The 72,089-nt window shown below is 41.4% G+C and overlaps 1 protein-coding gene across 1 annotated transcript; it reads left to right on the top strand.

Moving 5' to 3' along the window:
* The first annotated feature begins 30,410 nt into the window (after positions 1–30,410).
* Positions 30,411–59,771, top strand: acsf3 (acyl-CoA synthetase family member 3). Its single transcript, XM_018683146.2, has 10 exons — positions 30,411–30,516; positions 31,242–32,032; positions 34,747–34,902; positions 38,970–39,124; positions 39,797–39,942; positions 44,903–45,000; positions 45,329–45,455; positions 55,928–56,062; positions 56,530–56,641; positions 59,254–59,771. Exons 2-10 carry the CDS (start codon positions 31,310–31,312, stop codon positions 59,366–59,368), a joined length of 1,767 nt encoding a protein of 588 aa, XP_018538662.1. The 5' UTR covers positions 30,411–30,516; positions 31,242–31,309; the 3' UTR covers positions 59,369–59,771.
* Positions 59,772–72,089: the final 12,318 nt, after the last annotated feature.

Raw genomic sequence — 72,089 nt, 5'->3', positions numbered from 1 at the left:
TTCCCTAATTTTTTTTTCTGTGAATCTCTGACGGAGATGCATGGTGTTTCTAATTTGGCATGCAGACATTAATTCCAGCACAGCTGCTGCCTCCTCCTCCTCCTCCTCGCTCCATCCTCTCCCCACCTCCGCCACCCCCAGCCACCCCCTCAACCCCACGTCTCCTCCTCCCTCCCTCTCTCCCTGAAGGCTTCTCTCTAATGTGCAGCTTCAGAGAGGCGCGGCAAATTAACACCATTTGTTCTGCAGAGCATGCCTTCTTCTCAACACTACAAGCATATCTTATGAGGTTTGTCTAAATGTGAGAGGGAGCAGAAAAGAGAAATCCACAGAAATGTTATTTTGTTTTTTCTCCCCCCTCTATTCAAATCCACAGCAGATACAAGCCCAAAATACATCTCAGGGTGATTCTTTTTCTCCAGTTTTTACACAAGAGATTGGAAACCTTGTTACTTTCTTATCTCTGCAAAGTTGTGCCTTCAGCAACAGACAGTATTTTGCCTCTTTTCACCAGCAGTGATGGAGATCAAAATGTGTAAATTGTCTCTGTTACAACAGCCAACATGTGTGCAACTGCTGAGCTCTATGTTGCTTTATAGACAAAATGCAGTAGTGGTGTGATTTATATATTAGCACACGTCAATGATCTCTTGAAACAAATGTTTTATTCAAACTTAAACCCCCATTAAAAACAAATATCAGTTTTGTCAGAGGAATAGCACTTGAAACGGCGGACCATATGTGTGAGAGGAGTGAGGGGAGAAAACAGAGTAGAGGGGGTGGAGGTGGAGGAGGAGAGGCAGGAAGGTGTGGAGAGACAGGAGCATCTGTATACTCCCAGACAGGTTGTTTTGGTATTCTAAGTCCGGGGCTGACAGGAATATTGAATATGGCAGGCCTGCCTTTGCATACTGCACACAAAGAAACACAGCCACGTGCATGGATACACACAAACAAACACATATACACAGCCCTCCAGACTGCCACCTGCCCCCACTGCGCAGACCCAGCAGGGCTCCCTCTCTGTGGGCACAGCTCCTTTTGAACTGCGGACTAATTCCCTCTTGCGCTTCTTGTCCTCCCCCTACTGTACCTCCCTCCCTCTCAACCTTTCTTTTTCTTCTTTTATTTACTCTAATTTTCTCCCTACACCCTTCCCTCTCTGTCTCTCTTATCCCACATCTCCTCCTTGCCTCCCTCCCTCCTTTCTCCCCCTCTCCTCCTTGCCTCCAAGATAACAGCGTTATTAACTGGCCTAGTTGACCTACACTCCTGATAAACTCATCCCACTGAGGATCCCTGCTTTTCTTTCCCAGCTGGTATGTGGGGATTACTATCTTCTGGACCAGAGGAGACCATGAACCTCGAGTGATCGGAATAAAGTCTACCTGGAAAGCGATGTTAGATACAGATACACACACGTACAGAGACAGAGAGAAAATGAAAGTAAGAAATGATGGAAAGAGAAGGATGTGCAGGGTAGTATTCAGCCAAATGTCAAAAACAAAATGTTTATAGTAGCTAATAATTGAAGAATTATATTGGCTGCTAATTAGCAGATGATGTAAAAGCAATTTGATTATCTGGAGTGGAAATAGTGCCGGATGTGGGCCAGAGAGCAGTCAGCTGTGTCTCAGCTGGGAGAGAGCTGAATAACCTCTTTACCACAGGTGCATGCTGGGAAACTGCAGGGAGATCAGCTACTGAAACTAAACAACTGCTTGGCATCACAAGAGTTTCATTTTAAACACACAGAACCTCTTATTGCCTCTTTCACAATTTTCACTGGATAGGAAAGTAAAAAAAAGGGAAGTCTAAGGGATAAAGATGTGCAATTAAGTCAGCAAGAAAACTGTTAAGGGAGAGACTGACAAGTGAGAGTGAGACAGACACTAGCAGAGAGAGATGGTAGAGGGACAAATGGACAGACGGGCGGGCAGAGCATCTACTTGAAGAAGAAGAAGGAGGAGGAGGAGAGGGGAATAGAGAGTAAGAGTGGAGGGATGAAGTGTTGCTGCACTTGGAAAGCTGCCGCCACATCTGCTCATCCATGATGTCTGCACGGCAGCAGTCAGCTGTCATTTTGGACCGCAGTCAAGTGGAGCAGAGGTACCGCCTGGCTCCCTGCCTCTCTGTCTCCTTTTGTACCAAGAAAGCTGGTTTGTCTTTCTGCTGCTCCAAAAAATGGCCTTTTTCTTCTTCCTCCTTCCTTCTTTCACTTTCTGCCCTTGACCCCAACTTTCTTGAGGGGTTCGACCACTCTACTGCAAGCAAATGAAAGTTAGAAGAACAATATGTCCATGTATCTTCAGGTTCCTCCTGCCATTATTTGGCCAAGGAGGCAAATCATAAATGCTACTTGAGCATCTGCTTATAAGTAATGGCCTCCAAACCTCTGTCCAAACAACAAGCCAATCCATCATGGAAAACATGCCACTAACAGCCCAACAGGATGCATTACTGTAGAGCATTTAGCCCAATTATCACCACCAAACAAAGAATTTAAGTGTCCCAATGCATTAGGCAGGGTTGTAAATAATGGCATTGTATTTAAGCACCACCATTAGGCTTCACAGACAAACATCAGTTATTCACTCCCCACCCATCTGCCTAATAAAAGTGAGGCAGAGAGAGAGAGAAAGAAAGAGTGCAGGGTAAAAGAAAGGTAGAAAGGAGGGGCACGATGGGGAAGGGTCCATCACAGTCCCCACAGATATGGAGTAAGGCATGCTTATGTATCAATGAAAGGAATCACTATAAAGGAAAACGGATGTGGTGAGTGACTCTGAGAGAAACAGGAAGGTGAGAAGATGCTCTTGTATGTTGAACTGTTGTTGTGCATTAGACAGCCAGGCAGCAGGGTGATGAAATAAATAAATAAATAAGTGGTCTCTGGTCTGTGCGGCGCGGTGCTGTGCTGTGCTGCGGTGCCTGGTTGCCCATGAATATTCCATGAGGCAGAGAGTGGGGAAGTGTGCTGCCTGGAACATCTGGTCCGGTCCACAGGGACCCTCGTGGTGAGAAAGCTGCAACTTCAGGAGGAAAGGAGGAAAGGAGGGAAAAAATGCCAATAAAAAGAAGGAAAAAACAGCAGCAATCAGCAAGCCTGCGCATCATATGGTTGATTTGTTTTGCTAATTTGATTTTAAGACCAGCGGCCCCAGCTAGTGCAAAACAAACTGCATGAATTCAGCAGGCAAAATAAATCCCACACCACATCATCAGGGTCATCTTTTTCAGATACAGCTTGGTCTGTGATCAAATATGTACTTCACACTGCATTTGTATATGAGGCACTTGTTTGCATACTGATCAATTAGCATTCAAATTGGCATGACTCAATATAGTTGTAGTTACACGTGAAAGAGTTTTGTGCTGCTTTTATTCAGAAATCACTCTGAATGAGTGCATCGCATAAGTGATTATGTTGGTGCTCTCTGAGATACCTACACTTTATGTTATATTAGCATGTATGTGAAGGTTGACCGGGGGGTTGAATATGCAAAGTCGTCATTTAGTAGTGCTTAATACGTTAAGATGGAAATGTGAATATGATGAAGAGACAGGCGAGGCAAAGAGGGACTGTCATGAGTGTAATGCCTGTGGGAGAATGAAGAACAAAGTGGCACAATGACTGTGGCCTTGTTCCTGTAACTATAATGTTGGAAAGGACCAAACACTTTGGTTTGATCATTAATGTGAGAGATTCCTCAGCAGCCAGAAAAGCAGCATGTGTGTGCTGTAATTTGTCTCTGTGCTGCACTGCCCTTGTAATGTAGTTCCACACAAACAACCATTTTGTTATATAGGTACTCTGTGAGGACTTGGAATGTGAATAATCAAAACTGGTCACACACATACACACACCATGACACTGACAAGAAAGTGTGGACTTAATCCGCACACACAGTTGTTATTCACATACTGTATGCACGTACTCTGGGTTCGGACCTGTTGACAGGCCATAGAATGGAGTTTGGCTCTGCCTAATGAGTTTGTGTGGAGTTTGCATGTTCTCCCTGTGCCTGCAGGGGTTCCTCTGGGTGCTCTGGCTTCCTCCTACAGTCCAGAGACATGCAGGTTAGGTTAACTGGCAACTCTAAATTGCACGAATATGAGTGTGAACGGTTGTTTGTCTGTATATGTCAGCCTAGCGATAGACTAGTAACTTGTCATGGGTGTGCCCAGTGTCAGCTGGGATTGACTTTAGACACCCCTCACCCTGGATGATGGAGGGGTGGATGGATGAACAGTGAATGATTAATAAATCTTAACTTTCTGAGTACAAGAGAATACTTAGAATGGTATAATGAAGTTCCCTACACTGAAACATCTCAAGGTTTTCTGCTTTAGAAAGCATCTGACATTCCTATTTAAGAACAAAAATACCAACGCTTTTTGAAATACAAGGTTAGTTAGAAAACCTTGCACAGAATTCCTCTGTGCTGAAAGCAACTGTCGAAAAAGCAAAAGATAGCACGCTGAAATTAATTAATTTGTCTGTCTTGTTGTGATTCCTTCTGTGACTTTCAATGAAAGCAGAAAACATGTTTGTTTGTTTTCAGGTCTTGTAAATCTCAGTTTATTCATGTGAATGTTTTTTTGTTTTTTAATCATTCTTTTGTCGCTGTAGTTTACCACACAGAAAACTGGAGACCAGATAAGAGAGGGAGCAGCAGAACAACACATTCTCATGCACATTTAACCTGCTGTTCTGAGTGCTTTTATTTAGAGTTATGGCATATTTGTTGTTGTTTGCATCAAGATCCTAATTTATTTTGTACTGCATGCTGGATGCAGGCTAGTTATTAAGTTTGTCGTCTTCATTCTTAATTATTTTAAAAAGAGTCTGTTTTTCTCCTTTAGACGTCAGGCAACAGTAAATTGTGTTGTATTTTTTTGTGCATTATGATGAAGTTGTTTTTTGCTACTTTAAAGTAAAAAAAACAAAAAACACTTGTCCTTAAACACTTTCATAATATAATTTCTAGCCTTTAATATCTCTCTCTCTCTCTCTATATATATATATATATATATATATATATATATATATATATATATATAAGTCAACATGATGTAACTTGAGCATGTGTCCTTCATAGATTTCATTATGCACCAGTGAGGCACAGTTGTGCCTAGAGTGGGGAGGACTGGTGAATGAGGGTCAGGGTACCCTGTCCTGGATACTGGATCATGGAGATCTATTCATTAGGCAGAGCCAACCCTGTGATGATTGGCCTTCACCACCAAGCACCTGAGCACTGCTCAGCAGCCAGGGTCACTTCTTGTAACACTACTTGGCTGCTGCCTGCCATGTTGTCTCTCAGAAAGCTTCATTATGGCAGCTAGTTAGTAGAACTCACATGCTTTTTCTTGCAGATAAGCTACTACTCTGAAACCAAATGTTTAAAAAATATAGTATAAAATAATGCTTCCAAATAACTTGCGCCATCTGAAAATTTGACTGTATAAAAGAAGGGATAATGACTGCAGAGATTGAATCCTAGCACTCAAAATATCATCTGTAATTTTAAATGAATATTTTCAAAATATGGAGTCATTTGCAAATCTGCTTTAACTGAGAAACCAAAGCAAGAGAAATGAATGTTTTTACTGTGGGTTTTATTTTATTCATTTATTATAGATTATGTGTCTTGTAGAAATGCAGAGAAGCATTTGACGCACCATACAGTTTTTATCATCATCATTTCAGAGAGTGAGTAAAAATGTCTTCTTTGCAGTGCACAGGACTAGCGGGAGTGGAGGAATCCTCTTGTCCAATATGCACTGATGGATTGTCTGTTTGACCATAATATCTGTGGTGAGAGACCACATGAGCACACCTCATCCATCACACACAGGCACACACACACACACACACACACACACAGAAATTCACCTTACCGTCACTCCAACCCGCATATTCCCTTTTCCACCTGAGACCTTCACATCCAGAAAAAAACACACATACATCTGTCCTTAACCCCTCCTCCACAACAGAGACGACCTTTCCATCTTCACCTCTACCCCTTTTACACCCACACACAGCAGGGCAGAGAGAATAGCTCTGCTCCCCCACCCCGTGGCTTCAGAAAACATCTAAGCAGTGTATCACACTCCAGTGCAGTTGGAAGTGTGTAACCTTGAGCTATTCACATCTAGCTGTAACTAATTATTACAAGCTGTAATAGTGAGGAAAACTGTGAACTTGTACATAAAAGCCACAAAGCCAAAATTAATTGGGTATGAACATTTTTTCTCCACTGCTTTTATATGTTTGTGTTTTCTTTTATATGTTTTATATGTTTATGTGTATAGGGGATACAACCATTCAAACATACCCACTAATGGCTGATTGAATCATTTCCTGCTCACAGTCAAGTAGATACATATTAATTAGCAGTATTTATTCAGACATGCATTCAGAGAGCTTCAGACCAAGCTCTCAGGAACAGCATTTGGCCTTGTTGTGTTTATGGCTTTACTGCATTTAGCTACCAATCCCAATGCATTATAGGCTTGGCCTTGCACAGTTTGCTAGAATAATGTTATGTTAAGTTAAGGAAATTTTAAAGTGTCAGTTGTTCTCATGTTCCAGTACTGATAAGCATCATTAAGGCTGATTTAAGACACAAAATAAATGCACGTGTGTTTAGTAAAATCCAAGAAACAATGAAACATGTCAGTTAGTAACTTAACTAATGCTCACTCTCAGCGTCTGCCCTTCTTGTCTTTGTTAAGGTATTTTTGTGTAAGCAGTAGCATAGCCACCAAAAGAGCAGCTTTTGACAAGTGGCCCAGATTCTGACTACACATCAGGAGTTCAGTTCAAGTCCACACAGGTCAATCAAAATGTTAGTTAAAACATACCATTGCAAAATTAATTCCTGAACATTTTATACATTTTTGTTTTGTGAGATGTCTTATCACTGTTGAAAGTTTGCGAACATATTTTCCACCAGATGTTTCTCCATTTCTTTTTGTGTGATGCATTGTGGGGACATAGAGTTGATAAAAAAGTGTTTTGTTCATCATTTATTTCTTTTTAAAAAGGGTACATGAAAAGCTGGATTGTTGTACATGCTCTGTTTCAGCAACACCTTCAAAAACAGGTGCAGGAGATGTGCTCCTGCATCTGTCCAAAAAGTATGTGCAAAGTCCTATAGACTTACTGCATGCACAACATGTATTATACGTACAGTGTATTGTGTGTACAGTGCAGTGCTCAGCTTCCCGTCTCCCTATACTCCCTCTATCAAATCAGCAATTTAGATAGGATGTTTTCACAGCAGACGCAAGGAGTAAATTAAAAGCAGTGGCTGACAGAGAACCATATGGTACCACTCTCTGCAAGAGAAAAAACACAGCAAAGATTAATTGATAATAGCTGGCACTTCCACCACCTCCAACAGGGATATTAGTGTGTGTGCGTGTGTGTGTGAAGGCGCCTGTGTGTATGTATGCAGTTCATGTGTGTACGCAGGCAGATTTCAAACAGCATGCTTATATTGAAAGGCCCAGGAGGGGGACCTGTCAGACAAGATGGTTTGTATTGTCTGTAGCATCAACATGCCTACATTTTTAAACTTTCCATCTTGTAAGAGATGTTGAAGACTTAAACAAGCAACACATTACTCATGTATGAGAGCTTTCAGGGCACAGTTGGATTCTGTTGTTAAATGTGGGTTTCTTTGACTGTGTCTGTCCATGTTTGTGTCTGCGCGTAGCCTGCAATCCATTCATTGCACAACCTGGTGCTTTCTCTCACAGTTGCTGCTGCAGGAGGGAAAAGATGACATTAACACAACTACAGAGCATGATTAAAGGGATTCGGCTGGCAGGGTTGTGCAAACAATTTGCCACACTCTAAATATTGTTGTGAGTAAATCAGGATCACAATCGTATCTGCAAATCTCTTTGTATAGTCCTATGGTTAGTGACCCCTCCAGCTCAGGATTGGCTGGAATTAAATCCTAATGTCAGACTGGTGAAGCACCCTGCAGGGGTGGAGAGGGCTGCAGGGGGGAAGTGAGGAGAGAGAGGTTCTCTTTGATTGGATGGACTGATGCAGAGAAAAGGAGAGAGAGAAAAAGAGTAAGAGAGAGACAGAGAGAGACAGAGAGAGAGAGAGAGAGAGAGAGAGAGAGACCACTCAGGGGAAATCAGCTCTCTCCACTCATAAACAAATTCATCATCAGCTCAGATAAACCACACGCTGCATAACGATGAGCTTAAGTGCACAGAGCAAGAGGAAGGGAGAGTGGAAGAGAGAAAGAGACAAGGGATGGATGGCAGGAAAACAGGAAGTAAATATATATAGATTTATATGTGTGGAGAAGTGGTAACCATTATGCAACAACCCTTAATGTGTTGTTGTCATTGCAGCCTGGATGTAGTTCAAGTATGTTGTAATGCAAAACTTTGTATCTGAATAAAGAGGTTTTCACATCATATATTCGGCTTTGAATGGTGGAAGCAGAAACTATGGTGAGTAATCTTCTGTTCCATGTATTATGATGTAAGGTGTAAGGTGTGTACCAGGGTCAGACAAGGAGCACTATTTAAATAAAGAAACTGTATCGGATATCTGCATTTATTTTTAATCTTGCCCTGACATAAATTTCAAGATTTTAGATTGGCCTAATAATGGGAGAGGGGTCGTGTAGGGGTACAGTAGGTGATTCAAATATATATGTGATAAGTGATGGTGGTTAGTGATGGCAGTCTGGGTGTGGTGCAGCAGAGGGGAGGACATGGACCCATGAGATGGAGGAGCAGAGGGGGTGCCAGGGGCTGGACTGACAGCCCATAATTACGGCTCATTTTCAGTCATTAAGCCATGGAGTGTGAGCAGCTCTCACACTAAGGGAAGGGCCCTGATTAATAATGAAGCCCCCTCCACCTCCTCTCCCCCTTCTTATACACACGCACACACATATACTGATACATGTGCATGCACAGACACACACTGCAACATGAGCATGCACATGTACTGGTGACACACACATGCACGTACACATGCGCTCATCTAATTCTAATGACTGGCATGAGGACTCTGTCTGTTGCTCTCACTCCCTCATTTAGATAATCATTCGTATGTATGGATAAAAATACATGCAAAAAAAACTTCTTGTTTTCCACTTTACTGACGAGCAAGGGAGCTGTCCAGGAAATTGGTGGTGCTGAATTTAAACTGAGCACACAGCCATGCCTCCCTCTCTTACTCCCCCACTCCCCACTTGCCTTCTCTCCTCGTCCCCTACCTCCTGTCTTACCCCCACTCTCCTCTCCTCCTCATCCTCCTCCACTCTGTTCTGGCTGGCTGTCAGAGAGGCCCACAGTCTCCTTTGAACTCCTACACCGGCACCCTGCAACGATCAAACTTCGAGCTGCTCCCCGCCATGAAATATTTACCACACAGAAGGGACATATTCAGTCAGTGTCGGTCGAGAGGCTGGTACAAAGGTGCAGCATGAAAGATAGAGAGAATTTGAAAGGAGGAGAGGAGCATTTTGAAGCTGAAGCTTGGTCCTTTCTGCCACCGAACTGCAAAGGAACATGACTACTCAGTTAGCATTTTACTGAATGATGTAATATTTTGGCAGAGGATAAATAATGCAACGTTTTCCCAAAGAGGAGGAGGAAGAAGTCACATAGATGAAACATGAAAGCATTCTCACTGTCATCCAAACAAGACTCATAGTCTCTCCCTTGCAACCTTGCAAAGCTACAATATTTACTCAGTCCAACAATACTCAGACTGCCGATAGTGCTGTGAGCTTCTTTTGTTCATCAAATACTGATGTAAATCTTGGATATGAATCTGGAGACTTCAAACCTGGATCTGTCAAAGCTGTGACTCAAAAACGGAAATATGAGCACAGCTAACAAATCTGTTCTCTGCTATTCTCACTTGAGTCTTTTGAAAAACAGAAGATGTTGCAGAATAACGTTGAGTGCAGCAGTGCGAAAACCCATCTCTGCCATCTCATCACTGTTATTTGCAGGTGTCACCATCTCCCTGGTGCTGCCACCATCACTGACACACATACAGTATGGCAGACACACACACACACACACATACACACACCAACACCAGCAGCACCAGCAGAGAAAGGGCCGGGACAGAGCTGGCTGGTCCCAGCTGGTCCCTGCTAACACATTCCGCTGCACCCTAATGACAGCGGGGCCCCCCAGCCTCTGTGACCCTGGCCCTAACACCCCTTCATGGGCCCCTAGGGATACCGCAGGGCCAGGAGGGGTGAGGAGGAAGCATGAGGGAGGAGGAGGGGGGAGGAGTGACACAGATGAGGGAGGACACTCCAGGTGGTGGGACAGCTCTGAGGGAATTGGAAGTCATGAATATATTAACTGACAGGAGGGGGAGTAATGAATTCAAATTAAATTATATGTGCTGAGCACCACACGAACACGAGCGAACACGCCGGGGATATTTCAAGGGGGCCGACATAATTACACCTTTCAGGAAATTTGATAAAAAGGAAATATGTGTAAGACAATCAGAGATGCAAAACACAGCTGCCAGGCTTGTACCACACTCTCAGAAAGTTAGATACTCTCAGAAAGAGAAGTTTTATTGGGTATTGATTCTGTGTTGTGCGTATTGTGTTTCCTCACTCCTCCTTGAAAGTCTTTTGTCTTCTTTTGGTAATATCTCTGGACACTCAACATTTCATCTAGATAATGACATAGAAATAAACAGCCTTAAGTTTTCTAGATCTATTTTTTTTTTTTTTTTTTTTTTGTTAATTAAGTGTTGAAGCAGTTAGACATCAGTTATTTCCATTGTAAACAACAGTAGATCTCTGTAGATAAACTGCAGTGTAGTCTCAGGCTGTTTTCTGATCTACATTAATTGGGCTGTGGTTGCAGGCCTCCCTCTTGGCCAAATCCCATAGACATTGGTCATGTTCCAGGCCAAGGATTTGGACCTTATGGCTGTGGTAAGAGGGCTGACCTCCACAAGCCAGGAGGTGAGAGGGAGTCCAGCTGTCTCCCAAGGCTGGAACTGACTAAGGCGGCCATGCAGCTCCTCACCCCCATCCCCATCCCCACCTCCCCCTCCCCTCCTATCCCATCACCCGCTTTGTCCCTCAGTCTGTTTTTCGCTTTGCCAGGGGCGACTGTCAGCTCCGAAAATCCCCTCTGCTGTGGTGTTGGGGGCCAGGTGACCAGAGGGCAAACAGCACTGGCGGATGGTTTGTCTACAACAACAATCAGGACAAGCAGCCCCTGAAATTGTCCCTGACTGCAGAAGAGAAGGGGACAGATTGGACGGGTTTGGGGGTGGGAGGCGGGGTGCAAGAGGACAGGAACACAGGGTGTAAGGCAGGAAGAGAGAGGTCAAGATGAGGAGAAGTCTTGGACTGAAGGAGCAGAGGGAGAGATGAGGGTAGGGCAGTCCTCTATAATGCCTGAGGCAAAACAGAGATAGAGAGTGGAGAGGAGAGCTCCCTCGCCTATTGTTCAGTTGATCCTTTAAACAATATCCCAATCCATGTGATCTGCTCAGCATTAGCCTGTCCATATGGGCCTCCCTGCTTACCAACAGCCAAAGTAAAGATTTATAAAAACCCCTCTTAATTTTCTCATAACAGGGTCATCATTGATATTCAACTTACGCACCTTTAACCCTTCCACCATCTATTGAAGTTCCCTTCATGTCCTGACATGTCTGCATGCACCTCCCTCACTTTGATTTATTTCTTTTCTTTGTAGAAAACAGATTCTAAGCCAGTCATCTAATCAGACAAGGCACCAAATGAGTCATGCTTAAATCTAGCGGGCAGTGGAATAAATGCAATTTATAATTTTCCTCAGTGCAAAGTGTAACATGCGAAAATGCAAGCACAATCTGAGTAATGGCAGGGAGTGTGTTGTGTGCACGTTAAGGCGCTGTGTTAATTATGGATTCTGAAGACCAATTAAAAACCACAGTCACACTGGGGCTTTGTTTCAAGGTTTCTATTATTTGGTGAGACTCAGAGATGGGGAAAGATACGGCAAGAGGCAGACAAAGATAAAACGTAGAGTGAGATGACGCAGGGATAACTGGTTATCTCAGCTTTCACATGCCTTCAGCTTTGTCCTTCCCTTACCCTCCTCCCCACTCTCTCTATCTCTTTCTATCTTATAAGTAATCTGCTTTTCCTCAAGCCCATGTCCTCATGTCCTCTTTCAATATAACATGCTAATTTGTGGTATGCTGTATATCCAATACCCATATCTCACCATCTCCTCACACCTCCTTTCTATGTAGTGTATGTATAATGTAGCTTTCTTTTCTTTCTCTCCTCTTGTCTAGCTCTGTGCCTTCCTCGTCCTCTTGTCATTATCTTATAAAACACAACTAGCACCCTGCCTCTCACCTGGAAGAATTACATGGATTTGGGTCCTTCATAAAAAATGAAGATAAATGTCATGCAATTTACATTAATCTTTACTTTCTACAATCCTTGATACAAATGCAAATTTTAGGCAAAAAGCATATTGCTGGAGTAAATATATATATAGGACAGTATGGTGGCACCAGTAATGGCTTTGTGTGTGTGTGTGTGTGTGTGTGTGTGTGCGCACTATGTTGCAGATTAGGAGGTGCGAGACAGCAGATGGGTATGTCTAAAAAAGCCCCAAGCTCCCAACACCAATCAGCGATCGTGGGTTGGGATTGATGTTGAAGTGGCAAATTATTTCATTAGTACAGATGAAAACTGATTACAACATATCAAAATCATGCAACGGTGCATGTTTTAGACAAGTTTTAAAAGAAGTAAAGCAAAACTTATTTGACCTCTCATAATTTTTGAGGAATTATAGTGTCCCTTGAAGCAAGATGTGGCTCATAATCAGGCAAAAGACTTAGACTCACAAGTACGGAAATTCTTGGCAATGTTTCTTTAAATTCATTGTTTGAGGAGAACCATTTCTGAATGCTCCAACAAGACAGCTGCTCATCCAACCTCATCTTTCCCTCATAAATAAGTATACGACCATATCTTGCTGTGTCAGTCCTGTGTCTCTGTGTGTATGTGTGTGTGTGTGCGTGTGTGTGACAGATGAACATGGACTAGTGTATGAGCAGAGTGGCTGATGACAATGACAGGACTTGATGAGCAGATATAGCCCACTGCTGATGCCCTGACCATATGGACGGGTATTGTTGTGCCTCCCCCTCACCACCACAGATGGTGCCCGCAGCAACACAACACAACAAAACCTAAGCCATTGTTTTACCAGTAGCAATCATAATAAGGGGAAAGAGGGAGAAAGACAGGAAAAATAATTACTTCTGCAGCCAGCAAAAATCTGTCCTTCTTCAGAGCTGGTGTCCAGAAGGGCAGATTCCTGAGAGAAAGCAGCCAGAATGGTTGTTGGTAATTGACTGATATGGTAATGAGTGCCTAATTATACCCGGTACACGGGCGCAGAGGGCCGCCTACACAGTGACTGCCCCATGACCCGCTTTCTGACAAACTGTCATTTCATCTTGCCACATCACTCAAGGGCTTATCAAATATGACCCCGAAATAGACAAGCGATAATATACACACACACTCACACACACACACAGAGTTGGACATATGCACACACACAAATATGTACAGTGCACTTGAAGGCATGGTACACACACAGACATATGCTTGCACACTCTAACACTTAAGTGCATGTGTGTGCGCGAATATCATGACACACAGACAGCTTCATAAGCAGTCAGCGGGTACTGTAATAAACCTCGGAGTCATGACAAAACGCAGTAGCCCTATTATAGCGATCTTCATTATTGTTCCTGCTCAGATTTAGTGGGAGATCAAGTGCATTATAGTACTGTGTGACCTAAAATGTAAAAAACAATTTTCAGTTCTCACTGTTCAATCATTTTATAACTCTGACACATTATAGTCCTGTTATTGTGTATCATGACATGAGCATGATTTGCTGTGCAGATGAATAGGGCAAACTACAAACATGCAAAAATGATAACATTGTGATTGTCAGCTCTCCTGCAATAAATCAAAATATGTATCACATAACAAAGCCCTCTTTACACATGGGTAATAGTTGACTCTTTAGCACCACATCACTTGAGACATACTTTCACTACTTAAAAAAAAAATAAAAATAAAAAAAATAGAGCCATGGGCATTTTCTGGCACATTCATTCAAATTGCACGCCATTGTTCACAAGGTATTCATGAAGCCTAACGTCTGGTTTTATTTTTGACATTTATGTGAATGGTATTCAAACTTACCCGGCAGGGATGCCAAATTAAAAGCCCTGTTGACCAAAAAGAATTTTAACTCAATGGACTGGCAATATTGCAGTAGCTGACTTGAGTTAAAATGTCAGTGATTTCTGTGTAGCTTCATATTTAGTGTACAAACATGAGAGTGGCATCAATCTTTTTGTGTAACTCCCGCAAGGCAAAATGTTATACTATTCTTTTAGCGTTCCAGCTGTAACTCAGCTATTCTACTGACAAAAGTTGTTGTTCTTTCTTTGTACTAACAATACTCGAATTAAAGGAGGTTCTTTAGTAGTTTTTATTTAAATACAAATATGAGAGAATTATGCTCAGTATATTTAATTAAATCTGATACTTCATCAAACAGTTTAATTTTTTTCTTTCTAAATGTGCAAAAGAGAAGCACCAAGAGACAGATTTAGTATTTTTTTGTATTTTGTAATTTACAGCTGTTCAAAGTCTTTCTCAAAGATACTAACATGGACAAAAGGAGCTCAAGGAAACACCAATCTTGCAATTAAATCTAACAACTCCACACTCCAAGATCTCTGGATAAGGAAAGCAAAGTGAGGCAATCAGGTAAAACTAAAACCAGCTCAGAGCTGCTGCTTTCTATATTAAATACCAGCAAGAAGTGTGGTGATTTTGTCTTGCTTTCTACTGTGATTTGCTCAGTTACAGCAACAGAGGTTTGATTTTAACAGGTTGAGTTGATGTAAACATCCACACACCTGAGCACCTAGAGTGCTAGCACAGTTGTTTGGTATACGCACCTCCTTTTTTTTTTTTACACATCTCCACACACGTCTCCGTCATCCATTAAAGCAGAATCACAGTAGATCCTTCTGTCTGTGTGACATCTCTGTCATCTCTACAACCTGTCAATATTCCCCTGCTCCAGTCTGGAGTGTGATGGTTTGGTGTTGGGGAAACATCCCACAAAAGCAGATGAAAACACACCATAAAGGAAAATATTCTTCTTCTCTCCTTTAGATTTCAAGGTGAAAGAAATGGCAACAGTTCAATACTTACACCTCTGGAGAGAAATCGTGTGAAGACTTTCATTAAGAACAGGTTAATAATAAGAGGGTCAAGCCTGATGATTCTTCTGACTGATTGTCCTTCTGGGAAAAAATACACATAAAAATAATACATACGAACCACTGACTATATAGGGCTTATGCAGAGTAACATTTTGGCTTATGATAGCTAAAAAACCAAAGGTGTCACTAATAACATTAATGAGGCCTAGGTTCTATTCAGGTGTTCCAGTAAATCATTAGAGTGTGACAGTGAGCCAACATGCACAATACCAGGACCTTGAAACCAAAATAGAATTGACGATTGCTAAACCCCATTCTTTTTCTGCCCTTTTAGTCACTGTTGCTATGTATGACCAACTCTCCATTCACTTGGTGCAGTCTACAATTACACACAGGCAGATTTGCCATTCAAAATTACTGATAAGTTTTGAAATTTTGAAACAATGGGACAGACAGAATTTTCATTTCTGTCGACTTTGCTACTGTAATGATGACTGTCAATTGCAGATCTTAGCAGCTGTAGTTAGGCGGTTAACTGAGGGGTGACTGCACCTTCAAAGTGTGTTGGAAGTCTCCCTCCCAGCATATTTGTAAAAAGTAACAGAGAAGTCAGGGAGCAGTGACAGTAGGAGGCGTGGCCTTACAGCTATTTAGTATGTGACGTGAAGGGTCAGGGCACATAGTGGAGATTGACTGACCACCCTTGGGGTAACATGGACAGTGATGTAGGGCTGTAGAGCTGGTAGTCAGAGCTAACCAGCCATGACAAGCTGCTGTCAGACTCCCTGTTTCTTCACTGAAAAGTCACTAAAAGCACATTTTTCGCCCATTGAGAGAGTCACAGTGTGTTGGTGCAGAGCTGTAGCTCTATCGTGATTAATATAACTGTTTGTCGTTACTGTTTTAAACATTGTATCATATTTATCAAGCTACATAGCAATATATCGCACAGTTATCGCAGGTCCATGCGTTGTATTTACTGCCACTGTAGAGAATGGATTCAAAGCATTTATGAAATAGACCTTGAAGCGTTGTGCATTTTGTCACAGTTAGAAGTGTTTGGGAATTCAGCTAGAGTGAGCTTTCAAATCCAAACAGATACACACAAGATAATTTTGAGCAGAACAATCTACTGTATTAACATCATGCATTAACAGGAATCTTTGTGATTGTGTGCACAGTGCAAAATAAAATTATTTAGACTGTAGTTTCTCTTACCAAGGCGTAAAGCAGTGTTTCACCTCTCACCACACCAGCATTAGCCAAACATTCTGTCTCCAGCAAGAGATTTTTAAATACTTCCAGCTGTTTGACTATAAGCATCTTAAAATGGGGTCTGAAATATGCACTTGATGGCTACATACATGGCATTATAGTATAATGGTAAAAGACCATGTAACTAAGGTTAGATTATGGCTAGGTTAAGGTTTTGCTATGAGACACACTTGTGCACCACTTAAATTACAATGCCATTGCCACTGCAGTGTGTGTTTAACAGGAAATTTGCTTGTAGTAAGGGCAATGTTTCTGTGTTTTGTCGTGTAAATCCAGGTTGTCTTGTCTCTAATACTGGACGTCCAGTTGACAGAAAATGGAGAGAATGAAACAGACAGACAGACAGACAGACAGGAGGAAGAGCACTAGATACATGGGACGCTTCCTGTCATGTGGTGTGATCATGTATCACCGGTCACCATGCTAGGTCAGACCCTCACAGTTTCAGTCCACAGAGATGGCCCACCCTCCAGATGGCCTTGGTCCAACAGGTGGTCCCACAGTGGGGGTGGGGCCGAGAGGTCTGACATCTGCCATCCACAGCTAACCCCTTACACACACACCACACACTACATACAAGAGCACACAGTAGTTTGCAGCAACACCTTTTCCTCCCTGCTCTACATATCTGCTGTGGTGAGATCTTGGGGCCCTGGGGCTCAGTCTCCTACTGTCTGTCTGTTTCCTCTATCAGATTTCACACTCATCTCACACATCGCAGCTCAGTGTGTGCTCATTTTCATTGCTCAGGCTTCAAACAATGACAGCTCATTAGCATGTATTGTATGGCCTTGAATTATCGTGAACTGGCAAAGACTGAATATGGATTCTATGCACAAGCCTTTTGTTTTATTCTATTTACATTTACTCATAATCTGAGTTTGTTGTAGCTGTTTGTGTGCTACCGCAGAGCTATATAGTGCGCAGTCTTCCACTTGTTAGTTTACTGATGTTTGTTTAATCGCTTATATAAGAGCGATGCTACACAAAAGACGTGACTGACTGACAAAAAAATAATCACTATGGAAAGTAGGTTTTTAAGGCTTGTGCAAAAAATGAATGCTAAAGATATAGATATGTAAATTCACACAAAATAGAAATACATATGTGGGCTTGTGGTGAGCAAATAAGAAAGAAATAGGAAAACATTCATAGACAGTTTGGTTAACATTGCGATCAATTTCCTTGCCCAACTTTCAGAAATGTAGTTTACCAGGTTGACTCTTGAAATCTCTTGTCAGAAACTAATAAAGTTGTTTGTACAGGGAAGTGTATCATTCTGTCCCCAAACATTTTAACATCCATCATTACATAAATATTAGGCTTTGTTGTCTGTACTTTCACTGTGGCTGAATAAAAACAGTAATAAAAGGGAAATATGATCAAATGACTAAACCTAAAAATATTAATTTTCTTATAGTTTTTGCAAAGCTGAATTAATGAATGTAACTGAACACTTTTTTTTGGCTGTTTTGTATAACACTGTTTGAATAATTACTGTTTAGTTGCATCAAAATGTTTGTGAAGACAAAGTGCTACATGAATAAACATGTTAATTCTTTATTACACAATTAATTAATGCTGAATCCCTAATTAATTATTTGTCCTCATTAATGTTTTTGTGAGATGCATAATATTTCTCAGTCAACTTTGACAATGACTTTCATGTGTACTTGGAGTTGTAAATCTATTGATAAAAAATAAAAAATCAAAAAAACTGATGTTTGCCAGAAAGGAAACTAGTGATTGTTAATGGCTGACAAGACATGCAGAGAAGTTATTATATATGAAATCAGAAAGATTTGTTGTGCTGTGTGTCCAAAAATGGAGTGACAGAAGATGTGAGATGCAACCACCTCACTGTGAAGGTTCAGGAGAACTTGCTGTTTAAGTTGAATTATTCATCAGACGTCATTGTCATTCCTTTCTACCTACAATTGACAGGTGTCTGTGAGTCCATATGGCATGTGTGCCTGGATACACACACATACACACACACACACACACACACAAACAAGAAGGTAGGAGGTGCTAAGGGTTGAGAATAGATGACTGGTACTATGTAGTGTGTGTGTGTGTGTGTGTGTGTGTGTGTATGTGTGTGCGTGTGCGCACGCACTATAGAGGTCTCGTTAGCACCACAAGTGTACAGCTAAATTAGTCTCCTCTATCCCTCCATCACACCTGCTCTCAGACCCTGCAGCTGTCGCTAAGCCAATGTCTGTCTATCTATCTACAAATCTATGTGTCTGTTTGTCACAGTTTTGTTTCATTCCTCACACGGATGCATCCGCTACAATTTACGTCAATTCAATTTCTCAACAAGAAATAGGATGAAAAACTTTAAACTCAATAATCAAACTGAATCAAAACACCTTGAAAAGCAGGGACTGATACTGTCAACTATTACTGCTGCAAGTACCTCTACATTTCATGTTATAGATAGATAGATAGATTACTTCTATTATGACAACCTTTTTCTCTGACTTTCCCTGCTGGAAAACAAATTATTTTAAATCATTTATCAAATATAGTTCCAATGAGCCTAAAATTCAATTCAAACAAAGTTTTGTTGCAACAACTCTCCCCTGCTTCATATTCCTGCTGCTTCTGCCCTCAACTGCCATTTCTCCCTTTTGCCTTGAATTGTTAAATCACTTTATCTCTTTGCTCAGGTCTCTAATTTCTCTTCTCTCTGTCATCTCATTAACTAAAAAGTTATGCCTGGCCATGTTTTACTCCCCTTCCCATATTGTGCAAAGCTCTGAACAAAAGACAAGCAAGGAAGAGCAAATGCACTAGAATGAAAGTGGACAATGGACCGCAGAAGTAAAAGGTTAAAAGGTCACTTCGGTCATGACCCCATGTGGTCAGTTTGTATCAATGTGGTCTGTGCTGCCACCACCTCAGCAGCTTGTTATTGCTGGTCAGGTCACTTCTATCTGCCCTCTCATTAGGCTCACACAGCAGGCTTACAAATTATGAAGAATATGTAGACAGTATACAAATAAATACTGTTTAAATGTGTTTAAATGTTGTGTTTTCTTGTTAATTCTACATTACTTTCTTTCTTTATGTCATTGCTATCTTTTCTCTTACACTAACTGACATGGTGTGACCTTCCTCCAGTTTACAAGCTGGCTCCCAGAGCCTGTGGAGACCTTCACAATATTGCTTTTGAACAGGGTCCAATAAACAAACAATTACAAGAGAAGAAGACGTATCAGGCTGAATTGCTTCACGATGGTGCAGCGTTTAATTTCTGATTTCACAGTCTTTTGGAAGAGGGGACAGGGGGCCAAGCCAAACAGCAGTCACTTTCCCAGGAACACACACACACATAAACTCACACACCCCCTCCTTCTCTCTCAAATACACACACACACAATCACATACTCTTATTTTGCACGCCCTACTGTTTTTCAGCGGCCTGTAATTACGTCTCATAGCCTAATGTCATGGCTCCCATTTTCAATTTAATGTATAGATGTAATGCATTGTGGCCTGAGGAAAACATCCATCTCTATCTGGGTTTTTACATGCTGCTCATAACTGAATTGCATATTGAATAATTCAATTTGCAGCCATATATAATCACTACACATTGTGGAGACTGACCACAGTTTCAATATTCACCTAATGGATTGATTCAGTTATAATAGTGGTCTGGAGTAAGTAGTTTTCCTACTGGCTTGTCTAACCACAGCGTAGCCATAAAGACTAACATTAAGCTACACACAGATCAATACGTACCACTGGACACAAGGAGGTGGGGGGTGGGTGGGGGTCACCATGATGAAGCCTTTCCTTACAGAAAGTTAAACCTTCTTTCCACATTAAAAAAAAAAAATCTTTTAACTCCTTTTATTCTTGTTTGAGTGTTTCATGTTCTCTTACAGTAATGTGCAGAATCTGTCTAATGAATTAAAATGTCTCTATATATACTCTACTATAAACACTCTTTTAAAGCTGTTAAATATTATTTTAACGTGAGCATCATTATAATGGTGTTGCTGGTCCAGGTGCTGGTAGGTCTAACTAGGGCATGTCATATGCTGTTGGGTAGCTGCCATGTTGTATGGTGTAGCAAATTAGCAGCTGCTATAAACATTATGATACTTGCATCAGATAGCTGGTTTTAGTTTGTTTGTCTATGTCCCTGTTACAGTTAGGAGTATTAAGTGTGAGTAACTTATGCTGTATCATGCTATATCTTTCTATCTTTTCATCTCTTTTGGGACATACACACAGACACATGCACAAACCCACACGTGCACTTGCCTGCATCCATTGTTAATGTAGTATTGTTCTCTGGCTCTGTGTGTATCATTCAACCCCACCCCCCCACCCCCGATACATCTGCCAGCCCTGATCCATTGTCCAGCCGCGTGCCACACAAACAGGCATCAATTAGGCAGGCTGTCCCTTTCTGTAGCAACGTGATTGTTTTGGCCCGGTCTCCATCGCAGCACCTGTTTCAAACATGCTGGAGTCTTTTGATGGGTCGTAACTTAACCCCTGTTCAAATTACCCAGGGGTAAAAATAGCATGTGCAACACAGGTCACGTTCAGCTAATGACTAGTTGAGTTAAGAACTCTTTACTGTACAAATTATTTCAACCAACCGTGAGACAGTGAGTGTGACACAAGCCATTTACACATAGAAGAGGGACAATATTACATTTTCTTCATATTCAGTTTCACCAAAGTGTTCATACTGGTCTGATTGCTGCTGCTGTCAAGGGCTTTTAGAGTAGCAAGGTCAGTCCTTGTGCAGCTCACTTGACGTGATAGTGTAGAGATAAGTTGGCAGCAAATGCAAGCTTTCAGGTTAAGGTCACTGTGGTATTTACTAATATACCAGGCTGATATCAGATATAAAGTATGCAAGTCGGTGACAATGACTTCAAAATAGAAACTGTGAGTATTTTCCCTTGTTACACATCATCTACTCAGTAAATTGCTGAGTATATTTTAAGCAATATTAACTTATAATTTTGATCTAATTCACCTCAAAACAAGGCGAGTAGCATGGGCATCAGAAATGATTGGAAGATGAATCTAATTTATTGGGGAATGCAGGGGCACTTTGACCCCAGTTGTCCTTTCCACTTTACAAGCAAGCAAGCATAAAGAGATCCTCAAGTTTCAATAAGCAATGAGTTGTTATTATTAAAAATGTCTCTTAAAGAGTCATCTGATCAATTTCTTTACTTTTAGCTTTTTTTAATATCTTGCTGTGACTTAGAGTTTTCTGACTGTGCGTGTCTGTAGTTGAAAGTCTTCACGTAAATTTTAAAGTCAGTAATCTTCACAACTAGACAACATTGATAGCATGTAGTCAGAGAGAAAAGAATAAATGCACTTCAAGTCTCTCATCTAGTTACAACTCTGTCACCTCAACCTTTTAAGAATGTGTGGATGACATGTAACAATGTTCTCCTTTCTAGAAATTATACTTTTCAGTAGTCCTTGTATTTGAGCGTCAATGGCAGAGAGATGACAGGAAATGAGGGGAAAGAAAGATGGGGAGAGACATACAACATAAATCCCCAACAAGACTCCAATCTGCGCAACTGCAATTCCTGGTGAGTGCCTTAAACTGCTGGGGCATAACAGGGCAACCACTTGTATTTAGAGTTTACAGAACTTAGTTTACAGGTTACTTTTGCTCATCACATTTATCTGTGGCAGTGAGTAACAGCACTTTTTTTTGGTTAGGATATCGTACAGTTGTGTTTTTGCATCCATCGCATAAAAGAGTCACTGCTGAAATATTGTTTTAATGGTATTCAGTGGATAATTTTAATTGTCCACTGTCTGAATGCTGAATGCTGTTTCAAAGACTTTGCTACTCTGCCAAGGATAGATACACTATTGCTGACGGTTGGCATCTGGTTTTTGTTGACAAGGCAAAGATCTAATATGAAGAAGCTGTACATTGGCACAAATGTCAGCAATGACCTCCAAAAACACAAATAAGTCAAAATGTTCTCATTGCACTGTTTGTTTTTGTAATGAAATTAAAGACGGTGTCCTGCAAATTGATCTCTCTGCATTATAAATGTGTTGCCTCTGAAAATGTCTTGATCCAGCGATAAGATGAAAAGCTTTCATTTCTATTTGTGGTCTGTAGAAATGCTCTAATAATGGCCAGAATAAGTACCATAATGTGACTCATGTTTGAGGTCACCTCTGCTGGGATTGGCTTGGGCTTTTGACAAATTAGACTCTCCCATGTAGAGAGCAGTGACTGGACAAAAAAGCCAGAGCAGTATGCAGTAAGGAGCCAGTGTTCCAAGACTTGTATGACAGTACTCATGTATGTACATTAGCCTACTGACCCTTATTTTGGCTACATGGAGTTGACTGAAATCACCCCAGTTACCCTGTGAACTCCCAACAACCAAAGGTCACCACTGAAAGAATCAATACACCCTGTCATGACAACATTTAAGATTTAAGCTGTAATTATGCCCATGTAACTTTATTTACATCCTATTCATAGGAGTGTGCAATCCACACTGAATTCTAAAGACATACAAATATATACAAACTATAACTGTGCAGAAGAAGTCACAGTGTGTCTAAACAGAAGCCATTTCTCTTGTCATAATATGACACTAAAATGCTTTGTAAAATATAAAAGAAACAACAGAAAATAAAATCACTGTTTTCTTTGGTTTCCATATGTCAACATCCTCTGATATGTATTTCATCTATGTCTGCAGGGATGGAGCAGAGGTAAATATTATCTTGTGTACAAAAAGATATCGTTAATCTGTTCTCAAACTTCATGGTTTAAAAGAACCGCAGCTAATTAACCGCACACCAAAACAGGAATACATTTTAATATTGATCCCCTTATGTCCCCAGTGCATTGTCTGTATGCATACTTGTGTGTGTGTGTGTGAGTGTGTGTGTGTGTGTGTGTGTGTGTGTGTGTGTGTGTGTGTCTGTGTTTCTGTGAGTGCATGTGTGTATGTGCGTGTGTGCAGGCAAGAGTATGATTATGAATATTTTAAGAGCACATTTAACATGGCGAAGCTGGAGCAGGCTCGGTGAGGGATTTGCGCCTACTCTTCAGCTAATGACCCCAGGCGCTTCCAGCAAAGCTTCTTCATATTTTAAAGAAAGTCGATAGAGCTGCAGCCCAGTCAGCAGCATTAAGATTCATACAGACGCCACGGGGACCCTGAAAAAATTAATAACACGCGTGTCTAACAATCCTTCCTGCGATTTAGTGGAGCACCCAAGCTCTCTGCCTGAAATGCAAAGTAGTAATGAACACACAGATAAGATAAATTCTGAACACGCATCCCGTACCCCTCAAGTCAATGCACAAACACACTCTTACACCCACTCTTTTCTTCATCTGCTTCTCAACAAACACACCCATCACCTCCTCACACTCCTGGTCAAAGGTAGCCAAACACACTCCTTTCATCGCTCTGCACTCCACGATTTTCTCGTCTCCTTTTTCTCTATTCTTCTCTGTCTCTGCTTCTCTTAAAAATGAGAAGAAAGCACAAATCCAGGGGCTCTAAAAGACCCAAGATGGCACTACTGAACAAAAGCTTTTTTTTTCTTCTTCTTCACTTTCCTTGACTGTAATGAATTTTTCAAGACTTCTCATCTGCAGATGTGCAGAGGCATTGACAGGTCCTCTCACTGCAAGGTTAGCCATTGTCTAGAATCCATCTCAACAGCTCTTTACTTGTTTGCAGTTTGCCAGAAGTGTTTTACACTGCTGGTAGCACTTTCTGTCATCCAACAACACGGGGATGCTGGGAGTGCCCAAATACATGTACAGTATTTTTGCATGTACTGTATGTACATTCCATCTTTTTTTTTAAAGAAAACTAATTTACAAAAGGAAACAGGGACTTGTAATAAATTGTATTATTTTATTTTAAAGTGCAAACTTGAGGGCTCTTGTTCTCCAGTGTATCTTTCCAAGTGTGAATAACAGTAAAATGAATCAGTGAATGAAAATCCACATCCATTCTGAATTAACACCTTTATAAAACTGAATTTTTATTTTAGTTATCAAGATAAACATTCATTAAATATCTCACTGGGTGCAAATGCTGCAAAGGCAGTCACAAATCTAGACGTTAGCAAGATGTGGAGTAAATTACTTAAAATATACAGAAATAAGTTGAGTTTCAGGACCACTGGTACATGAGGTGTTGTAATGCAGTGGGGTTCCCTTTGAGTCAGGACAACAGTACAGCGGTAGGCTCTGCCCTCCCTGGGAGGCTAGACAGCATATGGCACTGTCTCCCAGAGAACAACACACCACCCAAGCAGCCTGGCAGCCTCAGAGTGAGCGTGTGTGTGTGTGTGTAAGGATGACTGAGTGTGTGTGTGTGTGTGTGTGTGTGTGTGTGGCTGCTTGTAACATGTTTGCAGGACATGAAGCAAGAAAGATTGCTGCCAAGTTTCTTTGCTTATGTAGAGAAATAAACTGTAGGACAATGTACAGAGAATATATGGGAATGTAGCTTTTTTGTTTCCATAGCCACATAAGTTAACAGACATCAGACATGACAAACATTTGCAAGGCTCTTGAAGACATTTTAAACAACCATCTCCTGATGTGAACTCAGAGAAGCTGCATCGTGAACTCCTTTGGGGATGGAAGATGGAAAAACTAAATACTTCACTTTACATCTGGATGTAATATCATACATCCATTTATGTGCTTGTTTGAATGTGATACCATAACCTTTCAGAACTTTCAGTTCTCAATGAGGCAGCATATTGATGAGGATGCAGCAGGACAGAGTTAGTGAGCTGAATTAGACTGGGAGGCGGAAGTCCTCATCGTCTGTCTAACAGAATAGTTTCCACTGCCATATGTGGGAGTTAAAAGGGAAAGAAAAGAATCAATAAGGCATTAGTAGAAAGCCATCAAAAAATTCCGCAGCAATCTAAAGCTTATTACAACCGGTAGGTCAGGAAGTTGGCTATCATTTATTTAGGGTGAGTTACCTTAAGACTACAGTTAAATCAACTTTATTCCGTCCATTTGACCATGCTGTCTGCCTCAGTTATTCAGAGAACGTGTAAATTACAATAACAAGTTGCAGGCATTTTCATATAACCTTTATTGTTATACAGTGTTTGTCCCCGAGGAATTTGGATGACATTTTATCAGAATCTAAAGGGAGAACATCTCTGCAGACAAACATATCTGCTGTCTAAGCAGCTTGAATTCAAGATCCTGTGCCAACCCAAATAATGCATACCAAGAGCACAGAGCCACTTCAAATCCTCTGGTGGAGACATGTCTCTCTAAGGCCATGATGAGAGGCTCATATAAGCAGCTCATCGGCAGCCTGTTTGCCCATATGTGCCTCACACCCCAAGGTCCCTAGTGGGTCCTGGCTCTGTGCAGTGATACCATCTCATCTGCCAACATGGACCACATGGAAAAAACCCCAGTCCCTCCTCTGGTTGGCCTATTCTGCCCTCTCTGGCTAGTGTTATGATTTATGGTCTGCACAGATAGTGTAGCCAGTCGGTCAAGTGCCCAGTCACGTGCTGGCCAGTAAAAACAAAAGTAAAGGTGCATACTGAATAAGAGAGGTTAAGAAGTGGATGAGATGCAGAGTCATGATGGCAGCTGAACATTAGCGGAGGCCAAATGAGGGCAAAATCATGTTGTCCAACAGTAAATACCCACTCAGTGTATAAACAGGAATAAATAAAGGAACACACATAAAACAAAATCTTTACAAATTCATGTTGTCTGATAATCAAATCTACAACACAGTCAGACATTGTTGGCTCAGAGCAGGAGGAGGAGAAGCAGTACTAGAAGTGGTGTTTTGTCAAATCGCTAAGGTGTGAATCCTCGGGGCCAGTATTGATGATGACATATGCTGTGGGAAACAGACAGACAGGAAAGCAGGGTCCAGTGTCATATCTGCAGTGTGTGTGTGTTTGCAGGTCCCGCGTGACGACGGTTCGCTTATCCCCCTGCCACCGCACATATGTTTGGGACATGGAACAGTTGGACGTGGCCGAGGGCTAAAATGGGTCAGACCGACACAGATGGAGAAAAAACTCCCACTGGGTCACTGTCAGATGACTAACACCCACAGAAAAAAGTGATAGGATATGAGCATGTGTGTGAGGGAGAGATGTAGTTGAATTTTGACAGATTTTAACAGTTTGCCAACTACATTTCTGCTGAAACAATGCCAAAAAACAAAACAAAACAAAAAAAACTAAAACTATCACAACAAGTTTTGAGTTCAAACTGGGTCAAGCAGTTCTCGAGTAGCCGAGAGCAAACCATGAACTCTTAAGGAAGCCAGAGGACGTTAAGAAATCCTAACATTACATTTGCCTTCATGCTTTTTTTCTAAACTTCTCTTCCTTCTGCTGCTTCCCTATCTCATGTATAAACAGAGCCAAAAATATATGATCAATAATGTGAGTCACTGCTGATATTGTCATTTAATACTTATAATACTGATCACAGTAAACACACTGTATTTTCTTTCCTTAGTAATGTCCATATTGGGGCTTCTTTACAAGAAAAATCAATTGAGAGTGCAGTAGGAAACAAAAATATATCTGGACTTATGGAGAGGAGTTAGCTTAAAATGTGATGAAACCTAGACCAGTAGATGATATAATGCATGACAGGTCACAGGTGAAAAACAGATGAAAAATGAAATAATCAAGCATTAAACAAAGCAACATTGCATCATGCTGTCGGACATCTAAGAGTTTTCAACTCAAGATGTGACAGATTAAATCTTTGTGAGCACATTTCACAAAGATGCCATTGAAAATTCTCCTTTGAGAGTGGAGGTAATCTTCAGACAAAGCTGTCCTACTCTTATTCAGCGATCCATGGTGTCACAACTAAAATGTATTCAGGGTGCTTCAGGCAAATGTCCTTGGCTGTCAAAACCTCTATTAGAAATGGAATGTGAGGCAATAATTGCAGAGTTGAAAGGTCACCCATTCATTTGTTCATTATATATAAATGGGGGAGAAATTCCTTTCAGTGTAATCCTTGGCTGCCTCTTGATTTGATCTTTCAACACCATCTCCCAACACAAAGAGATGAACCAATTCTGACTGATGAAGAGCACTAAACTCAAAACGCATTGCCTTTCTGAATGCTGAGTTACTGCCATTTTATGTCTTTGGCCCACTTTGCTTTTGTTGATTTGAGGTTTTGAAAAAAATCACCTTTTGCAAGCCAGTTGTCCATAGGTTGATTTTCCCTGAGCCTCTTTGAAAGCATTTATGTTTAACATCCTGTAGATACAACATACAGAATCCTCACAGATCATCCCTCATCTTTCGCCTCAAATGAACCATGCCATCACATGAGGACGCACGAGTCCCTCTGCACAGAATGCAAGCCATGATGTCAGCCATGCATTAGCATGTGGGTGGCATGTGCTCTGTGAGGCAGTCATATGTTTACAGTGAATCTCTTGGATGAAAGTCAAGTTTGCAGCTGCAGCCTCGGAATAATTCATCGCTCGCCTTTTTACCCGGGAGGAGCCACAGGTAGTTGATGAAGTGGCAGTGCCAAGACTCCCAACTGGCGAAGACGAAGCGCAGCTGCCAGGAGTCAGCGCGGCCAGATGCCGCTGCTGATGTACCATGTGTTCCAAGCAGGGCAACAGTGTGTTTGTGTGTGAGCTGGGGTGGGAGGGGAGAGAACGGAGCGCTTGCCAAGACATTCTCACATTGATGCCAACCTGACACATGCTTGGGCACTCCCCATGGTTTGTGTTACCATCTCAGCCTCTCTCACAGATCTGTGGGGGGTCCCCTCTTTCCCTCTTTTTCTTTTCCTCAGATGGAGTCCTTTGCCAAGATGGGAGTTGGCGCCTGCTTGCGGCCGTCTTGCCCATCAGTGGCAAGATCCTTTCAGGTGGTCTTTGCTGAATGGTGAGTTGGCAGCAGGCCATTGCAGCAGAATGCCAGCTTCTGCTCACCAGATATTCGGTCTAATCATGTTTTCGCCATAACCATAATTATAACTCCTTATGTTAGCCATGTCCTGTCCTCTCACCCCTGACAAACAGACATATACAGTACGTGATGCCCTTCTACTCTTCAGCCATCCCTGCATGTCTCCAGTAGCTGTAAATAAGTCTCTCAATGGCTCAATTTCCAGTCCCCATATGACGCATATCAAAAATATGGCCAACTTCCAGGAAGCAAATCCAAAAACATCGGTCGTCTGTGCCTTATTTCGTTTCTTCGGAGATGACATTCGGTCATTTTCAGGTTGAATCCTTAGAAAATGCGGCAGTACCATCTACATCAGAAAAGACTAAAGACTGTGCAAATGCCCTACTAATAAAGGATTCTCTGAAAATGACATAGCTGCTGGGGTAGCATAGCATTGAAAAGCATTTTCCCCAACGAATGGGAACGAGTGGTCTTTGACGATACTATTCCTGAGAGTGGAGGGGAGTTCTCAGAAACAAAGGCTCCAGTTTCGTTAGGAACATGCCATCCTCGTTTGCAGTGTAGGGGGTTTGGGAAGGGAAGTGAAAACTTTTTGAACGTGTGCCATGTCAGTACCATTCTCTTATCTGAGGCCCGCGACTGCCAGCTGGCGGCTGAATGTGCCCACTTGCACTGTGATGATGAAGCCAGCCAAGCTAGTTGGCACACTGAGTTGTAGGACTGGCATGTGATCTGAAGCCAAACACAGCTCTGTGTGGGGTAGCTGCATATATGCTGCACTCTCCCTTCCCCTGTCCTCGTCTCTGGAGAGCAGCCTCTCCACTGGATCTGCAGGTCTTCAAAAATGGGGGTGGGTTTAGCCAACAACCACCAAGCTGAGTTAAGAACCACACAAGTCACGGTAGTAGCTCTGTAATCAATTCTATAATTATCTATAATAGTTGTCTGTGGGCATGTAGTGAAACTTACTCTATTGCCTCTTGCAGCTTTAGTACAAAGTACTACATCAGCTCAAGCATGTCATTTAAACTTACAAAATATCAAAATGTATCTAAAGACAAAATTAACTCCAGCCTAAAAAACAATAGTTTAATAATTCTCCATACATTAACCAATGATGGGTTGATGATCTCTCGTCTTTTTCAGACCCAGGTCAAAATTGGCTTTTTGTATAAAAACAGGTAATGCTTCTCTCTTGCTGGTCGGACGACCACTGTACAATCTACAGTGTACAATGTATGCTTATATCTGCCCTTGATTATGGTGATATTGTGCCTATGCTTACCTCCACCTCCACCTTAAAGCCTCTTGATTCTGTCTATCACAGTGCAAAGCAATTTATCACAGATGATTAATCCCTTATTCATCTTTGCATTTTATATGAAAAGATGGGAAGTTGCATTGAATATTGTCTGTAAAGCCCTAGTACAAACACTGCCTAATTACCTCTGCTCTCTGATCTCATATAAACACAGTACTTACAATCAGGTCACAGAATATTGCATCACTGGCTGTACCACATGTTCAACCTGAGCTTGGGAGAACAGGTTGCAGATACTGTGCTCACTCTTACGGAAATCCGGCAAAAAGACTATATTATTTGCATTTCCACTTGTTATTGCTTTTTTAAATGAAATTAAGATAACTTGTTTGTGAGCACATTTTCTGAGTTTCTGTTCATGTTTAAACCGTTTGTTATTGATCACTGGTCTCTCTATAAAAAGAGACAGTGATCTCAATGAGAGTACCCGTTTGAATAAAGGATTTTAAAATAACATTTCATGTTGTGAAATGTGCTAAAGAATTAATTGTCTTAAATTATCGATATTTAAACATTTCAGTCGCCGCACAGGAGCAGGATTATTCGTGTGTGCTTACGACAGGAACCGTACAAGTGACGTGTGTTTCATGCCGGGAGAGTAAAGTCGTTGCACCGTCCTTCACTACAAGAGCAACCGGCTTTTATTTTAGTTAAGGTGAGTATGAATTAATGGAAATGTGTGTATAATAGAACACAGGTATTGTTTAAGTATTATTCACTGTAGAAAGAGGGTTTTTATTGTCCGCGTTTTGACTGAGGTCCGGTCAGTGAGGTCCGGGGTCGCCTTGTCCAGTCACTGTCAGTTTTATAAGTAATGTCAAATAACCGTCAAAATTACCTGAACTGACAACCGTCAGCCCTCGTGGCAACAACAAAAAGAGCAGATACCCATTTATTTCTTCCCTATCTTTTTCTAAATGGATATTATTTCGTTTTACTGAACTGAATATGAAAACATCATAGACAGTGATGACAGTCACACAACTACAACTATTATCAAGTTGACATCTTCAGGTGGCTTGTTTAGTTCGACTAACAGTCCAAAAACTCAGACACTTTATTAATTTTATACATCAACTGCAGATTTATTGTCACAAAGAGCCCTACTCTGCCTGTGTAAACAGTTACATAATGTTTGAATAATGCTTCTGTGGCTCTGGAGGAAGCTTCTCCAGGTCACAAAAAAGAGATGATATTATATCATTTCAGTTTGGGCTTCAGCCTTTAGATTTTTAGCAGAAAGTCTGCAGTGCAAAATGGAGGTGTGGGGTCAAGAGGATACCCAGATTCATACAGTATTTTCCCCTGGAAGACGATGTCGATCTTTGCGTGTTGTGTGATAAAACTAAACTTGTGACTTTTTTTCTTGTCAACTCACAGATTTTATCTGATATGAACAGATGCAAGACACTGGGGATGAAGCTGGTATGAACAGCTGAGTCTCAAACATGCTGTCAAGACTTGTTGCTGCTGCCTGCCACCACTCCCTGAAGTGGACTTTACCTCACTGGAAAGCCACTCTTCACAGATCTTGTTGTCCGTCAAAGCCAAAGCAATGGCTGCTGGGAACTGTGGTTCAAAGATGGGCTTACAGATGGACAGCAGCCCCATCATGGAGGATAAACCAGAAGCCAGTGTTTGTCAGAGCTCCGGCATTTGGAGATAAGCTTGCTATCATAGACAGCAGTGGCAGCTACAGCTACAAGCAGCTGTACTGCAGCAGCTTAGGTCTTGCAGGTAGAATCACTTCCGCTCTCAACTCTGACTTTGGGGGTCTGGAAGGAAAACGAATCTCCTTCCTGTGTGGCAATGACGCTTCCTATACAGTGGCACAGTGGGCGGCTTGGATGAGTGGTGGGACAGCAGTACCACTCTACCGAAAACACCCCGAGTCAGAACTGGAGTACATAATCTGTGACTCCCAGAGCTCACTGCTGGTGGCGGGGCATTCCTATGCTGAGACCCTCAAGCCACTGGCACTGAAGCTAGGACTGCCGTTCCTAACTCTACCTCCTACTTCTAACCTTGGAACTTTAGACAGGGCAGACACCCAAGAGAAGGAGACAACCATCACAGACTGGGCTGATCGACCTGCTATGATCATCTACACCAGTGGTACTACAGGGAGACCCAAGGGAGTCCTACATACGCACAGCAGCATACAAGCCATGGTAAATATTGTCTTTTAAACCATAATTATATTGGAAACAAAGCAAATTACATTTCAACTCCTGGTCGTTATAGACCCATAGTCTTCTAGCTTGACGGGAGTAGATGTTTATCTATGCTGTAAAAGGTTTGTTCACAACTTTGACAAAGCAGAGGATGGTGCAGCGGGTGGTAATGGACTCAAAAGCTAATGGCTAATTAAAATAATGAGCAGTGTGGGCTGTCTGATTTTATTTTTTGTTTACCATCGTCTTTATAAAACCCTGTTTTAAATCATTTATAACAGCCCTGTATTCAATATTTCTGTGTTAGTTCATATAAAATTTATGCAGGTTTAGTAACATACTTTATGTTGTACCGTACTGATGTACTGATATATACTGATATTGGTGTTGTATTGGTCTATATGTTGACCATTCATGAACTGCCAAACTAGATTTGAGGTCATTTGGAAATGTCCTCCATTACCTTGCCAGTCCACCAGAGAGCACTGACAATTAGAATTTGCAGCAATAAAATGTCCTGGTCACTATGTATTTTGTTCACATTCAAGAAAAAGAGAAAAAAAAAAAAAACTAAGGGATCCACATCAAGTTTATTTGTTTATGTTATATGTTTCTGTACAAAGATGAATATCGGCTTATATATTGTTATTGGATATTTTAAATTCAGTATTGGTCTTAGTTAGGCTATAGCTGATAAGATATTTGTGCTGGTGTGGTTTGATATGTTTAAGATCTACCTCCTGCCTTAAATATCATTTTCTTATCCCTCCTCAGTCTGTGTCCTGATGTTCCAGATATTCTTTAACTATGTGAATGTGACTGTGAGCAGCTGTAACACATTAATCAAACACTGTCATCAGAATATTTAGGGGGCAATTGCCGTAAATGCCTCCTTGTTGGTGTGATGCAAGAAATTGCAAAGTTTACATGATCTTTATCATGCCATGTCTTCTGGGTTTGATTAACTTAAAACATTGCTTAAATAATTAGATAATGATTAAATATCAAATCTCAAAGTTTCCCTAAACCACCCACAATATTCAAAACTATCCCTGGTTATTAGTATGTGCTTTATTGAAATAGATGGAGACCAGTGAACCCAGGTACAGAGATTAGACTTATTTGGCAAGTGGCTACTGTCGTGTAAAGAATACACACACACAGGCTTCAGTGTTTATCACTCTGTGTCTGTGGTTTTGCACAATTTATCCCCTTAAATATGCAGGATCCAGTCTTGCTATACTCCATAATGCAGTCTGAGAATATGAGGTGAATATCCAGAGCTCCACATAACTATATAGACACATGGAATGGTATGCATGTTCAGCAGTGAGTGTTCAGACACCCACTCCACATCCATATCAGACTCCTTGATTAGCATCGTTCCTCTTTTGTTTCAGTTGAGCTTTCTAAATAATCACTCACTTAAGCCGTTTCAGATCTCCTGAAGATTTTCTCTATATTTTTAAGGGAAATTGACCTACATGTCCAGTAGTGTGGAAAATTAAATCACTCTGAAAGACAGCAGAGCTTCATTTGTCTCTGGTTGACCCAGGGAAGTGAGTGAGTGATTAAGTGAGTCTGTCTGTTTTCCTGGAAGGCAACAACATCAGGTTGTCAGAGTTCCTAGAAAGCTCCACTGTCAGGTTAATGTGAATTCATTCTTGAGGCAATCTTGAAAGGAAAATAAATTTGGCTTGGATTTAAGATGACCATTTGATGTCCAATTCTGTACTTTACTTTCATAATCACCAAAACTACTAAACTAAATGAAGCTCAATAGATGGTTGGCATGGTTTTTCCTTTTCTGAAATTTGTGATTTTGAGCTTCTTTTTCATAGATTGTGATTTAAATAAAACTTACTTTACTTTTCTTGCTTAACTAAATTTGACTTTCATATCCTTCATTCCTGAAATAACTGCAGGCTTAATTTTTTTTATGAAAAATAGTCCAGCAATCTACTACTTAAAGTTCAGGACATGTACAGTTACACAGCACTTATAAATTCAGACAAACATAAACAATGAAAACCTTTAAAAATGTTGGGAAACAGTTATCAAACAGTTTTATGTGATGCATGCTGCACTCCTAAGCCTTTTTTTTATTGTTTGTGAGTGATTTCTCTTTTGTTGCTTGTAACTACTAAAAACATGTTACAATGTGGCATCATGCTGAGATACACTATTTCAGAGCAGCTACAATCATAGCAGCAGAAAGATAAACAGCAGATCTTAGCGTTCTTTCTATACTAAATATTATCTGTACTCAGTTTGCATATCACGCAGGGGGAAATTAATTGTTGAACAGATATATAAAGATTAATACAGACCTGCAGGTAGCAGACACAGTGCAGTTAGACTGTTTTATTATTCTTTTTTTATTTTTTATTTTTATTCTGTTATTTTGAGCTATTATTTGGCTGCAACTGCAACCAAATGTGTTTATTTTATTCATCCATAAAAACATGGAAATTACAGTGCTCCCATCACAAACAGTAAGATATACACTACCAGAGCATACGTGAGCAAAGAATTCAAATAAACCACAAAAATCAATTCTGTAATCTAGAAGTGTACCAAATCACAGCATGAGGGAAGTCACCATGTCTGCAACAGTGGGTCCTGGTTGAGATGATTTATTATAAAGGTGATATGACATGCTGACCCCCTCCTCTCTTCCCTCCTGCTCCTTTGCCCTCTCTCCCTGTCAGGTCCAGTGTCTAGTTTCAGAGTGGGCGTGGACCAGAGACGATGTCATCCTCCACACCTTGCCGCTCCACCACGTGCATGGCATCGTTAACAAGCTGCTGTGCCCGCTCTGGGTGGGCGCCACCTGCGTCATGCTGCCTGAATTCCAACCTCAGAAGGTCTAGACTGCACGTTATCTTTTTCTTGTTCCAACTCTTTCTCTTGGTCATTAAAAGAGGCTGTTGTATAGCTCTAAGGCTCAGGAGGTGACTATAAAAACCAAGCTATCATTGACAGTGAAGCTTAGAAATATTCAGATTTAGAAGTCCTGAATGGACTAATAGCTGCTGGGTTTGAAAAAGACCCTCAGTTCTTTCCACATCAGTCCCTCTTTCTGTATGAGTGTTTCCCCTTCTGCTTTTATTCTTCCCTCCTTTCTCCTCGCTCCATCTCCTCTGCCTCTTTTCTCAGTCTCTCCTCCTCCACCTCCTCCTCTTTCTCCCCCCGTCTCTGCCTGTCAAACTAAGTGTTTGGGGCTCAGTGATGAATTGCCCTGTGTGGCTTTGTATCTGACCAATGCCGACTCACGGCAGGGGCTTAAGCAGCAGATCAATCGATGAGCTGACATTGAAGGATGATAGTGCTTGTTTGGCCCTCAGAAGGGAGGGGAAGATGGGGTGCTAAGTGTGTGTATAAAAGTGGTTGCACGTATTTCCGAATGTATGTGTGTTTTGTTTGTATGTCAGGACCACTACAGCTTAATGGCAGTGAAGGTAGATGGAAACGAAGGGTCTTTAAAGGACATATGTATCTGTCAACCTGGGTATTGCTGCACTATTATAGTTATCAGTATTCAGCTGTTATTCCTGACCTTGTGTACCAAACCACAAAACCCCTTCTTTCACCCTCAGAAAAAAGCCTTTATTCTCCTCCTCCTGAAGTTACAGTACATTGATGAAGTGATCGATAGTCTGTCTCTTCTCTCCCCTAAGATCTCTGAAGGGTAGCCTAGGCAGCAGAGGCCGTCATTGATTTTTACTGATTTTGCCTGGAGATAATGGCAGAAATTTTCAGTGCAGGAATTGTGATCCAGTAAATCACAGATAAGTCTTTTTCAAGTGTGCTGTTGCAGACTGACAGGGGCAGATACTCCTCCTGAGGTTCTCACAGCACTGGTCGGATTTTATTCATTTGAATCCCTCTTGGCTTCTTCATCACAGCAAGTAATATTTTGATTAAGCATGAGGAAATTATTCATTCAACACATTAAAAAAAAGTTAAACTCAAATGTATCATCACAAACATTACTGAGATGTTTATTAAGTAGTAAAGATAATGCCTCAATTGACTGCATTCTATCAGGCATTTTATTAAGTAGTGTGATTGATGGAGACGTTTCTTCAAAATTATCCTTACACACTCACATCTGCTTGTTCTATAATTCAAAGTCAAAATTGATATCTCTAAAGTAATATATCATACACTAATGGTTTAGGTTGGACAAGACTTGGGGGCATGAAGCATTTGACAGTGTTTTGGCTCTGGGGATGGCAATTTCAGTCTATACACTAAGCTGTCGGTCATCCACCACTTTCGCTCAGACAGATATTTCTCAGCAACTAATGGATGAATCTCCATGAAATTTTGTACAGACGCTTATGGTTCCCTGGAGCATTAATCCTGTTGGCTTTGGCGATCCCCTCACTTTTCCTCTTGTGCCACCAGCAGGTCAGACTTTTCACTTATCCTGTAAAATATCTACTGGATTTATTGGCACAAAATTTGGAACAGACATTCGTTTTCCCCAGAGAATAAGTCCCACTGACTTGGGTAATCCCCTGACTTTTCCCCTACAACATGCAGTGAACATTTGTGGTTTTTGAATGAAATGTCTCAACAATAATCACTGAATTATTGAAAGGACTGTCATTTTTTGTTAGAGACATTGATGTTCCCCTCAAAAACAGTGTAATATTAATCACCCTTGATATTTCATTTGAAAGTTTAATTAATTCAATGATTTGGTTTACGCCGGCAGCAAAACCAATGACATTTCCATCAGTCACAACTATACTTTGTGCTTAGTGCTAATTGCCAAATGTTTGCATGTTAACACTAAACTAAGATGGTGGACATGGTAAATGGTATATTATCAGCATGTTAGCATTGTCATTGTAGGCTTGTTAGCATACAGACATTCATGTTTGTCTCAAAGCACTGCTGTGCCTGAGTGCAGCACCACAGAGCCACTTGCATGGCTGCAGACTCTTCATCTTATTTGACAGTTTCAGTACCAATACAAAAAAATATACTCTTTTGTTACCTAACCAGAATGTGTTTAATTTTGTTTTAAAACAAGCCCCTGTCCTGAAACTTTACTAAGAAAACCGTCTGAAATTAGCAAAATAATGACAGCTGATCAAAGAATGAAGAATCAGCAAAAAAGAATGAGTAATCTAAACTAACAAATGTGTAAACAGTAAACAAAAAATCTGTCCAAGCATTAGTGCCAACTTTGGATAACAGTTTTCGATACTCGGTGCTAAGAACACATTGATGTTCAACATCTAATCCTTTTTAAGAGGCAGTTGCACTGGAGTCCTATGTTGACTGCAGGGTGAGCTGCTCATGGGGTTGTTTAGGATGCAAGCCTTGGCTCTGGGTTCTCACCACATCCTGTCCCCTAGGTGGGGGCCAACTCTTTGACAGACATAAATTGCCTTCCTCTCCCCTCCACACTGGACTTGGTGGAAGCGCTCCACTGCACTTGATAGACACCACCCAGAATGGTCAGGGCACGCTCAGTTAATAATCCTTCTCTCTTCACCAACTTTTTTACTGTATGTGTACAGGTGAAGAACTGTGAACATCCGCAATTTTCACATCAGCTTGTAATGATATTGTGAGAAATGGCATAGGGATCTGATTAGATTGTCAACAAGTCTAAATCATCTCTGCTTTATTTGTCTATATATCTCAGTTATGTTTGTTTATTAGAAGCAGAGGAAGTGAGAGGAAGAAAAATTAATAGGTGATAGGTTTGGGGAGTCTACAATGAGGTGACTCAAAGGAGAAGTGGAAGGATGAGTTTAGAAATTTCTGGCACATTAAGAAGGATGTGGTAGTACTGTAGGTGAGAGGAATGATGGGAGAGACGGCATCTTTCTGTTTCTGAGTATGTGTCTAGGTATGTGTGTGTGTGTGTGAGAGAGAGAGAAAGAGAGGGTGAGAGAGAGGGCGACTGCAGAAGCAGCGAAGCAGGAAATTACGAAATGGAGAGAGAAGGTAAGTGAATGTGAGATAGGGAGCAGAGGGAAGAGGGGAGAAAGAAAGATGAAGGGAAGATGCAGGGTCGGAGATGAAAGTAAGGAATGAAAAAGAAGCACATGGGAAATGGAGGTAGAATGAAAGAAGAAGTAGTGAGGATAAGTAGCCTGGGGGGGGGTAACTTGGGAGGAGCGTTTGTCTCCCGGGAGGGTGGGGGGGGGGTAAGGGAAGCTGTCGTTCACCTTCACTTAATTCATGCTGTCGTCCCATCCTCCCATCGTCTACCGTGATGTACCCAGACTACTGCGTGTGTGTGTGTGTGTGTGTGTGTGTGTGTGTGTGTGTGTGTGTGTGTGTGTGTGTGTGAGACAGATGAGGTGGAGTAGGTGGGGCTTGGTGTGTAAAATAGCTTTGTCCTTGAACAAGTGAGTTTATGTGCTATTTGAACAGTATTTTTATATGTGCATGTTATTTACAGTATATGTTTATGTCCATTAAAGCCTCTGTGTGTTTAAGGCAACATGTTTGATGTAGTGAAGGACATGAGTGGCTCCTTCTGTAACAGTCAAAAAGTCACATTTATCAAAAGTAGCCGCACAGGAGGCCTTTTAACTGGCGGACGTGCCAGCTCTGCCCCACAGCAGTCTGCTGTTTTCCTCCCCCTGACCTTTACAAATCCTGACTTTTTTCCTTTTCTTTTTTGGCATTGTGTTGACATGTTTAATATAAGGTTGCTTTCTGGACTTTACTCTGCTATTTACATCAAATAGAAGAAAAAATAAGACACTTTTTTCTGTCACATACACTAATGGATTGAACCAGGATGTAATAATTTAGTTTGCATGGCTCCATCCATTAGATACACTGCTTTCCGTTTCGCCTTCCCTTATCTCTGTCCTCCCTCCCCCCTCTTCACTTATATGTTGTGCTTATCTCTCTCCCTCTCTTTCTCTCTCCCTCTCCCTCTGCTGTGTCGCAGGTATGGGAGATGCTGTTGAGCTCCAAGGCTCCCATGGTTAATGTGTTCATGGCCGTGCCAACTATCTACTCTAAGCTGATCCAGTACTATGATCAGCACTTCACACAGCCTCATGTCAAGGATTTTGTCAAAGCGGTCTGCAAAGAAAGGATCAGGTACTGGCTGTGGGATCAGTGACAGACAGCTCACCTTACTCATGCGTTGATGTTATTTGTGGATACACGTGTGTATGTGTACATACAGACTGGTGACAAATTAAGGGAACAGCTATAATACATAGAAGGGGAAACATAATAATGTTTTGTCAGGCTTGTGTTTGCCCACCACTTTACAATTACACTATAGGCATACATGTTGTTTTCAGAGGGCATTTTATTGCTCTTATATTTTTTGAAGTAATGTGCCCCTTTTCAGGGACACACATTATGTTATTAGTTACATTATGTTTTACTCAACATTTTTACATTTGCATATTAGATGTGTGGTGATGGCACAGTTCTTCATGCAGTTCTCTACCTGGAGCGCTGGACAAATTTCCCTGCTCACTGACTCCCACAAATCATGTACATGTCACATGTGAATGTCAGGCAATGCAAAAAATAATGTGCACTGTGGATGTACAAGAATGGCCTTCCTAATTATCTGAAACATGTTTTAACCCTTTTTCGAATTTTCACAACTAATTCATAAACTTTCAAGGCCATCATTACCCTGATGACTGTCCTAACAGACTTTAAATTGACGTTTTTTTATGGCATAGTATAACCTAGAAATGTGTTATGTGGAGCCTGGAGTGTTTCCCCTCATGTCTGACCCTCTCTCTCCAGGTTAATGGTTTCGGGCTCGGCTGCTCTCCCTCTTCCCACTCTGCAGCGCTGGGAGGAGATTACAGGACACACTCTGCTGGAACGCTACGGCATGACCGAGATCGGCATGGCCCTGTCCAACCCTCTCAAGGGCCCACGCATCCCAGGTACACAAGTTTGACTGACCGGAAACACTTATACACTCACACACACGCATACACATACACACTTTTACACAGTATGGAAACATGCAGACAAGTACAAGTAAGATAAGAGTTTATACTCAGACCAGCTGTGTTTCAAAGTTGTTTATTGTAACTTCCCCACTCAAATTGATAATAATGTCATGCGACCAGGTGTAAAAACACAGCTGAACATGCAGGTCTTGGTCTTCCTCCAAACTGTGGTGAGATTACAAGCCAACTGTTGGCTCAATGGCAGGAAATTAAACTAGAACAAAACATTTTTTTTAAAGACAGGTTTGACATCTGATAATCAGCAGTTACTCCAGTTTGAAAACCCTGTCATGGCGAAACAAACCAAGAGCAACATTTCCTTGTGTACTCTAAACTGGTACGAACATGCTCACTCTAAGTCTTTTGTTGGCAAATGTGGAACAAGGCTTTCAAATTATTAAAATGCAGCACCATCAGTCCACTGATTTAGGTGGTGTGCTCTGCGGCAACATTGTCATTATTGTGTCCATCAAACTGAACATAGTTTTACTGGTAGTGAAAGTTTGGATTGTTTGGCAGTCATCCAATCCAATCCCAGTCTGATGGGTCACTTTCAAAATGCTAGTCTGAAATTTGTTACTTGCAATCAGTGATTTCCTCCACTATGATCACATTGAATATATTTTTAAAATCTGTGTCCAGGAAATATGGGCAGAGAGTGTAGTGTTAAGCAGGAGATGAATTAAAGTGAAAACGATTTCATGGAGCTGAGGATTGGGGTTTTTGCTTTCTTTTCTTTCCCAAGAAGTTTATTATGGAGCAGCTGATACTGGCACATCCCATTAAAAGTCCGTGAATTTTGTTAGACATCTACTAAAATGGGGTCAAATTAGACTAAAAGACATCATTTTTTCAACATAATGCAGATGGCTACTTTACATTTCAATCAGTAGCATCTTCTTCGATCTCACGGACATACCTCTTGACAAAGAGTGTACAAAAACTGATAAAAAGTACCGTCTTTACTTGCACGACACATTGTTGGCCAGGTTTACAAATAAAATGCCACTTTTGAGCCAACTCTCTGGGATCATTCTGCATTTTTGCTCAAAGAAACTAACCTGCTGGTCTTACCACTCTCTTAGCACTGATGACATATCTCTCAAATATCTCTGCTATCTTCCTCACCAGTTTGATTCGGTGCTTTGGTTTCATGTGTTGTGTTTTGATCGTAGGCAGTTTTCTCTGGTGTGATGTCAGGTAAAACCCCATGATTCCAACTACACCTCCCTCACACATGCAAAAACAAAGGCAGGGTCTGGAAATGAGGTCAGACAAGTGGTGGTTGCTTTCTTCTCCTGTCTTTTCCTGTCCTCCCCCCTTCTTCTCTCTCCCCACTTTCTTCTTCCCATCCTGTTCCCCAGCCAACTCTTCCTCTTGCAGGTAAAGCTAATTAGCTTGCAAGTGGATTGGGTAATCCTCTGTCTGCTGTTTTGTTGGGGCATTGTTTTGTTTGTTTGTCAGGTAATGTTTGGCATAAACTGAACAGGCTGTGTTTGATTCCTCTCAGGTGATTATTAAGAATGGCTTCAAGAGGTCTGTGGTTGTATTGATGTTTCCATTGCAGCACAGAGACTTGTGGTGTGCGCTGTGTGGTGTGTGCTTTGTGTGTGTGTGTGTGTGTGTGTGTACATGTTTGTCTGTAGGTGTGAGTGTATGCAGACATGAGCTTGTGCCTGTTTGAGTCAGTGTGTTCCTGTCTTTAAGTAGGTTAAAATGGATCAATAGCAACCGCAGGAAACACTCTCAGAAGAGTAGTGGAGTGGAGTCACCCTCTCTCTCTCTCACCCTCTCTCTTTCTTTCTGTTCTCCGCCAAATAAGTAGCACACAACTCAACTTACAATATACCTATTGACAGCAATTTTATTAATATTTTTTTTACAGTAATTATGGCATCTGACTGGCCTGATTTTGTTGTATATCTTATGGTTTTGGAGCCTTCCAGATTAACAGTGGTGTGGCTTTCTAGGTCATATTGCCCTTGTGTAGATGTAAATAAGTGAGATTAGCTTATACTAGTTCTTTCCATCTCATTACTATCTCCCTCTGCTGCGCCTTTCATCTCCCTGATTATTTTTCTTCCTATGCTTTTCAGCCTCTTTTTTGTCTTTTTACTGACAGAGCACAGACAGCGTCACACCTTTCCACCATCCTTCCAAATCTTTATGGCATTTAAAGCCCAAAGTTATGTAGCCTTTCATTAACTTCTTGCAAGAATAACTGTTAAGCAATCTTATCTGGACCTTTGTCATTCTTGCTTCAGTTCACACAGACTTGTCTTTGTCCAGCATGTTGCATTTATAACCTGCCTGCAGTCTTCAAAATGGCATTCAATCTCTTTAAATCATTGAGAGCAGAATGCTACAAGTCTCAAACTTTCTCTAGCTCCTGATGTGAGGAAAAAAAAGATGAAAGAGGAGGGCACACAGATTCCCTGAGTTGAACCATAAATGGATTTTGGAGACTTTGTCATCGAGGGAGGGCGGGGGGGCTGTTTTTGTCATTTTCTAGATGTAGTTTTTTTTTTTTTTTTGCTGGACTTGGTGAAGATTGCTACCATGTACATTTCCAAGATCTGGGGATGGAGAAAAGTTAAATCAAACTGTGCCTTTTAGTAAAAGGCAGGTGTGATTCCAGTGTAGAGGTACCCCTTCTATTGCAACATTGGTAAAATGTCTGACTGGGCAAAAATCCAAGTTGTCCCAGCATATTTGGAAAAGAAAACAAACAGTTATCAGTAGAATAACAGTAGAATTATTAGCCAAACTTGGTATTTACAGTATTAACAACATTTCAGGTGCACTTACTTTACTTTCAAACAGATGACCTGGCTGAGCTGCTTGTTTACCAACTGTCTGATCATCTGATCATCTCACCACAGTGTTTCCTTTTCTCGTCAATTGTTGAGTAATGAGTTGAAAAACACAAGTAAAACTAGAATTATTCTTTAAAGGAACATTCTTTTAAGTATCGAACTGCCCACCCTGCTTGATGTTTGAAATTAATTAGTACAACCCTGACAGCCTTGATCTAAAAGAGGGTCTCTTTATTCAGGTTACCCATAATTACTGAGGGTCGGCTCAGATAGAAAAGAGCTAGTTTGTCAGACATGTTTTTTGACCATGTCAGCAACTAAATGTGTTTATAGTTGTTTATAATGGCCACACTCAAAGGCAAAGTAAAACCCCAGCCACCATAGAGAGTGGAGACATGATAGCATTTAAATATGGGTGTAATAGTGTATATTAACAGACATTCTCTCGTGGAAGACATTCATAATGTTGCACTTGGTTTTATACATGAAAAGTGACAGAAATAATTGTGTAACAAATGAAAAAAAGAGCAAAATGTGTCCAGTCACAGCGTGAAGGTTACAGAAATTGTTGGACATGGACCCATTACAATCTGAGTCACAAAGGTACCAGGTTTTCGAAACTATTAGATTATCTGACAAGCAGTTCTGATGAAACATACTGGCAGCTTATCCCTGCAGAAGTGTCCTTGAGCAAGACACAGAATGTCCTCCAGTTGTAGCTGATCCTTAGCCACTTTATCCCCCATGCTATTGCTCTAATAAAAATAAGGTACTGGAGCCATCTTGCGCTTTAGGTCTCAATTAACCTCGTTCACACTGTCCTCAGCAGTTCAGGATATCGTTATAACTTGGCAAGATTCAGCTTGTCTAACCGTCTGACTCAAAATGTTTGTTATCCTACTTGTCCATTGAGTAACTGTGCAACAGTCCACTTACTTTTGTGGTCAGTTGGTTTTCCCCGCTGGACCAAGTGCAAATGAAGGTAGGCGTGTGATAGACATTGCCAATCAGAACGGGAGAGGAATAGATCAATATGAAGCGAGAGACTCACTCTTTAATTAGACCCTGACCTGCTCTTCATTGGGAGAGCAGTGGTCTGTGAAACGGCATAATAGCCTTAAGTCACACACACACACACACACACACACACACACACACACACACACACACAAAGACCACTGAGACGTTGTCTGTGTATCATCTTTGCACTCTTTGCTATAATTACTAACTCATTAGGTCACACTTGCACACACACAAAGATGGAGACTGCAGGTGATATGTCAGTACATGTGGGGAATTTTCAATTTGTAACACATTTTTGTTACTCATTTATCATTAATACTTTCACTTAAATATTAGAGCAGCTCACAGTTTTGACACTCATTGTATTTCATAATATGTCAGCTCAGTTATAACATTTTTATACAGCTGTGCTGCAATGCAAAGCCTTGTCAAGCACTCGACAGTAGTTAAGAGTAAAGGACTGAATCCTGCTGTACAGTCAGTACTTTTTTTTCAGATTCAGTGTATAATGACGTGGACACAGAGAGGAGTGATATTGTGAATTCTGAGTTGGCTTAATTCTGTGGATCCTTCAGCACAGTGTCATTTTGAGAAGTCAATACACTTACTACGATGCCCTGGAGTGTGTCCTGGGCTTAACATCTGTTTTTAAGAGTCTGATGCAAAAAAATAGTTCTCTTATTTGATGTTTACTTTATGTTGGTGGAAATAGCACATCAGGTGTTTCCCTCAAAATCCCCATTGCTGTCAAAGTATGCTGACTTGGGGGGGCTGAGACGAATGGCTTTTGGTTTACAGTGTTTTACAAACTCAGAAAACCATTTAGTGACCAGTTATGCCCTGCAGATGGAGGTTAGCAGCATCTTGGAAGAGAGCACTTCTGCTGGGGTAGAAATCCTGCACTGAAGGTTGATGATGATTGCTCCATTGGTTGCTGCCCATATAAGTGTCCTTTAAAATTGATAAAAATCATCCCATTTTTCTCTCAGGAGAGTATCTTCACTTTGTACTCATATTGTTCTTGTGTGTGTTTCTGCTTGATTTGTTGACAGGGGCTGTGGGGTCACCACTTCCTGGTGTGGAAGTTCGGATTGTCATGAATAACACATCCAACACCACAATTGTGGAGGGCAATCACAGAGAGACTCGGGTAATCAATAAATAAGTTATTAGCCAATTTACTACAATCAAGGATACAGATATTGAGCACATATTTTCCAGAAGTAAATGTAAAATATGGTATTTTCTTATTTTTTCCCTGTATTTGCTATTCATGGAAATGCAGTGTTTTTCCTTCCTAACTCTGCATCCAGATTAGATTCAGTTTAGCATTTGTTGTCTTGCTGTTGTTAGCTGGTACAACACCCAGCAATCAGCTAGATGGTCATTTAAGCATTATTCTGGCTAATTTAAACTCTTTTAAGCTGTCTGCGCCATCTATCTTGGTCTCTTCCTTTCTCACTGTAAATATGCCACAGGTACGTGCCGGTCTGGAGGCAAAAGAGGGTGAGCTCCTGGTTCGAGGTCTGTCTGTCTTTAAGGAGTACTGGAACAAACCTCAGGAGACCACAGAATCTTTCACCGATGGTGGCTGGTTCAGAACAGGTACCAAAACCCTCCTCTCCCCCTCATCCCCCCCTTTTCCTCCTCCTCCTTCCTTTTCTCTCAACTCACACTTGAGCACACGCACACACACATTCCCTTGGAGGAAGTAAATTCTGCCACTAATTGCATCTACATGAGTGCTGCTGTCAGAGGGATTCACGGGGGGGGTAAGATGTCGAAAGGTTTTTTCGTCTGTGCTGCAGACAACACTTTCAGGGCTTGATTTTAAACACTTAAAAACCAGGAGTCAAGTCGAGGAAACACACACACACACACACACTCACAAATTTAGTATATGTGTACTGTATGTGTGTGTATGTGCGCATGCATTTTTGGGGACTATGAGGGAGTGATAAATGGACTATGTGTGTTTTTGGTGCTGCAGGGCATTTTTCCTCCTAAGTGGTTATGACTGCTCTGGGTCTTGAGGAACCAAGTATTGCTCTCTCGCTCTTCCTCTCTCTCTCTCCCTGTCCTTACTGTGTGTGTGTGTGTGTGTGCTAGCACAGAGGGAAGCTGTCATCAGAGGCTTTCTCTCCCTGCAGCCCAGCACTTCTCTTTCTGACCCCCCAAAGGAGCCTGGCTCTACTGCAAAGCCACCCGTACACAGGTGTTAGGTTGGCGTGGGGGAGGCTGAAGGGTGCACGAGGGAGGGCAGAAGCAAATTGGAGCTTTGAATTGTTATGCAGATGACAGGAAATAGGAGCCAGAAGCAAAGTAGTGAGGAAAGAGCTGGAAGTATTGAGCTGGGAGATGTGGTGGTGGAGGGGTTTGAAAAAGTCAGCTACAAAGGGTGGCATGTTAGGCTCTAGAGGGAGTGGGGACAGACAAGGTGGGGATGGAAAGCTGATGATGGTGGGATGAAAAGCAGTAAGGAAGGAGCGAGTGATGGAGAGCGAAGCAGGGCGAGGCAGTGGGAGAGCAGGGCAGAGTGTGTTTAATTGGCTTTGCAGGCTGGAAGGACAGAGATCCAGAGCACAGCACGCTGCTGTCACACTCCATTACAGCCACTGGCCACATAATGAGAGCCCGCGCAATCAGCTCCCCACAGACCAGTCCCTCAAGCCACATACGTGCACACACACACACACACACACGCACACACACACACACAGAGACTGGACTACTCTGTAGGAAGCTATCAAACACATTCCTTGTCCACCCACCTGCCTGTGTTCCCCGATGCCAAGTTAAACACACACACACATATAGTATAAAGTTGTGAAGTGAAAGGTGTTTGTGGGCATCCATGGTTCCAGAAGTAAAAGTCTTGTTTATTTTATGCTTGGACAGTGTTAGGTGGCATTGAAGCACTTTCAAAGCTCAATTCTTATGGTTGAATCATCTGTTCAAATGATGAGCAACTGAGTTAGAAATTGTGTGGTTCTTTGACAAAGGTACATGTCCATGTACATAAAAACTTAAAAGGGAGCTCCATCTATTTTATACATCAAAGTCTGTTTACAGGTCTTGTGGAGTACGACTGCGTATGTTTAAAAAAATTATATAAAACCTTTTTTGGCTCGAAGGAGCTGCAAAAAAATCTGGTAAAAAGAATAAATCTGTCTTCTACTCTTTTAAGAAGTCAGTTACAAGTTACAAAGATAATTTTGGTAAGATTTGGTAAGTTGTTTGTGTTACTTTGTAAGCTTTAGATGTAGTGCTAGTTGTATCTTTGAGCTTTAGACACAGCCAGGTTACCTGTTTCCTCTCCTTTCAATGTTTATACTAAGCTAAGGTAATTACCTGCTGTCTCCAACATAGTATCAATCTTCCTATCTCAGCAAGAAAGCAAATAAAAAAAATGTTTAACCCTAAACTGTGTAGTCATCGGAGAGTAAAGCACAGGGTGAACCATTGTGATCAGAGAAACGAGAAAATGTTTGCCACACCTTCAATTCATTCTTCTTCTCCTTGCCAATGGTGGCTGGGCTCATAAATATTGAGGTATTTAAAGCCATTCACCATAGAGTACCAATATGACAGAGAAACACCATGCCTCTGAAGCAAAGATGTAATAATTTAAGCTGTTGGCCATAACATAAACCTATGGTATTGTTTAATTATATAGTGTTTCTTTTAAATTTGAATTTATAGTGACAAAAAAAAATATGAAAACAAGTATTGTAGCAGCTGCTAATCCCACTTCACAACTCTGTAAGCACCACATACAGTTGATTTATAGATACATACATACAGGTACATGCTCATGTGGACAGTAAACTCCCACACAAGTTACTCTTGTCCACACACAAGCCTGCCATGTCCACACAAACCCTCTCAGTGGGCAGTATCTGGGGGAGGCTGGAAGTGTTAGATCGAGACTGGTTTCTTGCACTTAACCCTCTCCTTAGCTTTCTAGCTCCCTTCTCACACTCTCACCCTTTTTAACCTCACAGCTGCTCCCTGTTTCACACCCCACCTTTCTTTCTAACACTGCCTCATCCTCACACTCCATCTCTGACTTGCTAACTCCTGGCTGATCTCTTGTCACCTTCCCACAGAGCTTTTTGTGCGTCGGTTTTTCTGCATCCTCCATGATTTGACTTCCTGGTCTGGGAGGGAAAATAAAAGGTGCTCAGCAGTGGACAAACTTGTATATTTGCATTCACAATCTCTCACTCATCCACTTACTTGACCTCAGTGAAATGTTCAAGTGACTTCCTTGCCCTGAATTGTGCCTCGTAAACAGCATCTGCTTCCAGGCTACAAACCTCCATCGGTCTCTCACTTGTAGTGTAATGGGTAAGATTTGCATGCAGCCTGAGAGACTGAACTCAGGGCAAGAAAGTCCACTTTCCATTGATCAAACTAGCTTCTGACTTGAGAGCAGTACCGCCATTTTAGCTGAGACAAGATAGCCCTGTAGGTTTAAAGTTATCTGATAGCTCTTTAGACAAACTGTGTCTAAGATCTACTGTATGCAAAGCTAAGATACAACAGAAGAAATATAATGTTACATTGCCTCTAGGTTAAATATATTTCATTACAAAAATTAAAAATTGGTTAAAAATGATAATAAAAAATCTGTTAATTAGCATTCCTGGTTGGATGCCACAAATAATTCCATATTTTGCACAAAATAACCCCAATAGATCTGTAAGGTTTAACAAACTTGTTGATTAATAGCAATGCCTAAGAAAGTACTCACTAATTTTCATTTCCATCTGCTGGCGTCATGCAAATATTAGGAGTTGGGCACATCAAATCATAAACAGTTAGTGGCGCTAATTGACCTGTTTACCATTAAACCATTGCAAAACAACAAGGTGTCATTCAAACCTCAAACAAACAAAAACAATGTGAAAAACATGATGGAATAATGGCATTTAGTTTTTCTCTCCTAAGAAGGGTAACTGTCTGATGTTGTTTTCTGCCACGATGGTTCGTCTTTTTAGTGAAACTAAACCTATGAGACATTTAATTTGTGTTCCTCATATATTTCATGATTTATTCAGAGTATGTTTCCATCACACTTATTTTTCACATTTTCTCTTTCTCTGTAGCAGTACATCACCTCTTATACCTCAGCAAAGTGTAAATTGATATTTAGGCTAGAGTTTTTTTTCCAACAAAATTCCAACATTTCCACTGAAGATTTTTTTTTAATGCAATTAAAAATGTACTGTTGCAGAAAGTCATGTTCTTCCCTGTTCCCTGATCAATAATTTCTCAGCTGGCCAGAGGTGTATTCTCTCATGTTGAGCAGGTGCCGTGTAGCATGACTGGCAACTCTGTGGAGAAGCTGTTACCTTCTCCTCTGTACCCTCTCTCACCGCTCATCTCTGAGCACATCAGTCCCTTTTTGTGCTCCACAGTACAGTCTGTCTGTGACTTGCCAAGACCACCAGGGCTTTTGTCATTGGATTCGATGTCCACATGTAAATACAACAAGTCAGGGCCATTATTTGACAAAGCACGAGTGTTAAAAAGCCTTCCACTGAGGATGTGTGTTAGTGTGTGTCTATCCGTGTCTTCTTGTGTGTGACTGAGTTAGACATAACCCCAGCTGTAAAGGTGAGCCTAGGGTCTGCAGGGTAAATTCTCCACAGACAGACATGAAGGGTGGCTCATATCCTGCAGAGCCATCACTAGTCATTTGTGCATGGCTCTTTTGCTCCCAGCTGTGCACTCCTCTTCCCTGCCTCCACCGCTCTCTGTGTTCCCAATGTCACATTTCACCCCAAGTCACATTGTGTCCTCCTAACTCCAATGACCAGAGCTCCCTGTGGGATTCACCAACACCCCACCCTCCCAGCACTTTGTTCGAAACCAGCTATCTCTGTAACATTTTACGGCAAAGGTGTCAACACATGGTGGTCCTGGTTTTATTAACACACATTGAAGGTAAAGCTAGTTAAACACTGCTGCATGTGAGCCACTAAAATCCAACAGGTTTTAGCAAACAGATGAAGCAGCTGCCATTTTGTTTTCTGTCTGTCTTCCTGCAGAAAACATTTAAAAAAGACAGTTTTGTAGGAAAAAAAACTTTAAGTTCACAGGTATTGTGATTTCAGAGGTACCAAAAGCAAAACTAATCTTAGTCTGGTTTGCTCAATATTCAGGCTTCATAATCAACGGCTGTTCTCTGGAGTCGATGTGTCTTGGCTGACTATCAGATTGGTGTGATTCAGTGCAGAGTAGGGGCATGTAAACAGCCGGTAAGCAGTTGGCCTGATGAACATGACAGATCTAAGACAGACATCAATCCTCAAGTTCAGCTTGTTATCTTCTGGTGGAGAGGCAACCCAGCAAGGAATATAATCAGTAACATTAACATAAAGCAATTCACGCTCCTTTAATTGCATTATATTAAACAAATTAGATCACTCATCCAAGTGCAAAGTGCTTTCTTGTACGATATTAATTGCTAAAAAAGGAGCGGTGACAAAAGTTAAGGATGATAAATAATGTCAGAGCTGAGATTTCACTGCTTGGCTGTCTGTTATTTATCCTCATTAACTCTTCCATCTAGGCATCGGGGCTTTAATGTGGAACATTAATATTCATATATGCTAAGTGTTTACAGTCACTCTGAGAAGAGGCATGACGCACATTTAGACCTCTGCCATCTTTGTTCAGATAAGGCTCTCCTCTCCACAGTGATGGAGGGCACTCAGCTTTAACCTGCGGTGTTAGAGTTTAGGTTGTGCTGAACGCGATGAAAGGCTGTGACTCCACTTGTACCTTCTCGCAGAGGAGAAGCATCTCCTCATCAGGCTCACTTTAGACACTTCAGTGATGCTAGTGCAGAGGCGTGCATAAGCACAACATGGCTCAGATAGTGCCTCTAAAATGTCAACTTTCACTGAAGAAAACACTTTTCAGTTTTGTTTGAAAATGGTAATTCTTGACACTGTTCAACAGGTTTTTAAAATGTTGTATCACCATGCCTAGGTGTCTGCAGAGGTGGTGCATAGAGGACTATAGTTAAGTGCACTTATTCAGAAATTAAAATACAGTTACTGAAAACATAACTTATGCAACCTCCATAAGAACTGTGACTGGTCAGGTCACTTCTGTGCCTTTGTGGATTGAGTGGTGATTGTTGATAGTAAAGACTCTATATTTATGGTTGGTATCACCTTAAACATTACATTAGAACCTGGTTTTACAGCAGTTATACAATAAGTTAAGACATACTAATGACTCACTGTGCTGACAGCTTATGTTTTTAAGCTAAATTGTTGCTAACTTGGTCTGTAAAACCATGAAAACATTATATGTGATATTAAGTTCTGAAAATAATCTAAAATTGACTTGATTTGACTTCCGCAATGTCTAGTGTAGCTATGGTAACACTCTGACATGGAGGTGAAGAAGAAAAGAAACCAGGAGTTCATGAGGATTTCATGTGACATGTAAACAGTATCTAAGACAAGGTGGAACTTCATTCAGCCCCCACCCCCCCACCCCAAAAGAAATTTCAGGTTTGATCTACACTGATTTATTATTTCAGTCTCATGGTATTGAAAATCATAGACATGCTGAGCCAGACACCCTGTGGGACTTAGGTGTGCCCATATGTTTTTGTCTATTTTTATAATGTATTAGCCCATAGTATTAAAGTCTTTTTGCTTTTAATCACCCAATGGAGTGCCTGGAACTGCGTTTTTTATGCACATGGATAAAAGTGTTTTTCTTACTTACGTTGCAGTCTGAGTTTACGTCTGCAGCAAGTGAAAGCCAGAATGAGATAACAAATTGAATGTGGACATGCTTTCATGTTATCACTCAGAGTGTGCACTTTAGAGGAAGCTATGTGGACCGCATCTCCAGAGCTGAGTGGGGTGTGCGTACAAAAACAAGTACATGGTACTTAGATCAAGGTCATTCCCAAATCACATTCAATTACCAACACTCATATAACACTTATTTCTATCCATTTCAGTGACAGCAGAAATCTGTCAAGGGGCTTGAAGGTCTTGACAACCAAATAGATGACTTCTTTCACCTCCACAAACACAGTTTTTGTGCATTTTTAGTTTCCTCTCTCCTTCCCCGACACGTCTAGGGGCAACGTTTGTGGCAGCAGGCTGAAGTGTTTTTGTGGTGTTGCCCTTTGTCATATGTCACACTCTGCCCTTTTCTTTCTCGCACTTTTTGTCTAAGAAAAGCAACATGTCCAGACTCTGTCTGCGCCTGAGTGTGTAATTTTGTATAGTTGTGTGGATCAAGGCCTCCACAGTCAAGAATTTTGCCAAGGCACAGAGGGCATTAATGACAGCAATTACTGATTTGGGAAGAGCACTGAAAACAAGCCAAGGCTACTTTTGAATCTTATTAAATCATAGTTCATTTTCAGAGGTAACAGAAAGGGTACCATCGCTGTGGAGCCCCCTGTGTTGCTTCCCTGCCAGTTCTGAGTGTTTGTTGAGTGGGTGCTCAGGGAGAGAGGCAAACAGTTTGTTTGATGGTTTAAGAGCCAACAACCAGGAGGATCTTACCTGACTTGTCTGGGCTAAATTTAAGCTCCAACCTCGATATGTCACAGAGTTTTTTTTATGAAATTCAGTTACATATTACCTCCCAGTAAAGTAAAATATTATATGGCAGTTTTATGATAAATGGTGCATTTACATTTTCTCAGTTACCTTCACAACTGGATGGTTCCCCACCACTGCAGACAATATTTCTCTTCTTTTTTTCCCTCCAGTTTGTTCAATATATTATGCTTGGTTTACCATGGAAAATGTCAAGACTGCCACCCATGCAGACTTTTTGATTTAAAAACATATGACAGCAGGAGTGAAGACCAATCATTTCTGGTAAAAAAAAATCACACTTCAGCAGAAATTCCTTGAAAAGCAATTTTTGCATTAGTCTCTACTCACTTTTGATATTACACTCCTCTACACAATGTTGTTTTTCCTGTTAACAAAGTGATAATTAATGACTTAAAACAATTCAGTGTTGATTTTCTGCTATTTCAATTATACTAGAACAGAATGAAGTTTTCTGCAGAGCTGACTAATGTCATTTTCTTGTTTTCTGAAAGACATTAGGGAAGTTTTCTCTGCCCTCCATCCTCAGTTAAAGTCTTGATCTGTTTTTATTTCTTTTTTTCCACACTGTGTGCCTTCACTTTCTTTAATGCCTCAGAATGAGATGAAAGCCCAGTGCAATTAGGCTTCTTATCGTTTTAATTAAGAAAGCCATTCGGCCATATCTGCCTCCAACGCCATAACACATAATGGTAGAGAGTCTCTGATGCCTGAAGTAGTGTTTGTGTGCATGTGTGTCTGTGTGTGTGTGTGTGTGTACATACAGTATATGTATGTGCACAGGCTTGTGTGTGTGCATGTGTGTCCTAGTAACACAGTTCCCAACTCCCCCCCGCCTCCTTCTTCTTTTATCAGTCTGTTCTCCAATCACTGTTCCCACTTGTGCCTCTCTCCAAACATGCTGTCCTATCCCTTGTTATTTCTTTCTCCTCAAAGAGACAAGGTCAGAGTCCTGTATAAGTACTTCAAACTCAGTTCAAGTATGTTGTCTGAGTGTTTCTTTCAAACCATTTTGTCAAACATTTCCTTACCCTGTGCTTAAACATTTTTAGCTAAATGGACGTATTTTATGGTGTTTGTATCTGTTTCAACTTGTGCATACCCACACAGGGCACACTAACAGTTTATCATTGTGCATGTAAAGTGCTCTTGTCCCCCTGTCTATTTGCGTAAGATGAGAGAGCTATATGGCTGTGCCCAAATTATCCCAACACTTTTTTTCTCTTACCCCTCATCCAAAAGAAGAGGAGAACTACCCTGTTAGCAGTGTTAACATCCAACCAGGATCCTCTACTCCCACTTCTCTGCCACCCCAACCCCCTTTCCTCCCTCCATCCTCCCTCTCCTCTTCTGTTACCCTGGCCTATCAGTGCGGAGCAGTGGTCTGTGAAGAAATTCCCAATATCTAAATTTACACACTGTATCAATCTTGTTTAATAGACTGGAAAGCTTATAGCCGCCGTGGCAAGCCGGCAGAGAGGGCAGCGGTGATAAATTGTCGGTGTGCAGGCGACAGCCGCCCGTGATGTATAATGAAATATTTATGATTTATCCCAGCTAATAAACTGAAATGAAGTGCGTGATGTATGGGAACAGATGGGCCCTCTATTGATGCTGAGGCAGAGAGGCAAGAGGGGAAAGAGGGAGACAGGAAGATAGGTTGAGAGAAGGAAACAGGAGATGTGATGAGAGATGCTCCAGACGTATAGTGAGGAAAAAATGGAGGGCAAGGATGGGAGTTTAAAAAAAAAGAAAAAACTGTTGTGTGTGTTTGGCTGACACTGGAGTAGGGAGAAGCTGAAAAAAGTGGAGGAAAATGTATGATGGATAGAGGGATGGGGGGTTAGGGGCGAGAACAAATGAGATTAAATGATGGAGGAGAGGACAGACGGAAGATGGCAGTAAAAACAGACCACCATCAAAATATAATCCTTCTCCTATAATGCTTCATCATGTTGATTCTAGTTGAGGCAGGGCCAGTTGTTTTCTTTTACTGATTCCATATTTCAGGTGTGGACTTTTTCTACTGTGGTGTCTGCACAGCTTAACCTGGTGAAAATGTTCATGTAGCAGGGCTGTTCCTAAGATTTTAGAAATGCTGAAACCTTATGGTGACAGCAAGACTAATACGCTCAGTATTTTTTGCATCATATTTTATAAATTAATTTAAACATTAAATTATATTCCTGTAAATGTGATCTCCCTGCACTCCACAGTGCCAAGTATTGAATTCTGGTGAAAAATAATAAATCCCTTCATTTTTATTTATTGTTTGGTGTAAAAAAAAAATACAGTCTTGTAAGTCTATAGAGGTATTTTGTCAGTAATTCAATAAAATGTGCAGATTCTAGTGTGCACAAGTTTTTGTTTTTTATTTTTTTGAGTGGGTGTTTTAAACCTCTAAATATCCAGAGACAGTGCAGATGTAATATCCTCCATGTCCTCAGTGCTACAATAACTACAACTGCGGCCCCATGACCTTTACTGACCTCTCTTTACGCGACCTTTGCTCAACTCTCCACCCTTAACCACAACACACACACACACATTCTCTCCCTGGCCCCAGCTGTGATTACGCACCACCTGTAATAATCCAAAAGGACACCTTCCTGTTCCTTCTTTTCTTTCCCCGACTCCTTCCCTCCTCTGTCCATTTTTCTCTCCCTCTGTCTCTCTCCACTCATCCATACTGACCCATTTCCTCTGCTCGTCATCCCCAGGCCCAGCTGAGCCCCTCATCCCACATACTGTACTCATCCTCCCCCACACCTGTCCCCCAGACACCTATGTGTGTGTGTGTGTGTGTGTGTGTGTGGAGGGTGTGCGTCTGAAAGATGTGGAGGGAACTCTCATCCATCCACTGCACTCTGACTTCCTCAAACACACATGCATGCTCACACACACACACACACACACACACACACACACACACACATACACACACACACACACACACACACACACCAGCACACAAACACACACCTTGTACAGTATTCAGCCAAGTTTATTTACCCTACATTCCTTGTATCTATTCATGAAAGTGATACGAGTGTTTATGCTGTTTTTTGCTCAGTTTAATTTATTTTCATCTTGATTTTTCTCTCAGAAATGCATAGATTGTTTTGGTTTCAATTGCAAAAAATTATTCATAGCCATTTATACTAAATGAGGTTTTGTTTTGAGGCAAGCACAGCTCAGAATATGCTTCATGTAGTAGAAAGTACGTTCATGTATTTGGAGAAGATGCTAATAAGCAATTGGTTATGCACAATGAAATTTAGTTTTAAAAAATAGTTTAGGTACAAATGAAAAAAATGCATTTTTTTTCCAAATAAATAAAAAACAAAAAACAAAATTAAACATGAATAAATTCACATTTTTTTTACATCTTCCCATCCATTTTCTAACCTGAAAGAGTAAAATTCAGAATCATAAAAATACGACCCTCTCTCCTTGTATGTCTTTTAGGGGACACAGCGGTCTATAAAGATGGTGTGTATTGGATTATGGGCCGCAGCAGTGTTGACATCATCAAGAGTGGCGGCTACAAGATCAGTGCACTCGAGGTGGAGCGTCACCTACTGGCTCATCCAGACATCATAGGTAAGAGTGATGTACAGATTTATTCTGTAAGTACTCAGATGGTAACGCACCAAGTTTTGGCTCTGACCTGCAGTATGTGAAATGAAATGATGATTGAAATGATATTGGATCAACGCTACAAGACAAGACCATTTTTATACAGTATATTACCCCCCAGTTTAAGACGATGCAAGACAACAATCCTAAACATACAAACAACATGACTGAGGAACTTTTTATGACTAAATAGTGGGATGTTACTGTAATTGCTACATCTAATGTGCATGTAAACACCCTCTAATTAAAGATAGGAGTCACCACTTTTAATCCTAGTCACTGTTATGTTTTAAAACCAGTGTGCTTAACACAGAGTCAACAGAGCAAAACATGTGGTAGTGTTTAAATTCTTAAGCACTGCAGTCCAAGATGAAAGAATTTGAGCAGCTGAAACCGTAACGGCAACTATGTATCTGGTTATACCTTTGCAGATGTGGCTGTCATCGGGGCCCCAGATGCCCTGTGGGGTCAGAAAGTCACTGCAGTGGTGCAGTTAAAGAAGGGGCAGAGTATGACCCTGCCTGAGTTGAAGACCTGGGCAAGGTACTTTGATTTTCAGCTGGATGATATTTCCTTCTGTAGTCACTACCTGTTGGTTAGCTCTCCAGTGAAAATGTGGATCACTGTGTGTATACTTGGTTTTGGAATGATGTGAATATTAAGTGACCTTTCTAGGCATGTTATCATCGTTTTCTCTGTAAAGATTAGGCTACAGGGTTAGGAGCAGATTATCTCTATCAACAGCCTCCATTTTTTGTTCACTGGCACCAAAGTGGGGAGGATGCTTGCAAACAAAGGGTAATAAAGCTGCACCCTTGAGTCTAAGGTCCGCAAGTAAACAACAGTACTGCATGAAAAAATGCTGCTCCTTCATTCATCCCTTTCATTCTTTTACCACAACACAGTGCAGTGCCATCCAGCAGTGTGCTGTGTTCGCCATTTAAATACATGAAACTTCATGTTCCTGGTAGAAACAGAGTTTATTATTGCTTTGACTTTGCCATGTAAAAATCGTAATTGTACTGTTCACTTTGCAGTTAACGAGATGGAGGATAAAACAACAGTGGCTATGATAAGTTATCAGGGTTTCAAAATTCTTTTTCATAGTATTATAAACAGCTGTGTTTTGGTATCTATTAAGACATAAAGCTAATGAATTTATTACTCTAAACTGGCCTTCCTGGATCATATTTAGTCTTACTCATACCTGAAATAAAATGCCCACACGGGCGCAGCCCCTCAGTGTGGGATTTTTTTTATTGTTTTTTTTTTTTAACACAGTGCTGTTTTTGGTCTGAATGACCAGAAAGGATAGAGTCACTAACCACTGGACCACCTGCCACCTTTAAAAGTGCTTTGCTGCAGCAGGTGGACTCCAACCCGTACCACCGGTGGAGACTGTGACCTGAATAACTTGCAACCAATCCATCATCCTGAATTCACAAAAACAGAACCCCCCAAAAAGAGCACTGTATCCCATTACTGCAAAGGAGTGCTGACCCTGTCTTGTTACGGTGATTCAAGAAGACAATTTCCACCGCTTTTTGTCAGTCCTGTGGTAAACAAATGAAGGCTCCTAATGTGGACTCTGCAGCTCTCCCAGCAGTTCAGCACACACATCCCCAGTGACTGGCCCTGAAGTCCTCAGATCAATAGGGAAGGATGTGAGAGAAAGAGAGGCCAGAGATGGACTAATGAGGGGAGCTGAAGGAAAGACAGGAGATGAAAAAGAGGAAGATGTGGGAGGAGCGAACAGATGATAGTTACTGTGGGCTTCATCTTCCCAGCTAACAGTCCCCTCCCCCCCGCCCCTCTCTAAATGTCAGCGGAGTTTATTTTGTCTATTGCAGATATTTGCTGGTGACATACAGCTTTAGGCACAAACACCCCTCTCTTAGTTTTTTCTCCTTCTTTCACTCTGACCCTTTTGATAAAATTTGGTTTCATTCATCTTTCTACCCCTTTCTTCCTCTCTTCACTATCCACTCTACTACTCACCACTATCATTTATTCACATTTCTGAATTGTGTGTGTGTAGGTGAGCTTGTGTGTGGTGTGGGAGTGTTACATCCTATTGCTGTGGTCTGCTGGTCCAGTGTGGTGGATTACTCTTACTGCCTGTTACCCGGGATAACACACACATACTCTCTCTCACACACACACACACACACACACACACACACACACACACACACACACACACACACACACACACACACACAGTGTTTCCAGCCACGGGTGCTGCCAGCGGACAGGCAGTGCCAGCACACAGCCCACTGCTGAGGCCAGGGTGTAGAGGAGAGAGTGGGAGATAAAATGAGACATAAACAAGTAGATGGATGCTCACTCTTCAGTGCCCTGGCTTCAGCTGTCAGTCCAAATCTCTATCACACCCCTCTGCACCCCACACCGCCTCCAACGCACACACTCATGCACACACAAACGTACTGCCCCGGAGAAACTGGTGACACGAGCAAGCCCCATTACAGAGATGTGTATGTATGCACAAACACTCACTCACACTTTACTCACTGAGTCAGAGAGACGGAGAGACGGAGACATCTGCTGAAAGTAGTGTTTGATGGCAGCAGTATGAGTCATTATGCTCACTCGCAACACAAGCATGCACACAGTCAGGAACACACACACACACACACACACATAAACACGCACAAACAAACAAACAAACTAGGTTAGAAGATAATAAAAAAGCTCCAGGCTTCAAGACTTGACGTAACAACCATGCACTCAAAACGGAAAAAATAAAACACTTTTAATTATCCCAGCCTTCTGTTTTTCCTTTTATTATTTGTTTTTTTTATTTCATCTCACAGTGATTGTATTGTTTTGTACGAAGGGAATTGTCTGTGTCTGGAAGGCGAATTGGGGATATTAGGGAGGAGAGCTGCAGAGTGTATGAAGGACATTTCTTTCCTTATCTCGACTACTCTGCCACAGGGCTAGCCTTTGTTTTGCAGTTGTTTTCTGTTTTTTGTTTTCCTTTTTGTTGTTGCATATGTATGCGTGTGCACGTTCCCCAGCGTTTGCGCATCCATCAGTGTTATGTGTGTCCCTGTTCATGCTCGTATTAGTTTAGTCTGTGTGTTTCTGCTGTAAACAAGTCATCAGTTTATTAACACCAGTGTTTATTGCAGGGAACACATGGCGCCCTACACCATCCCCACAGGCCTGCTGCTGGTGGAGGAGATGCCAAGGAATCAGATGGGCAAGGTCAACAAGAAGGACCTCCTGCGACACTTCTTCCCATGACTGGACCAAATGGATATGTATGACAACACACAGGTTCCTGGTCACTTCCTGGCTGTTTCCATCTGGCCGTTAGATCTGACAAACATCGCAGACAAATGTACGGAGGGAATACAAAATAATGGATAAATACCTTGTGGAAAATGACTTAACCTCTGAGGTAACTTAATCACAACCACAAACATGGCTATAAACGTAATTCAATTACGTTGAACGCCAATTATGCCAAGCTTTCTTTATCAGTTACTGTGTAAAAGAGGTTTGAAAATCGTCGCTATGATATGCAATTTTTTTTGAGGTAATATGAAACAGAGCTCCATTAAGAGGACAAAATGTACAATTACATTTATCAGGACAGAATCTAAATGATCTGAAGTGGCATCAGTAATAGTGATTCAAATTCAAACTAACCAACATGGATGTGACAGACATACAATATGTAGGAAGTTGTCAAGCACTGTTAAATGGTAAGCAACCTAATATGACCCACTTTTGTAGGGTTTGCAATTAGAGCAGTGTCCCAGTTCCATAACATACAACAATACTCTACTGTTACTCATTTGTAACCAGGTTTATAGCATGTAGCATGATCACACAGGAAACGTGACAAAAGGATACTCAAGACAGTCAGAAGGCAGACTGAACACACTTGATTTTTGAGTGTTAATGGTTGTAATAGTGTAATGGTACCCACAATGTAACGTACAAAGGAAATGGAGGAGCTGCAGAAATGCAAATAATTTGCAGGTGGTAGTGAGTCAACAAAAAGTAAATATAAAATCTTTGGAAAAACATTTTGTTTTCTCCTTATGAAGTTAATTTGGCTGTGGCACTTTTGTTGCAGTCTGAAACAGTGTGCATACTGTGTACGGTTAGAGAATAGAGTAGTATAGAACTGGGACAAGCCATTTGATACAGATACTATAAAGTCAGTATCCTTGTTTATGAAGTGACTTCGCCCAGCAGAACTGTAGAATGCACTCTTCATTTAATGAGATGAGCACAGCTAGTGTAGTCTGCTTTGGCTACTGATGAATAATTCCACATAACACGAGCGTGATGTTCAACTGTTCCAATAGAAAGACTTGAACGCAGCAGTACCTGTTGGTAAAGGGTGCTTTGAGTATTCTTATTTGTACATTCAAATATTTTATTGGCAAAAACAGTGTGATCACAGATTGACAATTTGAATGAATCGAGAATCATGGTTAATTGCACCTGCAGCAAACAAAATAAATCATAATGTGTTGGTAGAAAAGGAGACATTGAAATGTGATCAGTGAAATGGTTAATATTAGTTTCTTAGCACTGTGCACACACTGATGCGCTCGAAATGTTTATCTGAAAATTAAAAAAGTTTTAAAAATTTTAAATTAAAAAGTGTTTTGGAGTTATTTTTGTTTGCTGCTTTTCCATAAACCACAGTGTTGTTACGCTTGTTTTCTCTGTGTATGTGTGTGTGTCTGTGCAGCTGTGGTTACACAGGTGTGATGAGAGCCCGAGGGCGGATTCTCTAGCAAGGCACAACACCGCAGCTGGATGCCCCGCACTCCATCTGACTAACCCTCTCACTCCGCTCGCTCTTCTCACCTCTCATCCTTTCTCATCTCCATTTCTCCAATACTTCGCCTCTTCTGTCTTCATCACAAGTCAAAACAGATTGCAGTGGCACCGGGACCAACTTGACTGTGAGACTCCTTTTGAATCAACCCTGGCGCGCTGCCAGAATAGTCAGAGAGTGCATGAAGAGATGAAAGAAAAGGCACAGTGAGGAGGAAAAATATAAAGCAAGACTGTCAGAGAAATTGGAGCCTTAACAAGAGCTGGCTAGAGAAAGTTGAGAGAGGACGGGGATGAAAGAAATGTAGATGCAAAAAAAAAGTCAGTGTGGGGTTTTGAACGAGTGATATGCAAAGAATATGGAGATAAAGAAGGAGGGGAAAGAGAGGAGGCACTAAAATAAGGTTGAGATAAACAGTTGTGATGAACAGCCAGAGAACTGAAGATGGAAAGAAACACAAGTGCAACCTCCAGCCAATACAACCTTCTGTCCACACACACACACACACATACACACACTCGTCCGCCCACAGTCACCAGAGACCTGATTAAGAGAGCAGAGCTATCGATCTGTGGGCTGGCAGGCTAGGATGGATGAGCAGGCAGGGCTGCAGGAGCACCAGAGGACAGCTTCAGTGCCCCCAAATCCCCCCGCCGCCCCACCCAACCACCCACGCCAGAGCTGAGAGTCGGCCAGGGCCACGGGCAGGAAGGCTGGGTCTGCCACGCTGAGGCTGCAGCCAGCAGCAGAGGGTCAAAATCAACACTCACGAGTGTAGAGCTGGTGTGCAGAAATAGGTGCACTGCACTGTAGGTGTGTGTGTGTGTGTGTTCAGGAGGGGCATTCAGGACGGGTTCCAATGCTCGCCTGGTGCACACAAGGGGGAGGGGGAAGCTGGTGGATATTCCCTGGACTCAAGCTTGATGGAGTACTCGTGCCCTTGAACTACCTCCACCTCCCCTTTCTCTCTCTCAGACACACACACACACATTCAAACACACCCTGCCTGTGTTTGCTGGAGCGTGGTGGAAGAAGTTGTCTGCAGATGGCTGCTTATTGGGCCCCAGGGTCCTGGAGGGCAGGTTATGGGGGACACCGGTGAGGTTGTTTATGTGTCTGAGACACATAGAGAGTTTGGGTAGAGTGGCAAAGGTTTAAAAAGCAGGCGATGGTGATGATGTGAAGGGAGAGTTTATGTTGTCATGTTGGTGTTGCTGGTGTCTCTTTGCTCCGTCAGTTTCCCTTTTTATTTAAGCCTGCCTCCAGGATGATATTTATTTTCCTAGACTAATTTAGCTTCCTGTTCAGATGACGAACCTATTAGGTTATAACAGGAATCAGGTGGCATCACCAGCTAACAATGAATTGAAACAGTATTACATTTCAAAAAGATTTTTTCTTATTACATCGGGCACACTGATTGAATGCCCGTTCATTCAATCATTGATTCATTTTCTGCACACGCTTTTCAGAAACTTATCCCAGCGTGCACCTGGCTGAAGGCAGACAGAAATGCTTGGCAGTTTGCAGCTTCCTCACAGGGCGGACAGAGTCCTATGGACAGTTAATTAAGGCACAACAAACAGAGCAAAGGACACAAGCACAGGTATGAACCAAAAAAAAATCATAATGTGATCTCATTGAGGTTATCTATATAGAAGATTTCTGATAATACAGGTGTGTACTCCAGGATGTTTCGCTGCATATACCCTCACAGTTGGGTATAGTTACAAATGCAACAGAGCCCTTCTGACCACACCCAACCACGCCCATCAGTGATGAGACCTGATAGTGGTGTCGATCTTCTCTAAAAAAAGAAGAATAAGCATATTTCTCAAATATTAAACTATTCCTTTTAACAAAATAGCAAAAACAGAAGTTACGTTTCTTTGCTTTTTGTGTCAGTTGAATGGGATCATCTAATAATAAGAAGTAAACTATGCAGACAGATGGTTTCCCTTTAATTTCAGCTAAGCTCTGGGAACATATAGAAGACACTAGTGACTTGACATGAGAGACTTTAGGTTACTATAGGAATACACCAATTAAGGAAAGAGCTCAGGGGCTTCACCATGTAGGGCCTGAAATGTATTAATGTTTAATATTTAAATTTCACAATGTACAGAGATCAGCACTGTAGTAATGTGCTGCCTGCACTCGGGTGGCTTGCATTTGGTTTTGTGCATACAGTATGTTACATTGAAACTCATCCTCTGTCGCTCTGACTCCTCAGAAATCTCAGCCAGCCCATCATTCTGCTGCGAACATGAAAGCCATCCATCATGAATGATTCTGGAGGTGAGAGAAGTTCATCCCTCTTCTCCTTTGAGCACTGACTGCATAATAAACAGGTCAGATTGAAGTAATAAGCTACAGACACACAATAGCCTGTCAGTTCATGGCAGAACACTTATACACACTGCTGGTCTGTTGTACGTTGCAGACACAAACAGAAAATCAAGCTACAATTATACAGTCAAACATTCACATATGCACACTTTTGACAGTCACAAAAGGCTCCAGGCCTGCAGCTACTTGATCAACATGACAGGCTTTATTCATGTAAGTGGGTAGCGGGAGGAGTGATCGGAGGATGACAGGCAAGGCTCTTCAGCCCCAGGGACACCCTGAGTATACTATACACACACATTCAAACGCACATCAGTGAATCCAGAACCCCACCAGGTCTGCGTGGATGCTTGAAGTGGTAGGGTTGTTGTTTACATGGAGCTCATGTTTATTCTAAAGCTGCTTACACCTCACTGGCTCAGCCTCAGGCTCCGCTCCTGCTGACTCGCTCTCTGTTTCCTCTCTGCCTTTTTCTCTGTTGACCTTTTTCCCTCTTTCCCTTTCTCTAGTACTCTTTTTTCCTTTCTTTTACACTCTGTCTCTCACTACTATCTCTTAATTAAGTTTGTGTCATTGCGATGTCCAACAACATGTTTGCTAAATGAACAATAGAGTCCTGCTGCACAGGTCTTTCCATTGTGTGCTGCATTATATCAACACCACTGCATTACAGAGGGTGAAATAATATAGTTTGGCAGTTTTTACTTGTAATGGAATATGTTTGTAGTACTTTTATTTACATGAATGCTTTTAATACTTCTTCCATCACTATCTGTGTCTTTGCAGTTGAACACAGCTGAAAAACTTTTTGGGAAAAAAAAACAGAATCAATACTGAATTATCATGTTCTAGCTCTCATAACTCGGCTCACTCAACAATGGAGAGAGACAAGGTCATGAGAGAATAAATAGCAGGCAGACTAGCTAATGATCTATCATTCTGGACAAGCGGCTGCACCCAAGAGCGGGCTGGCTGACAAGATCATTAATAAAAGCTGCTGGGAGAGTGATCGATCGGCTTGATGGATGATCAGAGCCACAAATACTATAAAACACCTGGATGTCAAGCCTCGTCTCTTTGAAGAGAGGGAGGAAGGAGAGGGAGGCTTCAAAAAAACAAAACAGAAAAAAAAAAAATCCGGATCCCAACAGGGAGTCGTCGGAGAGGATCAAACCCTGATGTTCAACCTCTGTGCTGTGCCAGAGAATGAATTTGGCGCCGCAGACGCATGTGTGATTTTATGCATGTATCTGTGCATAGTTGTGCTGTAAATCTGCCTGTGTTTGATGCAGTCAGTGTGTGTTGTAGTCCACAGAAGCTCAGTGTGAGAGCATCATTGTAATTTGAGGTAGATCAGGGAGTCAGCGGGTGTCGTGCTGTACAGGCTGCTGCAGCAGTCCACCGTGGTGTAATGGGAGGTATTTATTATTGACGTGCTCCCCTCACACCATTACTGAGCTCTGTGGTGGTAATCTGTGTCTCCACTACGTATCTCCACTCCCTCCTTCTTCTCTTTTCTCCCTCCTCTGCTCTATCTGTAGTATCTGCCAGTGTGTTACAGTGTCTCTTTTGTCATCTACACACACACACACACACACACACACCTTACTCAGCAGTTCATCTCGATTCCTAATCTTTTCAGTGAGAGAGAGAATGAGTTCAGAGGGAGTGTAGTCTCCTTGCATGGCTGCGTGTATCAATATCTGTACATTGATCTGGCCTCGCCTCTCCTCCTCCATTCGTCCAGATATAGATTGGTTTTCCCAGCAGGTATCTGTGCCTAGAATCTGACTGATGGGCGGAGTGCGTAAGGGAGGGTGTATTGAACCAGGGTGTCCCACATGCCACTAGAGTGTGTTAGACCGCTGAGCAAAAAAGGCACAGAGAGGAGGAAAGAGGGGGGCAAGGTTATACTTCAAACAAGTGCTGGCTAGAGGAGTGACACTCGTATCCATTTCTGAATTGATGAAGTGGTAAGTGATAAAGGTGTAAGCCTGCAGTGATCATTTTCATTATCGATTAACCTGTTGATTACTTTTAGATTAATTGATTAATTGTTTAAAATGTCCATTCAGACTTTTTCACATTGCTTGTTTGGTCTGACCAACAGTCCAGAGTTCAAACATATTTTATTTACAATGTTATAAATCACAGAAAACAACAAATCCTTCCATTTGAGAAGCTAGAACCAGATTAAAATCACAGTTCAAAACAAAAGATACATTTACATACCTAAACGTTTTAGATAAAAACAACAAATTATTTTAAATAAATAAATCAGATAGGGCAAAATATGCCCTGAAATATGCAGTAAAGGGTTAAGGTCCCCAAAATTAAGCTCCAGACTGATTGTTCTCACTGCTTTGTTTACTCTGACTACATGAAAGCATAAGCTGGATGGATAAACTCTTTACAGAAAATATAAAGGGTGTGTAATCTGTATTTAGGCTTGGCGTGTGTAAGCGTGAGTGGAAAAGATGTTGTGTGATGTGTGAATGTATTTTGTCTGTATGTGTCTGTGCTGTTACCATCAGTGCCTGACCATAAATCAGAGGCCCTCAGGCCGTGGGATTGCCCAGCTCGTGGCTCCATGTGTAATTACAAAGCTGACATTTAAACAGCAGCAGCCATATTTCACTCGCGCCAGCGCTGGACGCAGAGTGGTCTACGGATGGAGTAAAAGTTTTCAACTAAAAAAAAAAGTCAGGAAAAAATCAATAAGAGATAGAATACATTCTAATGCCTTGTTAATGGACCCGCATATTAATTATTCAACGGTGGCCATTTTGTCTGCTCATTAAAGTGGCAGCTGTGAGGAGAAATGTGCAGCATTACTCTGCCCTGCGCTGCTTGGGCACCACATTTTCCTCTTCTCACAAAGGCTAGACACACAACACGTCTGTGTGTGTGTTTGTGCTGCTTATCCTCTTATAATACTGATTTGGATCTGTTGGTTTTCAGATCCATGATGTATCTATTTCAGTTTATCTGGTATGCTGCTCCTATAAGAGATGTTATCTGTATACCAGTGTCATTTTATTTCTAGTTGAATGCACCGTATAATGTTATCTGTAATGTAATTGATTGAATTATTTCACCTCAGTCATATCTTTCATTACTTTTAGTTATTTGTGTGAGATCACTTTAAGGACAATTTATTCCATTCTTGCCATTGCGAATGTAACAACATTCACACAACAGCAATAGCTGCATCTTTGTCTTTTTCTCAAACTTAAAAACTGTCATGTTATCTTTTACTGTTCACATCTAAAAAGGGAGACTTCACATACGTTAACCACGTCAGAGACCATTTTGAGAAGTGTTGGAAAACATTTCGCACTCTGAAGCAGAGGTAGACGAGACAAAACTGTAAATTATACCTCTTTATAGCCAGATAACAGCAGCTCTGTGCCCTATCTCAACTCTGTTTCCTAGAAAGGATGTTTACTGATTTTTCTAGGAGACAGACCTACATGTCTGTATATAGGCAAGTACTGCAAAACTGTTGTTAATATCTAATTAATAGAGTGATCAATAAATTTAGACCTTTAAAACTTTATTAAATTAAGTACAGAAAGATCTATTTCTTTTCTAAATAATCCGGTTTCTAAAAAATCCTCTTGAATCACTGTTGTATTGAATGACATTGTCAGTGTTAAATATATGGACAATTACTGATTCAGAGGCTGCACTGTAAACAAGATGAATTATCTCTGGCTTATTTGTCACTTTTGAGTGAAGCTGTAGTAAAACTACAAGGAAATGTAATTCTTTTAAAAGCATTAACCATATTATGAAGCTGGCATGTATTATTATGATATCGAAAGTTGTTTTTAGTCCAGGAGGGGCCAGTAGTTTTGAGGATGAGTTTGAAGGCTACTGAAATGTATCTGAGGTGGAAGCTGTGAGACGGGGAAAAATTAAAATTCCTCTTTGGCCTGCTGTCAACCTGCATCTGCTGACTGCTCAGAGAAGCTGCTGCGTGACGGGATTCCTAATGACACTGCAGCAACCATTGCCACGAATTGCTTTGACTTGATTTATTTCTCCTTTTACAAACCTCCCCAACACCACCGCTGCTCCTCCCTCTTCCTCCCAACATTGCCATTCAAGCAATTGGTTTCTCTCTCTGTCTCCCTCACCCTCTGTTCTCGTAGACACATGCACTGTGTGCACATCGGATACAATCTCCTCTTCAGCACCATGCCAGTGGCAGGGAACATCTGTCTCTAGGTCCCCCTGCCACACAGCGTTAGAGTCAGGGTGGGTCGCTCACTCGACTGGCCAGTCTGGAAAGGCCTGTGGGCAGAGCAGGGCAGGACTGGCTCAGATATGAGGGCGTCCAGGCGGAAACTTGTCCCCAGGTCCATCCTGCTTTGCCTGCCTCATGCCATTTGTATCTGTTTGTGTGTGTGTGTATGTGTGTGTGTGTGTGAGAGAGAGAGAGAGAATTTGCAAGTGCAGACAGTGATTTTGTAGGTCAGAGGGCACAAAGGCATCAAAAACAACTAAAGGCTGCTTCTACATGTCCTCTCGCTCTGTGTGTCTTTTTCTGAGCGTCTCTGATGCTCATGTCTTTCTGTTTGACTTTGTGAAAAATATGTGTGTGTGTGTGTGTGTGTGTGTGTGTGTGTGTGTGTGTGTGTGTGTGTGTGTGTGTGTGTGTGTGTGTGTGTGTGTGTGTGTGTGTGTGTGTGTGTGTCGCGCGCAGTACACGTGTGTTTCTCATTCTTGCAGCAGTGCATAACTAGCAGTGATGCATCCCTGTGCTCAGCCACTGTTTGGCCAGTTTTAATCTCCTTACATTTAGACTGTTTAAATTGTCTCAGTTCAGTTAAGTTCCTATTTACCTAACCAAAGTGGAATACTATCAGAGGCAGCAGGCAGGAGTCTGCCAGTCACACAGCAGATAGCTCCTTCATGCAGCGACAGCCCAGATAAGGGAGGAAAGTACTGTTTAATCAAACAGTGGAGGGAATAGGGGATGAGTGCAGGGAGCCTAGACTGGGGTTGTATCAACTATTCATAAATCCATCAGTAAGTTTGTGTGTAAAGTCCCTTTTAAGTTCCTTAGTAATACTAGCTAGCTTCAAAGAGTTATTTACTGAATTGGGTTGCACCTTAAAAAACTGTGTCATAGCTGTTAAATTTCTAGGAAAAATATGTAGCACTGTCCAGTCAAGCAATCAACCACCCATATATAAACATGAAGTCACTAAAATAAATGCTAAATATAACAGTTTTAGAGAAGCCCAAAACATATATTAAACTTTTTATATGTTATTACATAACAAACTACCAGCTGCCTTTCTAAATTTGCTATGATCTTGTTTACATAATACACACAGACATGGATAAATATGTGTGTTTCAGATTCATCTGTCTTCATGTAGTTTAGAGTAGAGTGGAGCTATTTAGGTGGTCATTTAAAGGTGAAACTTAAATTCCACCCAGTTCATCATTATTAGACAGCATTTAGATCAAGTGTTAGACCAAATATGTCAAGCATATTTCATATGACTTCATTTTTACCCTTCACCCTGAACAGGTCATGTATTAGTGAGATAACATTAGCTCTGTCAGTTGGTTCACTTGGTTTACGTACTGTACATGGAAGTTAATGGGTGTGAATATTTAGTAATAACTAATCTCTGGGTAAGAATTACGTTAAGATTAATTACGTTAATGTGGTGCAACCCTTTTTAATTTAGTGATGTGTAAATCAGTAACACTTTTTTTTGTGGACCCGAGCCATAATTTGGTGCCAATTACAGTAAAGTTGATACACTTGTAGTTATTTATAAATGCTAAGATAGCTCAACCATGAGATGTTTAATCACAGGACAGCAGGTGAGATAAACAGGCAACATGTGACATGTGTTCACAAACAATCATACAGTTCAGCAAAAATGAAAAATGTTTCCAGTCATAAATAAATGAGTGATAAATATTCACTGGTGTTGAATGGAACAATTCCTTTCATGGAAATTCATCTGGAATGATAATAAACTTAACACATCTAATTGAACTAAACTAAAAAACGGTCTTAGACCATTGTCTCTATTTTTCCTGTGGTTAGTACCAAAAGTCTTTGGAAAGTTGCAGACCTGTAGAAGAAATTACCCATAGTAAACATTTTGGTTATAGCTTGGCTAAGTTTGGGCTTATGAGGGGCAGTTGCATGCTGCTCCTGATGCACTTAAAGGACGTTCTAGTTCTTCTTTTTTCTGTCTCTTTCATCTTGATTTCTCCTCATTGTTCTCCTTCAACTCCCGTGCTTTTTCACCCACAATCACTCCATTTTGATATCTGTAACTGTCTCTCTCTTTCCATATCCATCCATCTTTTTCTATGCCCTTTTCAGGAGGTGGGGTATTTATCATCTTTATACCTGGAGGTTTGAGGGCTGTGCATTGGCCTGATAGATGGGCTAGCCACTGATGTGCAACCACCTCAGGAGACACAAACCAGACAGCTATTTAGTAGCTGAACAAGACACATTGCTTTTTCTTTTATTGTTTTCAAACTGCAGGAATGTGTGTGTGTGTGTGTGTATTGGGGGGTGGGGTGGGGAGAGGGAGGTTTAAGAGGAGGAGGAGGAGGAAGGAAAGAGAGAAAGAAAAAAAAACAACAACAACAGATGCTCCTTGGCTGTCCAGAAAAATGCAGCAACTGTGTACAAGATGGGCCATTATCCATCTACAGTGTATCACTATGTTGTTGACAAATCAATGGCTCTGACAGTGATGACTCTGTGTTACAGCAAACATAAAGCACTCAGACAGTCTCCCTGCCTGCTATGGAGACTGCAGCAAGGGAGCACTCGGGGCAAGGGTACTCATAGCCGGGAGGAGTGTGTGCGAGTGTGTGTGTGTCAGTGTGTGACAGAGGGAGTTTTCATTGAGCACAGTTGTGTATTCTCTGTTTGTGTGCAGGTGTGGCTGTGAAAATTTAATGTAAACGCATCAGAGTACCTCATGAAACCTTCACGCCATTGATCACATTTTATGAATCATACATTTTATTGCTGAGGCTAAATATTAACATTAATTAGGAATACCTTTCAGCCTGAGCCAGACATTTTCCTAGTTTCTAGAAGCACTGAGGGTAACATAGCACTCTGATTCTTTATCACTCACAAGCAGTCTGCAGAGGTTTTAATGTGAGACTTGACCTGTTCCTGGTTAAAGCTGCTCTGCATTAATGTCCTGCAGTCCAGAAATATTCAGACAGGGTTGTAACTTAGCTCCGTAAGGAATCACAATCGTAGCCTGTAGCTGAATATGCTACTGAACAAAAATCCATTCATGTGGACACACTGTACAGTACATGGGATTTATGGTTAACATGCAAAATGCATGCTGAGACAGGGAGGCGGTGCGCTCCGGTGGGCACGTATAGAGATATCATCTTTGTGTGGAGACTGGGAGTCGGAGATGGGAGGGAGGGGGCGACATGTAATGAGTTAGCCACGACTTGCAGCATGAGACCTAAGAAAGGAGAGGTGGGGAGGGGTTGGTCAGAGTTTGATTGACAGGTAGTCTCAAAGCCCCCTGTGGCAGGTGCCAGGGGCAGGTCACTGGGGCGAGAGCACTGTTACCCATATAGATATAAACGCTTGACTGCTTGACTGCTGTCTTTGCATATACGCTTCTGGTTGCCCAGGACACAAGTCCAGTGGTTTCTCATTTAGAGTTAAAAAAAAACAAAACAAAGATAAGAGTGGTGAGTGACGCTGGTTTATTAGTTTATTTCCTATTTTTCAGGGACAGCTCACAGTGATGAACAGAGAAACTGGACATCAGTTGTATGTACATTGTGTTTTTCATCTTTTGTCCCTGTTAAAGATGTTAAAGGGTGAGACCATCCTCCTCCGACCCCATAAGTGGTTTGTGGAATCAGCTTATTACGACCACTAGTTTTATTGTGAGGTGACATCTACCAGTCGTGTCAGACACCAAAATGACATGCTTACATTTAAGTGACAAACCCCTCTAGTGGCCATAGTAATTTTGATGTTGTTACAGAATGACAGGGTCCTTATTGATGGGAGGTTAGTTTAAAACTGTTATCCAAATGTTAAACGTCATTGTAATAGAATAAATGGAAAATATACCAGAAAATGATCAGCAAAAAAACTAGCATTGCAGACTGGTTTATACTGTATCTAAAATTATTTTAGATAACAATCTGAATGTAAGGTTCTCAAAGGATTGATCAATTAACAATTTAAAAATATATATTTTTATAATTTTCATATACCCTTATTAGTATTGCACCAAGCAAATTAATTTGTATTTCTTTGTCAAGGTTCTAAGATTTTTCCTCCATCATTTTAAGATAGAGGTGAGAGGATCTCTTTTTTCAGGGTTTTTAGCACTAAGAAAAAAAAAAACATTCACGTCACAGAGCTACGCATCTGATACTGTGAAAAATAAATACCTGTCGATCTTTTAAAAACATAGGTCTGTCAACAACACTTACTGTTGTTCTGAAGTCATTTACAGAATCCTCAAAGACTCATCTAAATCTGAATGAAAAAAGATTTTTGGAGAGACATGTTGCTGTTTTTTTTTCCCTTTATCTTGTGAGAACCAGAAACCAGTACACCATTACCCTGTAGTGACATATCTTTCATCCCCCCACCACAACACCCCACCCCACCCCCCAGCACTGGAAGGTCAGGGCTCAGGATCAGCTGCAGAACAGCATCACTGCTGGGTACAAATCCTCTGAAGGACAGTGCCTGTACTCAATACACCACCCTGCAGCTCAAATTAAAGTAGCTACAAAATCTATGGTTGTTAAGTGAAC

Source organism: Lates calcarifer, linkage group LG2 (assembly GCF_001640805.2).
Source record: "Lates calcarifer isolate ASB-BC8 linkage group LG2, TLL_Latcal_v3, whole genome shotgun sequence".
Taxonomy (NCBI): Eukaryota; Metazoa; Chordata; class Actinopteri; family Centropomidae; genus Lates; species Lates calcarifer.
Note: the sequence above shows the minus strand (reverse complement) of the source record. Positions and strands in the feature narration are given on the sequence as shown.

Bases quoted from the DNA above. Each gene is read 5' to 3' on its own strand.
- acsf3 (XM_018683146.2), top strand. From the start codon at position 31,310: ATGCTGTCAAGACTTGTTGCTGCTGCCTGCCACCACTCCCTGAAGTGG. The intron at 56,063-56,529 runs GTAAGAGTGATG...ATACCTTTGCAG, and splicing joins GGCTCATCCAGACATCATAG to ATGTGGCTGTCATCGGGGCC. The intron at 56,642-59,253 runs GTACTTTGATTT...TGTTTATTGCAG, and splicing joins GAGTTGAAGACCTGGGCAAG to GGAACACATGGCGCCCTACA.